Source organism: Leopardus geoffroyi, chromosome A3, assembly GCF_018350155.1.
Source record: "Leopardus geoffroyi isolate Oge1 chromosome A3, O.geoffroyi_Oge1_pat1.0, whole genome shotgun sequence".
Classification (NCBI taxonomy): Eukaryota; Metazoa; Chordata; class Mammalia; order Carnivora; family Felidae; genus Leopardus; species Leopardus geoffroyi.
The window spans coordinates 119792235-119863370 of record NC_059336.1 but is presented as its reverse complement, the minus strand read 5'-3'; the positions used below and the strand labels follow the sequence as shown (position 1 = coordinate 119863370).

General features: G+C 47.6%; 1 protein-coding gene and 1 non-coding gene across 3 annotated transcripts; one reads left to right on the top strand and one right to left on the bottom strand.

Annotated features, from left to right (window-relative positions):
* Nucleotides 1-26770: 26770 nt before the first annotated feature.
* Nucleotides 26771-64785, bottom strand: KIF3C (kinesin family member 3C). 2 transcript variants are annotated; one of them, XR_006703729.1, is made up of 9 exons: nt 62392-64724; nt 42685-42786; nt 41912-42034; nt 40656-40774; nt 40048-40164; nt 29862-29970; nt 29512-29684; nt 28217-29256; nt 26771-27372 (listed from the first exon to the last, which is right to left on the bottom strand). XR_006703729.1 is itself a non-coding variant. In XM_045447491.1 (8 exons), the coding sequence occupies exons 1-8, from the start codon at nt 63943-63945 to the stop codon at nt 29163-29165; spliced, it is 2391 nt and encodes a 796-aa protein (XP_045303447.1). In that variant the 5' UTR covers nt 63946-64785; the 3' UTR covers nt 26771-29162. The 2 variants fall into 2 exon arrangements, 1 of the variants encoding a protein (XP_045303447.1); XM_045447491.1 differs by having other exon boundaries at nt 26771-29256; nt 62392-64785.
* On the top strand, nt 47980-48053 carry TRNAR-CCU. Its single transcript has one exon. It is a non-coding gene; the product is annotated as a tRNA-Arg (tRNA).
* Nucleotides 64786-71136: the final 6351 nt, after the last annotated feature.

Here is a 71136-nt window from a genome sequence, read left to right as displayed (position 1 = left end):
ACATTTGATGCCTGGGAATAACTCTGTAGTGTAGCATGCCACATCTATTGCAACTTTAAATATAATCTCCTCTGCAATGGCAGAAATGGAGAACATCACACCTGAGATTTTCTATAATTTCATCTCACCAATGAGATCTTTTCTGACAAATCCCTTTAAAAAAAACAGAGGCTCCAAGCCCAACGTGGGGCTTGAACTCATATCCCCAAGACAGAGAGTCGTATGCTCTACCAATGGAGTCAGCCAGGCACCCCTGAATGAACTTGATTTGAACAGGACAGGACATGGAATTGGTGGGGACTTCAAGGACAGGCTGGGAGACTGGGGGGTGGCTGAGAGGTGAGAATGACCACAGGTTGGTAGGAGGCTAGTGATGAGTCCAGCCAGGGATAGAAAGTGGGCTTCCCAATAGGAGGAAGAATGCGATGGAGAGGAATCTGAGAGCTAGCAAAATCTGGGATTCGAGGCATTCAGTCTAAGAGCGGACTGTGAGAACTCTGGCTCTTAGAGAAGTTGAAAAGAACAAGTCAGGTCCTCGATCTTAGTTTTTCACAGCCCCTACCTCTGTGTTTTGGAAACTTTTCCCCTAGGGGGCATCATCCACTCCAATGTCCAAGGTTCCTCGAAGAAACCTCCTCCCCTCCACCTCCCACCCCTACTCCACATAATATTTACAAGTTGGAGACAAAAAGGTTCTGATGTCATAGCAAATGCACTGGTCTCTGTCATAACCGCCCAACAGTCAGTTCCTGTGTATGCTGACAGATCCTTCCGGCAAACATCTAGGACTTCCTGCCTGAGAGTTTTCCCTAATCACTGGAGCATGCTTGACCAGAAAAGCCAGGGTTTTAATGTCCCCAGAGCAACCATCAAACAATGATTGACGGAGCTGATATAGAAATACATATTTCAGGGGCACCTGGATGGCTCAGTCAGCTAAGTGTCCGACTCCGGCTCAGTCAGCTAAGTGTCCGACTCCGGCTCAGGTCATGATCTCACAGTTCGTGGGTTCCAGCCCCACGTCGTGCTCTGTGCTGACAGCTCGGAGCCTGGAGGCTGCTTTGGATTCTGTGTCTCCTTCTTTCTCTGCCCCTCCCCTGCTCACGCTCTGTCTCTGTCTCCAAAATAAGTGAACATTAAAAAAAATTTTTTTTAAAGAAATACATATTTCACTTACCTATTGCTGTTTAACAAAGCACTCCAAAACCAATGGCTTGACACAACAATTTGTTATTTCTCATGATTCTGTGGGTGGGCCAAGTGATTCCTCTTCTGCTTCTGCCTGGGCTCACTCACATAGCTGTGTTCAACTGTAATTGAAAGATCCAAGCTGGCATCAGGTACATGTCTCACAATTGGCATTGGCCATTTGCTTGGAACACTTTGGTATTCCTCCACATGGCCCTTCTTCTTTACTGGCCCAGCTTCCTTACATGGAGGTCTCAGCATTCGAGAGGGCAGAGGCAAAAGCTGCCAGGCACCTCAAGGTCTAGGCTCTGTCACGGGTACTCTATCACTTTTGCCATTTTTATTGGTCAAAGCAAGTCACAAATCATCCTGGATTTAAGGGACAATGGCTAATAGACTATGGTGCACCTAGAAATAAGAAAGATGGGCAGACAGTAAGGGTATTGCTTAACTTGTATAACAGAAAAAAGATCATGCACGAATGTGAAAGAGACACATTTTGCCTAGGGTGAGTCCCTTGTCCCCCTTAGTCACATTCTTATATAATTCCTTCTTCTCAAGAACCTATACCTCACTTCTAGCCAAGAGAGTATGGTAAAGGTGATTGGGATAGTCACTTCCTTAATTAGGTTATGTTATGAAAGGCACCATCTTGGCCAACTGCACTGAGAAATCTTCCTGCTGGCCTTGAAGAAGGAAGTTGTAAAAGGTGAACTTGCCTGGAAGAGAGAGGGCCATGTATTAAGAGTACCCCCTTGATGTTACAATTGCAAAAACCTGAATTCCAACGACGATTTCATCTTGGAAGAATGCTAGAAACTCCAGAAGGGAGCTCTGTCCAGAAAGGAATGTAGTCCATCTGACATTTTGATTACAGCCTTGTGAGACCTCAGGTGGTGGACCTAGCTAAACCACGCCTAGATTGCAGACCCATGGAAACTGCGAATAAAATAGAGTGTGGTCTAAGCTTCTAAGTTTGTGGTAATTTGTTATGCAACAATATAAAACTAATACAAGTGGGTAGAAAGTTGAGGTCAGCCACTATGGTGGAAAAGCATAATCCCTCACCCAGTTTCTCGATCTAGAGCCCGTGAACTGAAGGGGATGCCAAGTCCCCTTGAAGAAGGACCCTACAATGCTGCAACAAGTATAGAGGGTAGTGATGCCATTAATCCTTCCACAAGGGGATTTATGGCCACTTACTAGAATAACTGAACAATGGAGAAAGAGAATGTCCAGATGATTCAAGAGCTCTGAGTTGACACTGACACCAGGTAACTCAAAACATCAGTGTGGTTCCCAATTGGGGAAAGTACTGGATTAGAGCACTTGGTTCTCAAGCAAGAGCTCCATAACCAAAGATTCAGATTCCTCAAGAATGGAGACCAAGGATGATTGGTAGGGGAGGAAGATAATAAATATCAGGACAGCTGCAGGATCAGTGCAATAACATGAACTGAGGTTATTCTATTAACTCATCTCAATTAATTTTTATTTTATATATTGTTGGCTACCACCTTGAAGAGTCAGTGACAGAATGAACTTAATGTGGGATATGAGCAGATCAGAGTAGAAGAAGGTGTCTTGGCGCCCTATGTATATTCCCTTGGCATACACCTCTCCTCACTCTGATGGCTTTTTCCTGCCAGTATTTGCAACCCTCTGCTTGGCAGTTTTCTCTGGCTATGGGTGCATATTTGGCCTAGACTTGGAACAGACTGCAGTGGCCAGAGTGTTAATGTACTCAGAGGCAGCTCTCAACTGATAACTGAAAGGTGCTGGTGTGTAAATACCCCAGCTTCTTTGCTTTTCTGGGGGACAGCTCTGAGACACATTCTGCACAGTCGCCTGGATCTCCCTCAAGACTGAGCTCTGATTTCTCATTAACTCCTCTGCCTGGCTTCCTCTCTTCTGTTTCCTTCCTCACTCCCTTACCGGTGCTTCCTGAGATCAACTCCCAGTAGACGACTTGCACTATGTTCTTGTCTCAGAGTCTGTTTTTGAGGACCCCAACCTAAGATGGCAGGCAATCAAATAAATTTGAGAAACATGGCACATTTCAGAACCTTGGGGTGAGGAAGCCAAGGTGGGCAATTTACATAGCGAGAATGCATCATCTACAACAAAGCATAACACAAACATAACGTTTAGTGAAAGAAGCCAGACACAGAAGAGTACATGCTGTATTATTCCATTTATATAAAGTGCGACAACAGGCAGGATGAACATATGCTATTGGAAGTCAAGATAGCAGTTACTTTTGGAGGGTAATACTAGAAGGCTGGATGAGGGGGTTTGGGGGCAGCTAGAATCATTTGTTTCTTTATTTAGATGCTGATTACATGGGTGTCTCTGAAAATTCATTAGGCAGTAGGCTTAAGGTTGTACAATTTCGTTTATATATTAAATATATGTATATATATTTTTTAATTTTTAATGTTTACTTTTTGAGAGAGTGTAAGTGGGGAGGGCTGGCGGGTTGGATGGAGGATCCAAAGCAGGCTCCGGGCTAACAGCAGCAGGCCCAATGTGGGGCTCGAACTCATAAACCATGAAATCATGACCTGAGCCGAAGTTGGACGCTCAACTGACTGAGCCACCCCAGGTGCCCCTTAAATATATACTTTAAAATTTTTTTTTCTAACGTTTATTTAGTTTTGAGAGAGACAGAGAGACCGAGCGCCAACAGGGGAGGGGGCGGAGAGAGAGGGAGACACAGAATCCGAAGCAGACTCCAGGCTCCAATCTGTCAGCACAGAGTCTAATACAGGGCTCGGACTCACAGACCACGAGATCATGACCTGAGTCAAAGTCAGTAGCTTAACCTACGGAGCCACCCAGGTGCCCCAAATATATATTTTTTTAAGTTTAAAAAAATCCTGCAACCCTCTGCTTGGCAGCTTCAGTGTAATGACAGATGATTAAAAATGGCTTCCCATAATTTGAGCAATAAATAACCCAAAGTACAAAATAAATTTCATGAGTCCAAAGTGATATAAATAAATGGTTGAAAAATAAACAAATAGGGGAGGAGACAAATTTCCCATGCAGAATTCCAGGTGCATCTGGCTGGCTCAGTTGGTAGAGAATATGACTCTTGACCTTGGAGTTGTTTTAAATTCCAGCCCCATGTTGGAGGTAGAGATTACTTAATAAATAAAAGTTTGGTTTTTTTAATTTAAAAAATAGAAAAATTGGGGGGTACCTGGGTGGCTCAGTCGGTTGAGCATCCGACTTCAACTCAGGTCATGATCTCATGGCTCATAAATTTGAGCCCCACGTTGAGCTCTGAGCTGACAACTCAGAGCCTGGAGCCTGCCTCGGATTCTGTGTCTCCCTCTCTCTCTTCCCCTCCCCCACTCACACTCTGTCTCTCTTTCTCTCTCTCTCAAAAGTAAATAAACATTAAAAATGTAGGGGCGCCTGGGTGGCTCAGTCGCTTAAGCGGCCGACTTCGGCTCAGGTCACGATCTCGCGGTCCGTGAGTTCGAGCCCCGCGTCGGGCTCTGTGCTGACAGCTTAGACCCTGGAGCCTGTTTCAGATTCTGTGTCTCCCTCTCTCTGACCCTCCCCTGTTCATGCTCTGTCTCTCCCTGTCTCAAAAATAAATAAAAACGTTAAAAAAAATTTTTTTAACATTAAAAATGTAAAAAAAAATAAAAGAAAAATTAAAAAAAGAATTCCAAATAATTTCCAAAGATGATACTCCATCCTCAGGGAAGGGATAGCATAACCCTCAACCAGCACAGTATGGAAAGAGGGTAAAAAAGAATGATTTTACATGGAGAAACCTGACAAACACTACATCAGCCAAGTAATCAAGGTCAGGTCAACAGTGGTAAGTCATGTTAATGGAATGTACCCTTGATAATGATGTAATGATAAGGATACCTTACCTCTGTGGTTTTCTTCCCCAAAACCTGTCACCCCAGCCTCCCAAACCCATAATCTAATCATGAGGGAAACATCAGAAAAGCCCAGCAGAAGAACCATTCTAAGAAATACCTGTCCAGTACTCCTCACAACTGTCAAGTTCATCAAAAACAAAGAAAGTTGGGGTGTCTGGCTGGCGCAGTTGGTGGAGTGTGCAACTCTTGATCTCGGAGCCATGAGTTCAAGCCCCACAGTGGAAGCAGAGATTACTTAAATAAATAGATAAATCTAAAAAAAAAGTCTCTAAGGTATCTGTTTGGCTCAGTTGGTAGAGCATATGACTCTTGATCTTGTGGTCATGAGTTCAAGCTCCTTGATACACATAGAACTTACTTAAAAACAAAAACAAACAAACAAAAAAACAAAACAAAAAAGCATAAGGAAAGTCAGAGAAACTGTCACAGCCTAAAGGAGCCTAGGAAGATATGCCAACTAAATGTGATGTGGTATTCTGGATGGGATCCTGAAAGAGAAGGACATTAGGTAAACTCTAAGGAAATTTGAATAAAATATGGACTTTAGCCAATAATAATGTAACAATATTCATTCATTAATTACAACAAATGTATCATACTAATGTAAGGTGCCAATAGTAAGGTAACTGAGTATAGACTATACGGGAACTCTGAGCTGTCATCACGATTGTTTTACAAATCTAAAACTGTTCTAAAACTAAAGGTTATTCTAAACAAGAAAGAAAAATGCTTCCTAAGGAACCATGCTTCCCCCATCAATACCCCTCTATAATATGCCTTCCTCTCCTCCCATCAAAAGAGAGTTTATTTTTTTGGAACAACGTGGATGGATCTAAATAAGTCAGTCAGAGAAAGACAAATTCATATGCCTTCACTCATATGAGGAATGTAAGATACAAAACAGATGAGCATAAGGGAAAGGAAGCAAAAAGAATATAAAAACAGGGTTGGGGGACAAAACATAAGAGACTCTTAAACACAGAGAACAAACTGGGGGTTGCTGGAGGGGTTGGGGGGGGTGGACTAAATGGGTAAGGAGCTTTAAGGAAGACACTTGTTGGGATGAGCACTGGGTGTTATACATAGGGGATGAGTCACTGGAATCTACTCCTGAAAACATTATTGCACTGTATGCTAACTTGGGTATAAATTAAAAATAAATTAAATAAATAAATACGTAAATAAATAAATAATTTTTTTAAAGAGTGTTTATTTTATTATGTGTCCACTATACTTCAATAAAATAAATAAACATGAATAAAATTAAATGTAAAGAAAGATTCTTTAAATCTGGTCTTCGAATCTGGTCTTAAGAGACCTTATTGCTTCTGCTTTCATTGTTGGCATCTTGCTGCTATGTAAGAAGTCCAGCTAACCCTAAAGCAACTGTGAGGAAGTCTGCACTGGCCACAGGGAGAGGCCAGGGGGAAGCAAGGTACCCCAGCAGGCAACCCCAGCCTAGCCACTGGCTGGGTGCTGTCGTGAGTGACCCCACGCAAGACTAGATGTCCTCCGGGAACCCACAGAAGTAGGAGAATTGATCAAGTGTTGGGGCGGTTTGTTACGCAGGGAGAGTTAACTGAAACATGTAGGGAGGAGCTTTATTCTGGGAGTTAAAAAGTTTGAATTCAAGCCCCAGTAGTTACGAGATCTGGAGGAAAGTGAAAAGAATACTACCTGTTAATGTAGAGGCCCCTTGTGAAGACTGGATGAGATAAAGTAAATCAAAATATCTTGTGGTACTTGGCTGGATCGGTTGGAAGACCATTTGACTCTTGATACTGGAGTTATAAATTCTAGCCCCATGTTGGGTATAGCGATTACTAAAAAAAAAAAAAAAAAACTATAAAAATGTCTTGTAAACTTCACAATACTATGTGAATTTAAGACACTTCTAGCATAAAATAAATGTTTATTATTATTTATTTAAGTAATCTCTGCACCCAGTGTGGGGCTCGAACTCATGATCCCAAGATCAAGAGTTGCACGCTCTACTGACGGAGGCTGCCAAGTGTCCCTACAATAAAATTATTAATAATAATATTCTGAGGGGTGTCTGGGTGGCTCAGTCGGTTAAGCGTCTGATTTCAGCTCAAGTCATGATCTCGTGGTTCATGAGTTTGAGCCCCGCATCTGGGCTCTCTGATGTCAGCACACAGCCTGCTTCAGATCCTCTGTCCCCTTCTCTCTCTGCCCCTCCCCCCTCTCAAAAATAAATAAACATTAAAAAAAAATAAGAGTCTGAGAAGTGCACCGTGTATGTCCTCTCCTGTGAATTTTAGTATCAAAGAAATACTTTCCAATAGTGATATTTCTCATCTCTGTGGTGTTTTAAGGAAGTTGTTTTTGGACAACTGGCTGATTGGAGAGACAGAGCACATGAGCAGGGGAGAGGTGGAGAGAGGCAGAGAGAGAGAACCCAAGCAAGCTCTGCCACTACCAGCACAGAGCCTGAGAAGGGGCCCAGACCCATGAACAGTGAGGCCATGACCTGAGCTGAAATCAAGAGCTGGATGCCTAACCAACTGAGCCACCCAGTCGTCCCTATTTTATTATTTTGTAAAGTAAGCTCTGTGCCCAACGTGGGGCTTGAACTCTTGGGCTTGACCCTGAGATTCAAGAGCAACCTTATTTCATCTTTATTCCTACCTTCTCCCACCCTTTCCAATATTATTTTGAAGCAAATTCCAGATATCACATTTCAGCCAGAGATAAGGTGTTTTGTTTTGTTTTTTTAATTTTTTTTTTCAACGTTTTTATTTATTTTTTTGGGACAGAGAGAGACAGAGCATGAATGGGGGAGGGGCAGAGAGAGAGGGAGACACAGAATCGGAAACAGGCTCCAGGCTCTGAGCCATCAGCCCAGAGCCTGATGCGGGGCTCGAACTCACGGACCACGAGATCGTGACCTGGCCGAAGTCGGACGCTTAACCGACTGCGCCACCCAGGCGCCCCAGAGATAAGGTTTTGACACAGCATTTACATACCCTAAAAATTAATGATAATGCCATAATCTCATTAACTGACCAATCACTATTCAAATTTCCGCAAACGTGTGGATATATATTTTAACCAAGTCAGTCATTTCTGTTAACCGTGTTTGGACCCTGCCTGCTCCTTCTCATCTCTGCTTTTACATTTGTTGTCTCCTCTGCTTAGACGGCACTTCTTTCGCACCTCCAGAGTGAGACCCAGCCTTCCAAATCTGTTCAAATATCATCTCCTCTAGCAATCTTTCCCTGGCCAAACTAGGCAGTTGGTCACTCCTAAAATGACGCTCTGCTCCGTCTGGTTACATGCCTGTCTCTCTTCCAGACTATGAGCTCCTTGAAGGCATGAACTTTATTCTCTGGGTCTTTGTAACCCCGGTATCTAGCATGGTGCCTGGCCCAAAGTATTTGCTTCAAGCCAGTGTATTATTTCTAAGGAGAGGCTCCCAAGGCCTTTCCATTGTTCTTGGTGTTGATCCAACCTTTTCTAAAGTTCAATGTCTTTTGCAAAGATAGTGTTTTTCCTCCATGATCTGGACTGGAGGATTGACCTGGTGTTTTCAGTCTGAAAGCTTTTAGAAAGCACTGGAGACAGGATTAATTGGTTTAGAGCTCCCCTCTCCCTCTTTTTTTTTTTTTTTTTTTTTTTTTTTTTAAGATTTCAAGATTGATATAAAGCAGAAAGACCGAGCGAAGAGAAAGCCACTTTGTCAATCAGCAGCCTGCTCTGGGAATAATGCACTAAGAGCTCTACGGAATTGAAAAGAAAAAAGATATTATCCTTGCCCTCTAATTGAATACCATCTACAAATCTACAGACCTTCTGATTCTCTGAGAAGGACCTTGGCACACACTTGGAGTTTCCAAACTGTAATTCATAACATTTTGAATCATAGTTTTCAAGTGTTTCTTTAATCTCAGAACTGCTTCTTCAGGTTTTTCTAGCCTGTGAGATCAATATGCCATTCAGTTAAAAGCTCTCGTGGAAAGGTGGCCAGCAGATCCCCGAGCGAGGCTCGGTTCTATTGGACTTTCTGCTAAGCCTCTCCCACAGGGCCCCTGAGACAGAACTCGAGGCACCAGATCAATCATTCATCCAGTCTCTCACCATTCAACAATTTATTTTAATTGAGTGCCTGCTACGTGTTTGGTGCTGGACACCCCTTTTCTCGGAGTCTACATTCTGTGGGGGGATGAGGGAGAGCAACAATAATCACTGTAAGCTAGTGGTTCTCAAACTTTGTTTTTCATCAGAGTCCCCTGGAGGGTTGTTTTTTTTTTTTTTTTTTTTTTTTGAGGGTTTGTTAAAATACAGATCTCTGGGCCCGACCCCCAGAAGGTCTGATGCCATAGGTCCAGAGTAGGGCCTAAGAATATGCAGTTCTGACAAGTTTCCAGCTGATGCTAAAACTGCTGGTTGGGGGCGGGGCACACTTTGAGAACCGATGTCAATAATCAGATGCTAAAATATCTTCAGCTTTTAGAAAATAAAGGCTGGGGCGCCTGGGTGGCTCAGTCGGTTAAGTGTCCGACTTCAGCTCAGGTCAGGATCTCAGGGTCAGTGAGTTCGAGCCCCCCTCGGGCTCTGGGCTGACAGCTCAGCTCGGAGCCTGGAAGCTGCTTCCGATTCTGTGTCTCCCTCTCTCTCTGCCCCTCCCTCATTCATGCTTTGTCTCTCTCTGTCTCGAAAATAAATAAACGTTTAAAAAAAAAAAAAAAAAAAAAGAAAATAACAAAGGAGAGGGGCCCCTGGGCGGCTTAGTCGGTTAAGCGTCCCACCTCAGCTCAGGTCATGATCTCATCACGGTCTGTAGGTTTGAGCCCCGCGACGGGCTCTGTGCTGACAGCTCGGATTTATTTAATCCTCAAAAATAAAACATAACCAAAAAAAAAGAAAGAAAGAAAAAAGAAAGTAGCAAAGGAGAGTGGAGTAGAACATGATCTGGATGGGTGGTCACTTTAGATGGGGTGGCCAGGGAACGCCTCTCTGAGGGGATACTTGATTGAGACCTGGATGATGAAAAGGAGCTAGCCACCTAAAAATCTGGAGGGAGGGCAATTCTAAGAAAAAGACAAAGCAAGCGCAAAGGCCCTGAGCCGGGAACAAACAGAGCATATTTAAAGTACAAAATAGGACCTTGAAAATGCCAATGTAGTTGCAGAGTACTTTCAAGGAGGTAGAGGGAAACAAGATTGTCATAAAAGCAGACAGGAATTGGATCAGGTAGGACTTTGTAGGCCATTGAAAATAGTCCAGTTTTTGAAGTGCGACATAAAGCCATCGGAGACTTTTAAGCAGAGGACTAGTATGACCTCATTTTGCATTTCAATTTTTTTTTTTTTTAATGTTTACCCATTTTTGAGAGCGAGAGGACAGAGCATGAGCAGGGGAGGGGCAGAGAGAGAGGGAGACACAGAATCGGAAGCAGGCTCCGGGCTCTGAGCGGTCAGCACAGAGCCCGACGCGGGCCTCAGCCCGACGCGGGGCTCGACCCTACGAACCGTGCGACCATCACTCGAGCACAAGTCAGACCCTTAACCGACCGAGCCACCGAGGCGCCCCCTCACTTTGCATTTTAAATAGAACTCGTTTGCTATGAAATGCCTCTTTAGCTTTTGTGTGGAGCAGGCACCGTGGGGAGGGGCGGGAGGGAAGGTCAAAGCAATGGTAGAGCGGACGGACCGCGGAGGAGGCTCTTGCTGGGTGGGGTGGGGGTAGCAGGGGAAATGGTGAGCTACAGAGTGGTGAGGAGGAACACCTCATAGTGCTCTGTTCCTGGTAGGCATCGGCCGGTAGTCGTTGAAGGAACGGGTGAAGGAAGGAAGCTCCCTTCCCTTCTGAAATGACACGGCTATAATCCTTTACTGATGAAAGGAAGACTTCTGTAAATCATCAGTCCCCAAACCAGATTCCATTTCCTAGTTGGTAACAGCGGTTTTGTAGAGGTGCATGCGGGTGTGGGTGTGAGTGCTAGTTGAATCTTTTTGGTTATCATATGCCCCTTCGCTCTCTAGCTCTCTTTTCAAATATGTCACTGTTACCCTCCCCCCACCCCCCTTCTTCCCGGTAGGAGGCAATCCAACAGCTCGCTAGGAATCATTTTCCTTTTGTAAAGCAAATTGAGTGGGGGCGGCCTGGGAGCTCTGCAATTCCCCTGGGAGGTGTGAGGCATTGCTCGGTCTCCAGGGACTCCCGTTGCTGGGAGAGGCTGGGAGTGACGAACGACTCTTCCCTGCTGTACCCAGGGCAAAATCAATTTACTCCTCTAAGTCACTTTCACTCGGCTGTTTTTATTACCGTTTCCACGGCATCTCATCCTGCTAGAACAAAATGCAATCAAAATATGGATTTAATTTGACAAGGGGAAAGGGCCACGAACAACTGTAAATTGTCAGTACTGTGGCATACGACAGCCCTGATCTCTGCAAGAACAAAGATGAGTCAAGCGGCTTTTGCAGATTGAAGCGAGCTGTCATAGGGCTCCAAAGAGGAAGCTTAGGTATGGGGGGGGGGGGGTGTATCTGAAACACAAGTCACTCCTTCAAATGCTGGCCCAACTTTTAGAATTCCCTGCTTAAACGATTCCATTGTTTTAGCATCAAACTATTGTTTTAGCGATACATTTCAAAAGTTAAATAATAACAGCAGAAAGCCTATTTTTCTTTGCAGAGGTGACATTGAAACTGTTGCACCAGTCAAAAGGATTCAAAGGTCAGCTCTAAGCTGGCAGGACGCTGGAGGGCCAGTGTGGAGCTGAGCAGAGTGCTTCCCCGTGAGCGCGCTCTCATCTCCCAGGGTGGCCTTGCTGACCGGCACGGTCCTTCCGGGATACTGGGCTTTCTAGATGGCTCTCTCACACCTTTCTTTTTCCCTTTCCTGCAAACCCATTTCTGTCTGGCTAATAATGTCTCTTAACCAGCCACATACAAAAGCAGCCAAATTGCAGAACTTTGGCTTTTTAAAAACATATTTAACTATTCGTTCTGTGTTCTTGGTTGCTCATGAAAAATGTAGATAAGTAAAATATATGAGCAGTCTTTCTCAAAGATAATTAAAAAATCTGTTTTATTTTTATTTTTAAACGTGTTTTGTTTTGGTTTTAGTTTTTTAAATTTTTTAAAAATTGTATTTGAGAGCGAGAGAGAGAATGAGCACAAATGGGGGAGAGGGGCAGAGGGAGAGAGAGAGAATCCTTGAGCAGGCTCCACACTCAGTGCTCAGCACAGAGCCCGACAAGGGCTTGATCCCATGACTCTGGGATCATGACCTGAGCTGAAACCAAGAGCTGGAAGCTCCACTGACTGAGCCACCCGGGTGCCCCACCCTGTTTTGTTTTTAAATCACGATTTTATCCCTTGGGGACCCCTAGCTCCCAAGAGAGAGAGAAGGAGAGAGACAGGTGGGGAAGAAGGGAGGAAGGAGGGAAGGAAGGAAGGGCAGGAGGCCGGAAGGAAAGGAGGGAGGGAGGAAGCTCTATACATTTAGATTCCTTCTGTGGGAGCCGTTTAATTGTGTCATCAGACTTTATGCCTATTTTTAAACAAAGATGTTCTTTAATCAGCTACATTCCAGGGTTGGCGCTAGTTGAGGAAAGGGAGGTCACCCAGACTGGGCATCAAAAGTGAACGTGTGTGTGAATATGTGGCTCTGGAAATTGTTCCTCCTCTCCTTTGGAGAGAGAGAGACCAAACACACGGCTGTGTGCCTGTACCTGTGTGTGTGCACACGAGTGTGTGTACACATGAGTGCAGGTGCACGCTCACCCTCCCACCCCGGCCACATGCTCAGGGGCAATGCTCTGGAGCTTAGCCTTTGGTGAAAGCTGCCTATGAACTGGACACAGTCCCAAAGTGGGAGAGGAAGCTCTTAGCACCCATCCTCAACAGTCCTTCCAATACAGGAGCGAATGGGTGGTTCAGTCAGTTAAGCTTCGGGGTCTTGATTTCAGCTCAGGTCATGATCTCACAGTTTGTGAGTTCCTGTCTCACATAGAGCTCTGTACTGACAGCGCAGAGACGGCTTGGGTTTCTCTCTCCCTCTCTCTCTGTCCCTCCTCTTCTCTCTCTCTCTCTCTCTCTCTCTCTCTCTCTCAATAAATAAAACTTTAAAAAAAGTCCCCCAAATACATAGATTAAAATGTTAAAATTATTTATCTAGGTATTGTTTAATTTCCTGTGTGCATGTGTATGTGTATGTTTATTTATTTCAAATTTTCTGACTTGGCGTGTATTGATCTTATAATTAAAAAAAAAAATAGTTTCTGGGGCACTTGGTTGGCTCAATTGGAAGTTCACATGACTCTTGTCCTTGGGGTGGTGAGTTCGAGCCCCACAATGCATAGAACTCAAAAAAAAACTTAAAAAAAATAGTTCACATTAAGAAAAAATTCCATGGTGATACTTACTTGCCTATTTACATTTTCTTTATCAGGAAGAGAGCAGTCTTTGGGATGGAGGTTGGGGAGTGAAGTGCTACGGAGGCAGAAACACCAGGGCTAAGGTACCAAAGGGGAATGCAAGGTTGCTTCCTAACGTGAATCACTTTGCCATTAAAGCTCTGTGCTATGGCTGCAGGGACTGATGTAAATTTACTCTGGGGCTACTGAAGCTTAAACCCTAGGACCCTCCTGCTTGCACGGCCCAGTGAGGAGCCCTAACAATGTGAATTCTAAAAGATATTTTAACTGCAGTCACTTAAGACCACTGTCTCTTCTCTCTCTCTCTTTTTTTAAGTCTATTTATTTTTGAGAGAGAGCGATGGGGGAGCAGAGAGTGAGGGAGAGAGAGAATCCGAAGCAGGCTCTGAGCTGTCAGCGTGGAGTCCCATCTCAAGAATCATGAGAGCATGACCTGAGCCCAAATCAAGAGTCAGACGCTTAACTTACGGAGCCACCTCCAAGGCACCCTGTCTCTTTTAAAGATAGAGAACAAACTAAGGACTGATGGGGGGGTGGGGCTAGATGTGTGATGGGCATTAAGGAGGGCACTTGATGATGAGCCCTGGGTGGTATATGTTAAGGGATGAATCACTGAATTCTACTCCTGAAACCAATATTGCACTCTACGTTCACTAACCGCAATGTAAATACAAATTTGAAAAGGAAAAAGAAAATGAAGAAAATTTTGACACATTTAAAAAAAAACAAACACAACACCGTGTCTCTTGGCATGGCTACAGGCATTGAGATCCAACTAAGGAGACACTGAGTTGGAGACCTTGAGTTTGCTTTAGTAGGATATAGTTACGTGGTTCACAGTCACTTGCGTGCATGGATAAATCGTTGCTAGCTCACCGAGTGCAAGAATGGCTGCCAGGAACATGCCTATCATCCACTCTCCCAATACGCCTGGTAGCAAAATGTGAGGGTGCCAGGCCAGACATTACAAGTTGGTAATGAAGAGTTCTGCAGTGCCTGGCACCAGATGTGGGTGGGAATGAAGGAGAGACAAGGTCTGAAATTTACAGAACCCAAAGCTAGTCGGCCAAAACTTCTTCTATCAGATGTGTAAAACAGTGTAAGTGGACTATTGGGTTCTCATCAGTGCCTGGTCAAATTGGAATTTCCCCCCTGTCAGGAATGTACATGATACAGCCTATAGAATCAGGTGCATAAAATTCATTAATTCCCCCATGTTTGTTTAGAGAGAAACAGTGCGCGAGCGGGTTGGGGCTGCAGGGGCAGAGAATGAGAGAGTGGGAGAGAGAGAGAGAGAGAGAGAGAGAGAGAATCTTAAGGAGGCTCCATGCTCAGCACGGAACCCAGCAGGGGGCTGGATCCCAAGACCTGAGCCAAATTCAAGAGAGACGCTTAAGGAACCAAGCTGTCCAGGCACTCCTCTTATCTTTTCCCTTTTTGGTTTTTTTTTTTTTTTTTAATTTTTTTTTAGTGTTTATTTATTTTTGAGACAGAGAGAGACAGAGCATGAAGTGGGGAGGGGCAGAGAGAGAAGGAGACACAGAATCGGAAGCAGGCTCCAGGCCCTGAGCCATCAGCCCAGAGCCTGACGCAGGGCTCGAACTCACGGACCGCAAGATCATGACCTGAGCTGAAGTCGGACGCTTAACCGACTGCGCCACCCAGGCGCCCCTCTTTTCCCTTTTTGATGGAAATTGCACACAAGAGAATTATCAGGATTCTTGTGTTTACAATCTTGTAGCCACAAGAAAAGAGCTAGTACATCTGTGTATACTTTGCACGTGTTCTTTTTTTTTTTTTTAATTTTTTTTCAACGTTTATTTATTTTTGAGACAGAGAGAGACAGAGCATGAACAGGGGAGGGGCAGAGACAGAGGGAGACACAGAATCTGAAACAGGCTGCAGGCTCTGAGCGGTCAGCACAGAGCCCGACGCAGGGCTCGAACTCACGGACCGTGAGATCATGACCTGAGCCGAAGTCCCGAAGTCGGATGCTTAACCGACCAAGCCACCCAGGCGCCCCACTTTGCACGTGTTCTACATCTCTACAGATACTGACATATAAAGGTATACAAAAAATTCATACTCAGCCATCACAATTAGAACACTGTCAACAAACTGGTTAATAAGCATTATTATTTCAAACCATATTTGAGGTTAGTTACTGTGCACACACATACAACTTGGAATGCCCTGAAATCTTATAGCTCTCGTATGAAAAAACTTGATAGAGGTTTTCCCAAATTTAACCATAATTCTAAGAATTCAGATGACATTACCGATAATGAGTTCAAGCAGAAAGAAACGGTTCTAAACTCTGAATAAGAGAAAGGCAGAATTATTTTTGTGTTTTTTTGGCTAGAAAACAATTACAAAATTGCTGTCAAAGGCAGAGGCATTCAAAAAATGCACAGCAGAGAAAAAAATACAGGGTAAAAAGTTTTAGAGAGGTCTGCCAGGTGTTTAAATAATAAAAATATTGTATAATTTTTCTGAATTTTACGATATGGTATTTGTCAGCTTTTAAATTGTGTCCTATGTTGTGATTTATTTTCTCATTCCAAACAAATATTAACTTTTTTTTTTTTTTAGGAGAGACAGAGCGCAAGCCAGGGGAGAGGGACAGAGGGAGAGAGAGAGAGAGCTCTGAGCTCAGCATGAACCTGATCCCATGACCCTGGGATCATGACTTGAGCTGAAATCAAGAGTCTGAAGCTCAACCAAGTGAGCCACCAGGTGCCCTTCAAATATTGACTTGGGGGGCGCCTGGGTGGCGCAGTCGGTTAAGCGTCCGACTTCAGCCAGGTCACGATCTCGCGGTCCGTGAGTTCGAGCCCCGCGTCGGGCTCTGGGCTGATGGCTCAGAGCCTGGAGCCTGTTTCTGATTCTGTGTCTCCCTCTCTCTCTGCCCCTCCCCCGTTCATGCTCTGTCTCTCTCTGTCCCAAAAATAAATAAACGTTGAAAAAAAAAAATTAAAAAAAAAAATATTGACTTGGATATCTAATTTTGTTTCATAATATTCATTCTTTTTCTTAATAAGGACTCTTCTCCCCCTCCCCCAGATTGTATAAGGTCTAACACCTGCAGACCTTGACTCTGCTGTTCCCAGCAAGGACCCACCTAGACTTTGCAGAGGCCATCATGAAAAGCCCAAAGAATATAGGGCAGGAATGCCTGGCTGGCTCAGTTGGTGGAACGTGCGACCCATGATCTTGGGATTGAGTACAAGTTCCGCGTTGGGTGTAGAGATTTCTTAAAAATAAAATCTTAAAAAAAAAAAAAAAAAAGAATCCTGACATATCCTGTGAACAGGAACAGGACCAATACATAAAATAGTACCATAATAAAATCCCTGATAATTACCCACTCAGAATAAAGACACGGATTTCCACCTTGAAGGGAGGTGTGATAAAGTTCTGGCCAACAGGGATATGCAACTTCCAGGTTCCCATAAAGGAACAGGAAGTGTCCTCTACTTCTTTTCTCCCTTTCCGATGACTGGAATACAGAGGTGGTCGTGAGTGTCTTGGTTGAAACAACAATGTGCAAGGACATAGGTCTCTAATCCCACGGAACAGTCCCGAGCCAGCACTGGTCCATTCATACCCATATTACTACGTGCGAGAGTTTCTATTTGTTTAAGCCCCAATTATTTTGGATTGCCATTAGGCAGCTGATCTTATATTGTAACTAATACAACCATAATAACACTTTACATTTATAGGGTTCTCTATTCTTCATAAACTTCTCTAGTGTCTCTTATGATCAGTAGCTGCTGGTGAGAGAGGAAAGGTCATCACTTTGACCTTTTCTACGAGGAGCCTGAGACCCAGGATGTGGACTGACTTGCCTGGGAGCACACAGGGAAGGGTCCCTGATATAGCTACCTCACCAACAGGGACAGATAGCAGCTGGAAGCCAGATGCGTGAGTAGCACGGGTGATGAGCACGCTGGCTTGTTGCTCTTAACATTCACAAAGAATTTCTTCTGGACTATTCTATCTATAAACCCCTGGAGTAGGGACAGTTCACATCCCTTCTCTTCTCGTCTCCTACTTTTCTAAATTTGCTGTAGCACATGGAAAGCGATGTGAGATAGAGGATTCCTGCTTCAAATACAATGTGTCTCTGCCCTCTTCAATCTTTTCCCCCTCCCTTCCTTTAGAAATTCAGTCAAAAAGCTGCGGCCCCTGGGGGGCTCACTCAGTTAAGAGTCTGACTGCAGCTCAGGTCATGATCTTTCAGTTCGAGAGTTTGAGCCCCGCGTAGGGCTCTGTGCTGACAGCTCAGAGGCTGGAGTCGGCCTCAGTCTCCCTCTCTCTCTGTCCCTCCCCTGCTTGTGCTCTCTCTCTTTCAAAAAATAAAATAAACATTAAAGAAAGTTTTTAAAAAGAAATTCAGTCAAAAAGCCTTCAGGCATGGCTGTGCAGAGCAGGGACTGGCAAAGGCTGGCACCCACATGAGGAGGGGAACTGACAACTAACAAATGGTGGCAGTCCTGTGGGGGGTCAAGAAATTGGGCAACAAATAAATACATTGAGTTTAATGGGAGCCAGGGGTCTCAACTGTCAGGGAAAGGAGTTATAAATATGAAAAATGGGAACCCCAAAACAAACCCTGAGATGTTGGGTCAAAATTGGAAGAATCAGTAGAGCACTCGTGGTTAGATAGGTAGATGTAAATACAGTTGTAAAACATATGTGAATGAACGAGTGTGTGAATACAACATGTATATTTCCAAGCTCTGTCCACTGAGAGAGCCTGGGAATATAGACTACCATTAGCACTGAGGGCACTATTTGTCACTAAAATGAACTGGGCCTTCTTGGATGAGTCTGGAACATTTTTTTTGTGCCGTAAAGTAAGGAAGTGCTTATAGAAGAAAGGAAAGATTTCAAAAGAACACAGAAGCCAGCTTGAAGGCACTACCACTGACCAAATCTGGGATAATTTGAGCATCAAAACAAATAATGACAGGGGCGCCCGACTGGCTCAGTTGGTAGAGCATGCAACTCTTGATCCTGGGGGTGTGAGTTCGAGTCCCATGGGGGGCATAGAGCTTGCTATAAAACAACAACAACAACAACAACAAAGGAAACCATCAAAATCCTAGAGAACACAGGCAGCAACCTCTTTGACTTCGACTGCAGCAACTTCCTTTTCTTTTTTTAAGTTTATTTCTTTTTGAGGAAGAGAGAAAGTGCAAGTGAGGGAGGGGCATAGATAGGGAAAGAGAGAGAATCCTAAGCAGGCTCCACACTGTCAGTGTGGAGCCTGATGCAGGCCTTGAACCCATGAACCTGTGAGATTCAGAGGATCCGAAGGGGGTTCTGCAATGAGAGCCCCAAGCCCAAAGTGTGGCCTCAACCATGAACCACCAATGCCCAAAGTTGGGCATTTAACCAACGGAACCACTCAGGTGCCCCTGCCTGCAGCAACTTCTTACTAGACATGTCTCCAGAGGCAAGGGAAACAAAAGCAAAAATGAACTATTGGGACCTCATCAAGATAAAAACTTCTACATCAGTGAGGGAAACAATCAGCAAAACTAAAAGGCAACCGATGGAATGGGAGAAGATATTTGCAAATGACGTATCCAAAGGGTTAGTATCCAAAATCTATAAAGAATTTATCAAACTCAACACCCAAAAGCCAAATAATGCAGCGAAGAAATGGGCAGAAGACATGAATAGACACTTCTCCAAAGAAGACATCCACATGGCCAACCGACACATGAAAAGATGTTCAACATCAGTCATCATCAGGGAAATACAAATCAGAACCACAATGAGATATCACCTCACACCTGTCAGAATGGCTAACACTAACAACTCTGGAAACAACAGATGTTGGCAAGAATTCGAGAAAGGGGAATATTTGAACTATGGTGACAACGCAAACTGGTGCAGCCACTCTGGAAAACAGTATTCAGTTCCTCAAAAAATTAAAAGTAGAACTACACTAAGACCCAGCAACTGCACCACTGGGTATTTATCAGAAGGATACAAAAATGCTGATCCGAAAGGGCGCATGCACCCCAATGTTGATAGCAGCGCTATCGACAAGAGCCAAATTATGGAAAGAGCCCAAATGTCCATCGACTGATGAATGTATAAAGAAGATGCAGAGGGTGCCTGCGTGGCTCAGTCGGTTGAGCGACCAACTTTGGCTCAGGTCATGATCTCATGGTTCATGAGTTCGGGCCCCACGTCGGGCTTGCTGCTTTCATTGCAGAGCCCCGCTTTGGATCCTCTGTCTCTGTCTCTCTCTCTCTCTCTCCATGCCACCCCTGCTTGCGCGCTCTCTCTCTCTCTCTCAAAACTAAATAAACATTAAAAAAAAGATGTAGTATAAATATACAGTGGAATGTTACCCTGTGATCAAAAAGAACGATATCTTGCCATTTGCAACAACATGGATGGAACTAGAACTTATGCTAAGCCAAATAAGTCAGAGAAAGACAAATATCACGATTTCACTCATGTGCAATTTAAGAAACAAAATGGATGAACATAGGGGAAGGGAAGGAAAAATAAAATAAGATAAAAACAGAGGGAGGCAAATCATAAGAGACTCTTAAATGCAGAGAGCAAACTGAGGGTTGCAGGAGGGGAGGTGGGTGGGGGGGGTGGGCTAAATGGGTGAAGGACCCTTGTTGGGATGAGCACTGGGTGTTACACGTAAGGGATGAGTCACTGAATTCTCCTGAAACCTATACTACACTATATGTTAACTAACTTGAATTTAAATTAAAAATAAAAAAATGACAATAATGGATTATACAACCCATTAAATAAAACAGGAATCCAAGAGTCCACATTGATATAAACAAGCAAACAAATAAGAAGAGAAAATGGTTTCTCACGTTAATGTCGACTAACAACTGCAGAACAAATAATGCCACCATTTGGCAACCAGATAGCAGTAATTAATTCAAGCAGGAAACATCAACGGACGTTAAACCTGCGGGGAAACGTAGAAAAGTGGGATATTTACATAGTTCACAGTATCTCCTCCCCAAATGCTTATTAATTACAAAGGGATAAGGAGAAGCTACAAGCCCGACAGACACTGCCTTAATGAATGATCAAAGTTAACGTCACCAGTAGTGGAACCAAACACTGTCATCAAGTGCCACCTGATGGGATACGGTAAGAAGGCCACCGCCTCACTTCTGTGCATCACCTGAATCTAATCATGATGAAACTAAACCTTAATAGAGGGACAGTCCACAAATTAACGGGCCTGTAATACCGAAGAATGTGAAAGGTGCAAAGGTCAAGAATAGGCAAAGGGTGGCACCGAGCTGGTTCATTCAGTGGGGCATGCACCCCTTGATCTCGGGGTCGTGAGTTCAAGCCCCATGTTAGGTGTAGAGTTACTTAAAAGAAAAAGAAAAAGAAAAAGAAAAAGAAAAAGAAAAAAAGAAAAGCTTAATTAAAAAACCGGACTAAGAAATTCTTCTAGAGAGTAGACCAAAGAGACATGATAACTAAGTGAAACACGTGGTCCTGGGTTAGAATCCTGTTACTATAAAAGTAATTCTTGGGACAGTTGGCAAAACTTGAACACAGTGTCTAGATGAGGAGTATATGGGTGTTCTTGGGGCATCCGGCTGGCTCAGTCAGTGAGACTCATGATCTCAGAGTTGCGAGTTCAAGTCCCACATTGGGTATAGAGATTACTTAAAAATAAAATCTTAAAAAGAAAAAAAAAGAGTAGATGGGTTTCTTGGTACAATTCTTACAACGGTTCTGTGGGTATAAAATAATTTAAAAAATAAAAATAAAATCGTGCCTGGGTGTCTGGATGGCTCAGTCAGTTAAGCGTCTGGGTCATGTTCTCGAGGTCTGTGAGTTCGAGCCCCATGACGGGCTCTGTGCTGACAACTTGGAGCCTGGAGCCTGCTTCGGATCCTGTGTTTCCCTCTCTCTGCCCCTGTCCTGCTTGCACTCTGTCTCTGTCTCTCTCTCAAAAATAAATAAATATTTAAAAATAAATAAACATAAAAAAACAAAATCAACACACAACAGAAACAGAAACAGTGTGTCAGACTACGAAATCCTTATGCCTTTTAGGCCCATGTCACCTGCTAACCATTTGTGTGACTTTGGGAAATCACTCTCCTTTTCTGGGTCTACTTTTCCTTATTGTCAAGTGGGAGCTTTGAAGGTGAACAAATAATCACTTTGGTTTTCTAGTCCAAAGAATGTAGCACTTGTGACTGAGTACAGGGTCTCCAGGGGCTCCAAGGGGCCCTGGAGTGGCTTAGTGGCTTTGTGCCCTCCCTCTGCCTCTATCATCCTTGAGGGTGGTCCTGGCGTCTACACAGGCGATGGCCCCAGTGCTGGTACATGTTGAAGGGCAGGCCCCATGGTGACCAGGACTTGGAATTGCAAATAGCTGAAATGGAGATTTTCACACTTTAGTAAGTGTTCCCTGTAACCACCTGGAGGTGCTCATTTCAAATGGAGATTTCTGGCAAATCCCCCTAATACTGGTTTAAACCTGTAGGGATTTGTCTGCCACCATTATTATTCTTTTTTTTTTAAGATTTTATTTTTAGGGGTGCCTAGGTGGCTCAGTCAGGCCTTGGACTTCAGCTCAGGTCACGATCTCAGTTTGTGAGTTCAAACTCCATGTCAGGCTCTGTGCTGACAGCTCGGAGCCTGGAGCCTGCTTCAGATTCTGTGTCTCCCTCTCTCTCTGTCCCTCCCCCGCTCGTGCTCTGTCTCTTTCTCTTTCTCAAAAATAAATAAACAATAAAAAAATTATGAAGATTTTATTTTTAAGTAATCTCTACATTCAACATGGGGCTCAAACTTACAACCCCAGGATCAAGAATCACATGTTCCACCGACTAAGCCAGCCAGACGCCCCTGTCTCCTACCATTATAAGTCCAGAAGTGGACAGATCCAGGCTGGTGCAGCAGCCCAAACTCCATTAGGACCTTGGTTCTCCATGTCTCCCCACTCCATTGGCCTTTACATGCTGTGGCTGTTGCCTCAGGGTTACAATATGGCCCCTGCTCCTTGAACAAGCCTGACACATTCTCACCTAGGAAGTCTGCATTTGCTTTTCCTCTCCTGGAGTCCACTTCCTTACCACCAGGAATTTGCTCAGAATTAGTAAAGGCTTTACAACTGCAACTCCTCCTACCCCACCCCAACCAGTACCTGGAACGCCCCATCTCCCTTCTCTGCTTTATTTTTCTCAACCCCACTTATCACTACATGACATGCAACGTATTTTTCTTTTTTTATATAATTAAAAAAATGTTTATTTATTTTTGAGAGAGAGAGAGAGAGAGAGAGCATGAGCAGGGGAGGGCAGAGAGAGAGAGAGAGAGAGAGAGGGAAACGCAGAATCCAAAGCAGGCTCCAGGCTCTGAGCAGTCGGCACAGAGCCCAACACGGGGCTTGAATCCATAAACCATGAGATCACGACCTGAGCTGAAGTCAGAGGCTTAACCGAACGTAAGCACCACTTCTGTTTATTCTATTCACTGTTGTATTCCCAACACTTAGAACCATGCCTGGAATGAATATATGGGCAACAGGTGCTCAATAAAGAGTTGTTCAATGAAGGAATGCACTTCCAGGAGGTACACCTGAGTTCTTGGAAGGAAGAAGAAAGGGGAAGAGGTAAAACAGGTGATTTCTATAACCGGAAAGCAAAAAACATTTCCAGAAATTCCTAAGCCACTTCAATTTACATCTCCTTAGCCAAAACCATGGCTACCTGTTGCCGCAAGAGAGTCTGGGAATATGAGTATTTTTAGTTGGGCACACTGCCCTCCTTGAACAAATTTATTTTGTAAGTAAAATAGAAGGGAAGAGGGGCACCTGGGTGGCTCAGTCTGTTGAGCGTCTCACTTAGGCTCCGGTCATGATCTCATGGACTGTGAGTTCGAGCCCAGCATTGGGCTCTGTGCTGACAGCTAGGAGCCTAGAGCCTGCTTCAGATTCTGTGGCTTCCTCTCTCTCTCTCTCTCTCTCTCTCTCTCTCTCTCTGCCCCTTTCCCACTCACATTCTCTCTCTATCAAAAATAAATATTTTTATTTTAAAGTAGAAGAGTGGAGGGGCGCCTGGGTGGCGCAGTCGGTTAAGCGTCTGACTTCAGCCAGGTCACGATCTCGCGGTCCGTGAGTTCGAGCCCCGCGTCGGGCTCTGGGCTGATGGCTCAGAGCCTGGAGCCTGTTTCCGATTCTGTGTCTCCCACTCTCTCTCTGTCCCTCCCCCGTTCATGCTCTGTCTCTCTCTGTCCCAAAGATAAATAAACGTTAAAAAAAAAAAAAAAAAAAAATTAAAGTAGAAGAGTGGATATTGGAAAGGCAACCTATAGTGTCTACCACATTGATGTGTCCTTGACCTAATAGAATCTCTATCTAGGGTGTTGATTTCGATGCAGGTAAGCCTTGGACCATGTTGTAAGAAAAATAAAGAGAATAATAGGATGAACCCAAAACAATTTTTTTTTTTTTTTTGAGACCGAGCAAGCATGAATTGCGGAGAAGGGCAGAAGAAGGAAGAGAATCCCAAGCAGGCTCCACACTCAGCGTGGAGCCTGACTTGGGGCTTGATCCTACAACCCTGGGATCATGACCTAAGCTGAAATTAAGAGTTGGGATACCAGAGCAAAGTTGTTTTTTTTCTTAATGTTTATTTATTTATTTTTGAGAGAGAGAGAGAGCACGAGCTCTAGCGGGTGCAGAGAGAGGGGGACAGAGGAAATGGAGCAGGCTCTGTGCTGACAGCAGAGTCTGGTGCGGGGCTCGAACTCACCAACCGAGACTTCAATCAACTGAGCCACCCAGGCACCCCCAGAGCAAAGTTTAAAAAAAATTTTTTAAATGTTTATTCATTTTTGAGAGCGCAAGCAGGGGAGGGGCAGAGAGGGGGAGGTGGGGGACACAGAATCCGCAGCGGGCTCCAGGTTCCGAGCTGTCAGCCCAGAGCCCAACGTGGGGCTCGAACCCACTAACTGTGAGATGTGACCTGAGCTGAAGTCGGACATTTAACTGACTGAGCCACCCAGATGCCCCCAGAGCAAACTTTCTTAAGGCCTCATGGGTGATGGATGCACTGGTCATGGACCTCTGTTATGTTGGCTGTACAGAGCACACTCCACCCCCCCCCCCTTTCTTGAGAAAATCTTTACTTCCACCCCTCCCCCATACACATGGTTACAGTAGCAGAAATCATGGAGGCCTTGTCCATCTACCACGTTTCCACCCACGTGACCCAAACCACTGAGTTGGCATCACATTCCCACGAATTTGGCACCAGGACTGAGATTCTGAGTCTCTCCGGATGACTGGATTGTGTAACTAGAGAGCGGCTGGCAGACGTATTTTCTACATCACAAACTGGACCAGCTGAGGAAAGAGCATGAACCCCACACAGAAAGAAGTTTGGTGAAATGGAGAGGGTCTTTGTGGTGTTTTGAGCCTCCAGTCCTAAGCTGTACCTGAGGACTCGTTCTGTCCTTGCCCTTGGGGTCTTTATTTCCATGTCTGTGGAAATCAGCACGCTTCTCTGTGTCCTTATTTCACTCAGACCAGCTTAAATGAATCTTTAGTAGCAGCCAAGAGTTCTAACACACACCCCACCCTCTGGAGATCAGGTGCCCAGCTTTGGAGGAGGAAGTGAAACACAGCAGCCTCTTTATCAACAAACGGTTGACAGAAGACCCGGGTCAGGGTCAAGGGAGAATTCCTACCCTCGGCTGTTTTGTAAAGCACTTGAAAACCACTTACATCAACCACACAAGTGACCCCACTACTAACAGGAGAAATGAGTGATTTAAAAATTTTTGTTTAATCTTTATTTATTTTTGAGAGAGAGCGTGCGAGCAGGGAAGGAGCAGAGAGAGAGGGAGACAGAATCGGAAGCAGGCTCCAGGCTCCGAGCTGTCAGCACAGAGCCCGACATAGGGCTCGAACTCACCAACTGTGAGATCATGACCTGAGCCGAAGTCGGACGCTCAACCGACTGAGCCACCCAGGTGCCCCAGAAACGAGTGATTTTAAAATAGGACCTCTAAGTTCAGGGTCTGAAGGGTCTGCCCTTCTGTCCCTGGCTTGCACTACTTGTAAAACATACAGGGTGCCTATCAGTTTTTCTGAGGTGTGGATGGGCTAGAGAGGAGGCAGAGAAAGGAAAAAAAACAGGGGCTTTAGAGTCTGGCAATCCAGCTTCATCACTGACCACATGTCTTTGGCTAAGTTAATTTTTTCTTTTTCTTTTTTAATATTTATTTATTTTGGGGAGGGGCAGAGAGAGGGGGACAGAGGATTTGAAGCGAAGCAGGCTCTGTGCTGACAGGCTGACAGCAGGGAGCCCGATGCGGGGCTCAAACTCACGAACCCCAAGATCATGACCCGAGCCCAAGCCAGACGCTCAACCAACTGAGCCACCCAGGTGCCCCAAGTCAGTTAATTTTCTTCAATCTCGTCTGTAACCCAGTAACAATAACTCCCACGTGGGAGGACTAAATGAGTGTGCACGTGTAAAGTACCCAACCCAACACCCGGCAAGTCCCAAAGAGCAGAGCCACTCCAGCCCCGGCGCTCAGGGCTGGAGCACGGTGCACAGGCAGGGAGCCCCTCCGGGAGAAGCACCTGTGCCAAACCAGCTGGCTCACTGCTGCGTTTCGTGCACCAGGCCAACCACGGCGCTCCCCTGGGAGTCAGGGGCCTTGTGTTTGTTAGAGGTAACTACTTTTCCTTTCCCGTAAGACCCCCATGCTACGGGGAAGCAATAGTCCGATCTCAGAGGGAGGGAAAGAAGCCCTGAGAAGAGAGCCTATCGGGATGTTCTTCTTTGAAACTCTTTTAATTCAGCGCCTGCCGCCGGCCAGGCATCTCTGTGCGCTTTACACACGTTACTGCCCACTTTCATTTCTCCTGGCTGATCAATGGAGGAGCAGAGCTGTCAAATGATATTGACAGCTAATCTGGAATCTAGGCCTCGCTGACATCTGCTAATAGCTCAGAATTAACTGGGTGGGGACCGTTCGCCTAGGACACAAACAGTTGCTGCCATGGTTCTGGCACGGACTTCAGACTAGAGCCTGGGACCTGCCCCTCAGCCCCACTGGGCAGACAAGTCCCTTCTAAGCAGCTGGTTCTTCCCCAAGGTGCTGGGAACTGCAGCTGGGCTCCAAATACCCTTGAACCGCTCTTGGAAAAACAAGGAAGAGAGAGAAGGCAGAAAACGAGAGTAAAAGTAGGAACAAAGAAAAGAGAAGGCAGGCAACCAGCTCGGTGACGATACTCATTCCTTTATTATCGACTGTGTTAATTTGAACAGGGCTGGGCTGCAGGTGCATTTCAGCTCAATAGAGAGGCCTCATCTGAAGCCAAGGAGACAGACGGTAATGTTTTTTATATATATTTATATATTACATATGTCCTGTATAGCCATATGTATAGTGACAAGAATGAGCCACTGCGTTAACTGTTGTCCTAAATAAAGACCATAGCAACAGACATGGAAATTTGGTCCCAGTCAAGGCCCTTACTTTGTCAATCAAATGTCTGATACATCAAAAGGGAAGGAGAGAGACAGAGAGACTGAGATCCAACCACCCCGGTGGCCCTGTTCCCAGCATGTCTTACACTGAGTGTCGAGTGTCCCCTGTGGAGGTAAACACACACACACACACACACACACACACACAAACACACACATGTACACAAAACTGCGGGCAGGAGCTCCTCGTCCGACACATCTAGGGCCCAGCCCTCAGACTGGGGTTGGTGAGACTGGGTATTTTGTGCTATAAGACTGTGAGGGTCAAGTGACCAGACAATGCGAAGTCGATGTGTCCAAGTGATGAATGGGGTGACATGTGCTGTTTCATCTACAAACAAGAAAGAGGTCAGTGGGAGAGGCTACTCAATGTAGGCATGGAGGTCCCCCTGTGCCCAGGCCACCTGGGGCATTTCTACACACAATTCCCATCCCAGACACAGCCAAACCTCTGATCTGAATCCTGAGTCTCAAATAATCTCTTGGGCTCTGATGAAAAATGGCATTTCCTTGAAGGACAGGAGCAAACGGCAATTGAGTTGCCAAACCAGCTAGTCCGGTAATTACAGCAGAAATGACAGCATCATTGAATTAAACCAAACCATAGCTTGGTCCTTACAGCAGAACTTGAACTGTATAAGAAGGGTTCACTTCCTGATGGAAAGAGAAGAACCAGGTAATCAGCCCCCACCCCCCGCCACCTTCCCCTCACCCAATTTCAAGCAGCTCGGTCGGTTTCATGCTGTTCTCCCGATGACTAAAATCCTCAAATTCTGGGAACTAGAGACTCCCCCTATTAGGGCATTTTGAAATCTTAAACCACTTGTTTCTTTCATGATTGCCTCTTCACTCCTCCACCAAAATACACACTTAAAAAGTAAATCAATGAAAATTAATCTCTCTCTCTCTCTCGCTTTTTTTTTTTTTTTTTTTTTGGTAGAAATTTACTTATTATTTGAGATAACCTGGAGACATCTTGGTATGTCACAAAGGGAGGCGAGGAGTACTTCCCCAGGGACCAATTTATACAATGCCAAAGAAAAAGGATCAGTTTTCAACAAAATAGTGCTCAACAAATGTGATGCAGAAACAGGAGTAATAGGCAAGGTTGATAAATTGTGCCTGGGTCCCTGTCTCCTGTGATAAATGAAGGGGGAAGCAACAGATTCCAATACCTTTGTTTAGCCAGGGGGAGAATGACATTGATCGCTCCCACTATGAACTGGGATCCAGGCAGCTGCGGAGGAAAGTGACCAAAGCAGGAAGGAGCAGCGTCTCAAAAACGGGGTGTTGGCTTGATCACTCGTTGACCCCAGTTACTTCTCAGAGGGAACAGAAACAAAGGGACTCAGAGAAGGGACTTCCTTTGATGACTGTCCATGTTGTCCCATTACTGTTTCATTTCCTGCAGGTCCTGAGCAGGCAGCAACTGGTTGGTTCACAATTCCCATCCAAGGGTTGGGAAGGTGGCCAGGAAGCAGAGTTTGGTAAGCCATGAGTTCTTGCCAAAGCCAAAGAGCATGGCTGTGTCGGTGAGGTCACATAAGTCCTTGAAAAGGAGCCCAAGAGGCCAACAGAGGTTGTCTGAGGTCCAGACGCTTGAGTGCAGGGCTCTTTTCCCTGGGAGCATCGGCCCGACACTGTCAGGACATGTCTTGTCCTTTGTGGACATCTAGCATTTTTCTAGTCCCAGAAAGTGCTTAAGAACTGCTCACCGTCGGCATAGGAGGAGATGGAGATTATGGAGAGAGACAGGTAGAAAAAGTACTCTCTTCTCAGGCACTGGCTACCTTCCCTTCTGGGAGCAGCTGACAGGGAGGAGCTTGAGGTCTGACATGGCGGGGGTCTAAAGTCAGAAGGAAAGGAGGCTATGCAGTGGCCACGGCAGGCTCAGGTGAAGGCATCTCCCCCCACAGCTGAGCTCCACAAATAAATAACATTAATTAAATAAAGGAGGCTAAGATGAGCAGGCAGAGACGCGGTCTGCCCGATGCTCACCCCCTCACACACACGCACACGCACATGCACACACACGCACGCACACTGAGCGTCAGGTGAGATGATCCAGGCTTGGCTCCCCAGCCCAGGAGGCTCTTGGATGGGCAGCCTGACTGAAGGTTGTCACTCATGGTCTAGCACTGTTGTGGGGTGCGGAGCAGCGGAGGCCAGGGAGGCGTGTGTGGTAGAGGGTGGAGGCCGCTGAGGACTCTGGCACCTGCAGAAGGTAGGGTTGAGGTAGGTGAATGGGGAGGTTGGGGAAGGGCAGGAAACAGAAAAGTGAGGACTTGCCTTTTCCTCATCCTGTTGCTGTAGGAACTCCCCCCCCCCACCCCCCACCCCCCATGGCTCCAGTTATCACCCTCCCTTAATGCCCTTCAGGTACAACCCAAACCCTCTTCAGCCTCAACCAGCCCACGTGGTTTCCATGCCTCCTACGTCCACTGCCCACTCTGACCATAGCGGTACTGACCAGGACCTGGACTTCCGAACTTTAGATGTGGAAGGTCTTTCCAGAAAGCTGTCCAACCGCATAAGCCTCTCCATGTGTAGTGCACGGGGGTCTTGTTCTTGGTCATGAGAGAAGTCCATCTCAAAGACAGCTGGAGGGGACACATCCAGCTCCAGAAACATTATGTTTTCAGCCTGTGGTGGGAACATCAGACCAGACGTGAGCAGCGGCCCTGATGATCGGATCCCTCAGGCACTCAGTAAATCCTGGGTGTAGCGAAGGTGATGAGGTAGGTAGAGCACGCCAAGGTTATGAGCATCCCTCCCTTGGACCCTCTCTCCTCCCGCCCCTTCTATTTCCCAGCTTCTTACCCTGTACCTGGGGTGGGACCCCATTGCCATAGCAACCCGAGCATACTGGCTGATAGGCCTCTTGTAGCCCACGGCTGACGTTGGCCGTTTCTTCATTTGGCTGTTATTGCTGTGGGGAAGAGGCTATATTAGAATGGATTTCTTTTGAACAGGGGGAAAATGACATCATGAAGAATTAAGTATCATTCAAGCAGGCAGGAAACTCCGCAGACCGTGGTTCACAGGAATTTTCTTCTCATTGTTCTAATACAGCTGGACAACTAAACACTATCAAAACACAGGAAAGCATAGATTTCTTTACTCTTGCGTTTTTCAGTTCTTTTTTCCCCCCACAGTAAAGAAGGTTTGATTAAGGGCTAGAATGAAGAAAGGAAATCCAGTCTTCTTTCAGCTCTCAGCTTCATATGCTGATTTCACACATTATGCAAAACCGTTGACGATTAGTGGTTCTGGTTTTCATTTTTCTTCTCAGGAGTTTGTACAAAAAAATGATTAAAAAAAATCAGGCTTGAAATGCAAGGGTCCCAAAATAGCCTAAACAATCCTGGAAAAGAACAAAGTTGGAAGACTTACACGTCCCAGTTTTAGAACTTATTACAGGGTGCCTATTACAGGATGGCTCTGTTAAGCATCTGACTTCGGCTCAGGGCATGATCTCCCAGTTCATGAGTGCAAGTCCCACTTTGGATGAGTTCGAGCCCTGCTTCGGGTAAAACATGAACCCCGCTTTGGGTGAGTCTCACTTCACTCTGTCTCCCTCCTTCCCTCTGCCCCTCCTGGGATTCTCTCTCTTTCTCTGTCCCTTGCTCATTTGCACCTTCTCTCTCTCTCTCTCTCTGTCAAAAAAAAAAAAAAACTTATTACAATGCTACAGTAATCAAGGCTGTGTGGTACTAGCATAAGGACAGACATATAGACCAATGGAAAAGAACTGAGAATCTAGAGACAAATCCTTATATTTGCAATCAATTGATTTTCTATAAGGGTACCAACTGAACCACCCACGCACCCCCAAGTTTTTGTTTTTTAATGTTTACTTATCTTTGAGAGAGCGAGAGGGAAAGAGCTAGAGCTCAAGGGGGGGTGGGGCAGAGAGAGAGGGAGACACAGAATCCGAAGCAGGTTCCAGGCTCTGAGCTGTCAGCACTGAGCCGCAAGATCATGACCTGAGCTGAAGTCTGATGCTTAACCGACTGATGCTTAACCACCCAGGCGCCCCTGTTTTGTTTTTAAAGAAACGTGTTTGCATGCTTAGAAAAAAGTCTGGGTATTCAACAAAATGCGACTAGTTACTATCTTGGGATGGTGTCATCATAGATGACTTTTATTATCTTTATGCCTTTCTGAAAAATCTGAACTTTACAATGAAGATGTATAACTTTATATCTAAATATCTCAGACATTCAGAAAAGTGTAGAAAATAATATATATGTATGCTTACCATCCAGCTTTGTCAAATCATTTAACATTTTGTTATACTTAAACTAAATCTTTTTTTTAAAGAAATAAAATGTAGGGGCACCCGGGTGGTTCAGTCAGTTAAGCATCCAACTCTTGATTTCAGCTCAGGTCATGATCTCCAGATTTGTGAGATCAAACCCCATGTCAGTGCAGAGTCTGCTTGGGATTCTCTCTCTCTCAAAATAAATAAATAAATAAGCTTAAAAAAGGCAAGAAAATGTAGACAGTTTTTAAGACTCCTATTTCTCTCTCCCTTGAGTTAGTTACTCTCTTGAATTTGGTGCTCACCAATGCCATTCCTGTTTTTATTGTTATTTTTATATGTGGCTATTCGTAAACAATTAAATGAGTATTTGTATGCCTATTTCTAAAATTTGAACTGTGTGGTGAACATACCACATTTTTGTGTGCTCAACTTTTTAAGATTTATCCATGCACCTCTAGATTAGATTATTAAAGTTTACTTATTCGACTATTTTAAGGTTGCAATATGTCAGCGTGTGTGTGTGTGTGTGTGTGTGTGCGTGTGTGTGTGTGTGTATAAAATATATATTCTTTTGATGGACATCTAGGTTGATTTTTTTTTTTTTTTAATCTACTATACACAGTGCTGTTGTGAACATTTCTGTACAGGTATCTTCGAATACATATTCAGAAACTTCCCTGGGGTGTACCAAGGAATGGAATGGTTCCGTTGTAGGGTATGTGCATTTTCAACTTTACTAGATATTGCCGTATTGCTTTCCAAAGTGGTTATACATGAAAGCTTCCATTGCTCTATATCCTAGCCAAATCACAGCATGTCAGGCTTCTTACTTTCAGCAGTTTGATGAGTGTGGTGTATTACTTTTATTATTCAAAACAAAGAAACGAAGATAGGAGAGAAATCAAGAAAAGTATTTCCATTAAAATAAAATAACACAGATTTTGGAGTAAGACATATCTGAGTTTGAATGTTGGCTCTGCCCCTTAAAGCTGCGTTACCTTGGGAAGTAGCTTAATACCTCTGAGGCTCAGCTATCTCGTTTTTTCTTTAAAATTTTTTAATGTTTATTTATTTTTGAGAGAAAGAGAGAGAGAAAGAGAGAGAGAGAGGGAGTGGGGGAGGGGCAGAGAGAGAGGGAGACACAGAGTCTGAAGCAGGCTCCAGGCTCTGAGCTGGTAGCACAGAGCCCGATGTGGGGCTCAAACTCGCGAACTGTGATATCGGACCTGAGCCAAAGTCGGACGCTTAACCGACTGAGCCACCAGGCTCCCCGGCTCAGCTAGCTCTTGCCTGTCCCCCAGAACTGCTGAGATTAAGCGCGATAAGGATTTAGCATAGCTCACAGCAAGGGCTGAACTCATGGCAGCTGTGATGATGATTTATTCTCAATTCTACTTGCTAATTTCAAGCAGGGATACAAACGAGCCATGAAAAAAAAGCCAAAAGGCAGACAGAAGACAGAGGAGGAGAAGAAACAGGCCGAGTAATTCACAGATAGGACATCCTGTCCTTGGAGCTGACAGCACCAGGCCCGCCCTTCTGCGGCAGAGGGTGAGGGGATATGGCATTCCTGTGGTTCATTTTAGCAAGCCTATGAGGGAGTGCGGGACCCCACTTTAAGGAGGAAAACAGGGAAGGATGAAACCACAGAAGCCCCAGCTCGCTCAGCTGCTGCATAACCCCCGGGAGCAGGGAGGCTGTGCCCGTGCGCGTGGGCAGCCGCGCCCACAACTCAAGGGGAGGGGGGGAAATTAGTAACATAACCACTTAGCATTTATAAGGTGCATCTGCACATCCCATTTGAACTCTGCAGTCATCTCCCGAGGTGTAGACAGGGCAGACAAGGAGCCTGAGGCTCAGACAAGCAAAATGCCTTTTGTGCCTAAGGTCAAACAATTAGGAAGAGACTCCGAACTGGACCTTGCCAAATTCTCTTTTTAGGATGCTGTACTGTTTCTAGGAGAACACCCGGAGCAGGCTGGGGCGGAGTGCGCCCTGAAGGCTGCAGGCTCTGGGAATGGGACAGGGGGACAGGGCTGGGCAAGCGGAGCAGTGCATCGTGTGAGCTGGCAGCCTGACCCAATAAAGATGCCAGCGCTATTCTGGGTGACATGCGGGAAGAGGGGGCTGGGGGAGGGGAGTCTGTAATTGGGACACCAAACTTCCCATCTACGCCCTCTTCTGCCCCAGGCCTACTTTCCATGATTGATCCCTCTCTAGTAAGCAGGTTGTGGCTGACAGCCCAGAGCGGGAGGCCTGGCTCTGTATGTATCCGCCCCTCCTGACAGAGACCCACAATCACTCTATGCCGGACAGATCCTAAGAGTTCTCATATGACCCTCCCTCTCAATGGCTGCCATCACAGTATTTTCCCCTTAATATTAAAATCTCATCGCTCAGCTCTGTCTTAGGGACTGACCCCAATCTCCCTATCAGCTGTCTCAGCACACACACACACACACACACACACACACACCTTTTCCTGTTCTGTTCTGAAAACTGGCATCCAACACCATAGGGTGAGTTTTCCTTCTGGGTCTTTCCCAATCACCTGCCACAGCAAACCCGACTTGTCTCCGCAATCTGGTCCCTCTGTCCCCACAGGCCAGCTCTCCACTCTGCCTAGCCTGCCTGGGGAGGCCGGAACTTCTCCCTGTTTCAGATTCAACTCCGATGTCACAGACCTGTGAATAAATCTAGGGACTCAACCCAGAGCCGAGAATGTTCTTACTGAGGTAAACTTTGCCTCTGTAATGAAACCTGTTTAACTATCCGGATTCTATTTAGAGCAAGGAATGCTCTCTCTCTAAACTTGGAGAGCGCCCGAATAGAAAATCAAATTCTAAAACAAAAACAGCAAGGGGCACGTGGGTAGCTCAGTCAGTTGGGTGTCTGACTTTGGCTCAGGTCATGATCTCGCTGTCCGTGAGTTCAAGCCCTGAGTCCGGCTCTGTGCTGACAGCTCCCAGCCCGGAGCCTGCTTCAGATTCTGTATCTCCCTCGCTCTCTGCCCCTCCCCCACTCACGTTCTGTCTCTCAAAAATAAATAAAGATTAAAAAAAAAAATTTAAAACAATAACAGCAAACCAAACTGCCCTCCTGCGGCCCTTCTAAGGGATGAAGGCAAACTGGCTTTTCTGGAGTCCCTGTAATTATAATATTGGCTTACTGATATATGATTATTGATTACATATTTATTGATCATCTCCTCTGGGGCTTGGAGCCCCTCCCCCCATATTACCTCATTTCAACCTCAATAATCCTGCAGGGCGATTTACTATCTTGACTTTACAGGTGAAGAAATTTGAGTTCAGAGAGGTTAAAAAAACCTTTTCCAGGCCACAAGTGGCAGAGCAGGGACTAGAATTCAGTATGTTCTAAACCCAAAATCTAGTCTCTTTCTGCTGCACCATGGCGCCTTTGAAAAGACTCTCTGGTGGGGCGCCTGGGTGGCTCAGTCGGTTGACTGTCCGACTTCAGCTCAGGTCATGATCTCACAGTTTGTGGGTTCGAGCCCTGCATCAGGCTCTGTGCTGACCACTTGCCCAGAGCCTAGAGCCTGCTTCAGATTCTGTGTCTCCTTCTCTCCCTGCCCCTCCCTGGCTCACACTTTGTCTCACTCTGTTTCTCAAAAATGAATAAATGCTAAAAAAAAAGAAATGAAAAGACTCTCTGGTGGCTGGGGTCGCAAAGGCCCAAGAACTAAAGTTACAAACAGAATTGTGTGACTATAAACCAATGGTTCTAGACATTGTCAAATACAGACCCTTAGAGGACAATTTTGTATCCATACAATTAAAAATAAAGTCCATTATGAGAAACTAAAAATAAAAGGTCACACATGTAGAACAGTTCCTGCTGGAGCTGGTTGCAAAAATGGGTTTTCAAAGTAACTTTCATAAACATTGTGATAGTGGAAGGCACCTCACCTGTGTAGCAACCAGTGGTGGCACAGAGAGAGTGAAGAAAAAAGAAAAAGGGGGAGTTTTCCCAAAAGAATTTGATATGGGCGCGTTTCAAGAGTTGCCTGGAGTAACACCTTTTAAATTTTTTTTTTTTTTTCAACGTTTATTTTTGGGACAGAGAGAGACAGAGCATGAACGGGGGAGGGGCAGAGAGAGAGGGAGACACAGAATTGGAAACAGGCTCCAGGCTCTGAGCCATCAGCCCAGAGCCCGACGCGGGGCTTGAACTCACGGACAGCGAGATCGTGACCTGGCTGAAGTCGGACGCCTAACCGACTGCGCCACCCAGGCGCCCCAGTAACACCTTTTAAAGGCACTGGGAAGGGCATGTAGGGGCAAATGCTTGTAGCTGGAGGAGGAGGAGGAGGAAAACCATTTTTCCAACCAAAGCCTTCTTTTCTCTTTAAATAAAATTTTTTTTAAGTGTTTATTTATTTTTGAGAGAGAGAGAAACACACACACAGCACGAGCAGGGGAGGAGCAGAGAGAGAGAGGGAGACCAAGAATCCGAAACAGGCTCCAGGCTCTGAGCTGTCAGCACAGAGTCTGACTCGGGGCTCGAACTCAACAAACCGTGAGATCATGACCTGAGCCGAAGCCAGACGCTTGACGCTCAACCGACTGAGCCACCCAGGCACCCCTTTTTTTTTCTTTTTTTTTTTTAAAGTTTTATTTAAGTAATCTCTATACTCAACGTGGGGCTAGAACTCAAGAGTCGCATGCTCCTCTGACTGAGCCAACCAGGCACCCCTCCCCAACAAAAGTTTTCTAAAGGGACAACATGACTTCAGGTAATTTCTTTCCAACAACGCTTTTTTTTTTTTTTTGCTCTTCCTGTGAGTGGCCTTCAGTGTTTTTCATCCCTAGAGTACCAAAATAAAGCAAAATATTCCACATGTGAATTGAGCAAAAGGAACAATGCCCTGATTAAATAGGCTTTGGGAAAAGAGTTTTTCAGCCCTGCTGAAATGACGCTGCAAATAGTGAGACCCGGTGCCCCCCTTCCTCCCAGGGAGGCAGCTTCTTCCGCCCCCCACCCTCAGTTTTGCACTGCGAAATGAGGGGTTTGGGGCAGACAGTGTGAGGTCCCGATGAGCAACGCTTGCACCATGATGCTACCCTGTGGCTCTCTGTGCTGAGTCAGAATCGCAACTAGGATTCCAGTTATGAGGGAATTATTTTTGCTTTATTTTAAAGCACCAACTGCTAAAAAAAAAAAAAAAAAAAAAAAAAAAAGTAACTAAAAAAATTGTTTCATATAAACACATCCTTGATCTATTTTTTACTTTTGTAATTTCTGTGATTTTTAAAAAAGTTTTGAGGTAAACGCACAGCAAAATGGTTAGCAAATAACATTTTAAAAAGGAAAAAATTTTTTAGTAATTCAGAATTGCATATAGTTGATCACTTGGCATTTACTTATTTACTTTTAATTTTTATTGATTTTGAGAGAGAGAGAGAGAGAGCTGTCAGCACAGAGCCTGATACAGGGTTCTAACTCATGAAACACGAACTCATGAAATGCAAGATCACGACCTGAGCCCAAGTCAGACACTTAACTGACTGAGCCACCCAGGCTCCCCCCTGGTATTTATTAACTTTTTTTTTTTTTTTTGAAGTAGGCTCAATGCCCAGCATGGAACTCAATGCAGGGCTTGAACTCAGGACCCTAAGATCAGGAGCCGGATGCTTAACTGACTGAACCACCCCAGTTCCCCTAATAAAATTTTTTGAAGTAATTTATTTATTGGAGTTTTTTCTTAGAGAAATCTATAATTGTTTATTTTTTTAAGTTTATTTATTTTGCAAGAGAGAGAGAACAAGCAGGGGGAGGGGCAGAGAGAGTGGGAGAGAGAGAGAGACAGAATCCTAAGCAGACTGCACTGACAGTATGGAGCCTGATGCCGGGCTTGAATTCACAAACCATGAGATCATGACCTGAACCAAAATCAAGAGTCAGATGCTTAACCAACTGAGCCACCCAGGTGCCAAATCTATAATTGTTTATATCCTTTGTATTTTAAGTACAGTAGAGATTATCAAGATGTCATTATTGCCTTAATACCTTTTATCCTTACCCAGATATATTTTAGTATTTTTATATAAAATACATACTTTGTATGTATTCTGAGCAGGTTATACACATTCTGTATAAAATAACATGGTTAAGGTGTGAACATACTTAACCATTATTTTGAAAAAGCTTGTGAATGTATTTCTTTTTTTTTAATGTTTATTTATTTTTGAGACAGATAAATCTGGGAGGGGCAGAGAGAGAGGGAGACAGAATCCGAAGCAGGTTCCAGGCTATGAGCTGTCAGCACAAAGCCCCTACATGGGGCTCGAACCCACAAACTGTGAGATCATGACCTGAGTTGAAGTCAGATGCTTACCGACCGAGCCACCTTTCTTTTTAATAGTTATTACTAGCATCTATTTTTAAAAAGTATTTAAAGAAAAAAAAAGTATTTAAAGCACTTAAAAAAAATTTTTTTTTAATTTATTTTGAGAGAGAGAGAGAGAGAGAGAGAGAGAGAGTGCAAGTGGGGAGGAGCAGAGAGAGAGGGAGAGAGAGAATCCCAAGCAGGCTCTATGCTCTCAGTGCAGAACCCAGTGTGGGGCTTGAACTCGTGAACTGTGAGATCATGACCTGAGCTGAAGTCAAGAGCTGAAGGCTTAACCAACTAAGCCACCCAGGTGCCCCTTAAGATAGCTTTTTTAATTAAAAAAAAAAAAAAAAATCTATGAACGATTTTTCAGTGTATACAAACTATTCTGAGAAATGAATAAACTCCTCTGAAGCATGAAACTACAAAACTCCAATCAAGATCCTTTCTCAGGTCGAGATTAAAGGAGACCAATGAGGCACTGCCTTTAAATGCCATGTCCCAGCTCAGGTAGGGAGGCAGAAAATTGCCCTCAAGGACACTATTGGGATAAGTGGCTAAGACTGAATATTGCCTACATAATAGTATTGTGCCAGTATAAGATTTCCTGGATTTGATCACTGTATTGTGGTTATGTAAGAATGTGCTCATTCTTAGAGAATACAGCTAAGGGGTCAAGATGTCTGCAACTTAATCTCAAATGGTTCGGGGATGGGGAATAAAGCAAGAGGTGGCAAAATATTAACATTTGGTAATTTTGATGAAAGGTATTAAGGGAATCCTTTGCACCGTTCTTGCAATGCTTATTTTTCAAAATAAAAAGGTAATAAACACATGACTTCTCAGAGCCTCTCATCCCATCTCTATTTAACGTAAAGAAATTCCCCCACCTGCAAACTTTCAATTCAGGAACCTGTCCAAGCACAAAATCAGTCACCCTACAGACCAGAAGCCTCACCAGCATCTGCCTCCAGCAGAGGGCACTGGAGTCGTGGCTTTCAAGTGGGGCTTCCTTGCAGAATCACCTGGAAGCTTCGAAAAAAATTTTAAGTCCTTGGGATCCACCCAAGACAGACTGACTATCTATCTATCTATCTATCACCCAAGACCTTTTAAATCAGACTCTCTGGAACCCAAATCACAGGTGAGAACCTCTGTGCTAGATCATGTACTACTATGGATCCCTACCTAGAGTGGAAAGGTGCATTTTAAGTCCAAAGTGACACCACTGAAAAGTCCTCTACCCATAAGGGGCGCCTGGGTGGCTCAGTCAGTTAAGCAACAGCTTCGGCTTAGGTCACGATCTCATGGTTCAAGAGTTCAGGCTCCGTGTCAGGCTCTAAGCTGACAGTGTGGGGCCTTCTGGGGATTCTCTCTCTCCCTCTCTCTCTGCTCCTCCTCCTTCTCTCTCTCTCTCTCAAAATAAGTACATAAACCTTAAAAAAAAAAAAGTAGTAAAAGAAAAAAAAAAAAGAGACCTCTACTCATGAACTTGCCTCTTACAAAGTTGCACAGTGTCAGCCTGGGTAGGATCGGCCTTTTAGAAAGTAGATTAAGTGGGCATCAGATGCCCCGGTGAGAAGCCACAGACCTCTATGGCTAGCTTCCCACTGACCTTTGGGGAGAATGCTGCCCTATCTTGGCATTAATATTCCTAAGATAAAGAGAGCAAAGAACCTCCAGGGAAGTGCTTTGGTATCTAGCCTCCTAAACACCGCTGTCTACAGATTTTCAATCAAGGGACAGTGGTCCAGGTGAGTGAGGCAGTCCCTTCGCCGGGTTTGAAGATCATCTTCACGGCCACCAGCAGAGGGAGCCACACACACACACACAGCCAGGGGACACAAACTGTACCTAAGAGCTGGACTACAAGGAAACAGGTGGAAATGCTGAATCACCACGCTGAGCTGAGTGAAACTATAAAGATTGGATCACGCCTCTATCATTTCCTGATCTGATTACTTCTCTGTATTCAGAAAATACAGACTGGACTGTGAGCTCTGTGTCGGATTTACCTTCTGTCTGGAGAGTTTAAAATACAGTAAGGCAAATATTAACTATCGTCGCTGTTTTTGGCACCCGAAAAAACGAATATTCACCAAACTGACAGAATGTTATCATTCACTGGGAGTGCCAAAAGGCTGAGACGCTCTTCCTCTCCGTAGGTCCCTCATGGGGCACCCGAGGAAAACACTTTGTTTTTGGCAAAACACCCTTCCTTCGTGAAGACCTCTGTGTTAGGTCTCGAGAAATCCATACTCCATCGGAACTTTCCCCACCCTTCTCCAAACGCACAGAAGCCTCTGTCTCCCGCAGGCTCCTGGCCACCCCCAACCTGGGGTGGGCCGGCAAGTGCCTAGGCCCAGACCAGGGGGAGAGAGACTCACACTCCAGCTGGCACGAGCGGCTGGAACTTCCACTGCTCCTCCTCGCAGTCCAGGAAAAGCCGATTCATGATCTTGTTCTTCTCCTCAGGGGGGATGAAGTTCTCGATGATTAGGTACCTGGGAGCAGGAATGAGGTAGAGATGGGGAACTGGGGGGGGGTGGTAAGAGACCACACAGCGCATGTGAAGGTTGAAGGATTCGAAGCAAGAAGCAAAGAGGCAGAGGGAACAGAGGAGAAAGCAGAGAATTGGAGGAAGAGGGTCCCTACAGAAGTCACAGAGCTTGAAATCACTGCTTCCGATGCAAGGACTGTAAGCTCAGGGCCTGAGGGGTGACCCGTGGCCAGCACCCAGCATGCACTTTGGGGGACTGATCGTATACAGGCAGAGCAGAGGAAAGAGAAGGAAACAAGGAGAGGAGGTTAAGCAACTCTAGAACTTAGACCTCGTCCCCATCCCTCGACACATTCTCTTCCTAAGGGATGTGGACTCCTGGGTGAGCAGACGGCTGGAATGAGGCCTTCAGGAAGGAATTAAGCCCATCAGGGAGAGGCCAGGGAGTGAGGCACGGCCGTGAGGACCAGGACCGGGAAGGGGAGGGGGCCCTACTTGAGCTTGAGCTCCCGGGTCTGCTCATTCTGCGCCTCCTCCAGGTCCTGCCGCACGCGGATGTATTCATCATGCTGGTCCTGGATCTCTGCCTTCACCGCCTGCAGCTTGGCGTAGAGCTGCGTGGAGACAGGCGCAGCTCAGAGGCTGTGCAGTGTGGCAGCGAGGCCCCTGTGACCCAGCCTGGGCCCCACCGACGCAGGCTCAGGGTCTACCAGCTGAGTTCGGGGTGAGGTCCAAGTCTGAATCTCCCTCTTGCCCCGTCACAAATCAAGGCAAGTTATTCAAAGGGCTGTCCTGTCCCTCCCAACACTAGGGCCCGTTACCTGCTCCCTCTCAGCTGCTGGCAGCATTGTGGGATGTTCAAACTGAAAGGGACCCGCGAGACCTTTTAATCCAACACCCTCTTTTTTATAGAAGAGGTAACTCAGGCACAGAGACGCTCAAGGCGACACAACTAGTTAAGAGAAGAGTCAGAATCGGGACCCAAGTACACAACAGCTGGTGCAGGGTCCAGGGAGGGGAAGTGGGCCTAAGCCAGTTTGCAAGGTGACCCATCCCACTCCTGCCTCTCCAGGGGCTCTCACGAATGGGGGTGTGGAGGGCAGCACAGAGCCTGCTGTCCCACTCCTAACCCACCAAGAGGCAGGTATGTCCCTGGAAACTGCCACTGTGGCTGGGCAGCCTGGCCGGCACTAGGGCAGCCACGTCGACAACCCTCAGGGTTCTCCAGGCTCTTCCCAGAATGGGCCGGAGTTTGCTGTCCCTATACATGCCCTTCCCTGGCCAAGGACTTGGCAGAGTCCCGGAGAGCCGACAGTCTCAGCCCTTCCCGTGTCCACAGGCACCTCTGGCTCCCTTCCTGAGCTCCCCCAGGCTGTGTCTCCTCAGGTCTCCTCGACATTCCGGGCCCTGTCCCAGGCCTGGCTACCCAAATTGTGACTCACTGATGACACTGTACAGGGGAAAGTTACCCACCGCCGTGAGGATGGCAACTGGAGACTGGAAGCGAAGGCCTTCCGAGCCTCTCAGGCCCCGCCTGGCCCAGGAGCAAAGGCTCTGTTCCACTCCAGCCCCAGACCCCTGCCTTCCCCACCCCTCACCCCGGCAGCCCCGGCAAAGTAACTCGGGGCTTCAGCAGTCCAAGCCAAGTGGGGAAGGGGCCCTACGACACATACCCCTCGGGAGGGTGACCGTTTTGGGGAGAGGCTGCCGGGCCCTCACACACTTTGACCCCTTCGCCTGTGGCATCTCACCTTCTTGAGTTTCTTGGTTTTGACCTCCACCTCCTGCTGCAGGGACGTGTAGGTGCCCCGGAGCTCCATGGTCTCTTCATCTCGGAGCATCATTTCCTGCTGCATTTCCCGTTCACGGCGTTTCTAGGCCAAGGCAGGGTACAGGGGCTCAGTGGGGCAGCGTGTACCGGGGAGGGCCAAGGGAGTTCAGGGGACAGGTGCATCCTGCCTCGCATGGGGTCTGGCTCCATGGTGACCACAGATGCCAGGGGGGAGAAGACAGTGTCCCATGGCCATGGCCCGTGGCCCCTGCTTCTACCCCAACCTCAGTGGAGCCTCTTTGAACCTTCTTCTTGGCTCATATAGCTGGCACATTCTAGGGGTGTCCAGCAGCTATAGATTCCCATCATACTGGCTTCCCAGCTTCCTCACCCTCTCCCCTTGCGGTGTCACCGATGACTGGTAGGACCAACAAATTGTGGTTCTTGAAGACTTCAGATGTGGTCATACAGATGGAAAAGAACATTTGCCCTTGTGGCAGGAATTAACACCAGATGCCCCGTAGAGGCTGATGTCATGGAGAACTGCCACTTCCTCTCAGCCGTCGGCGGGCAGTGCCCTGGACACAGGCAGGCTCCGGGGCTGGTGGACCCATGGGATCCAGGGCATCGGGTCTCAGGTTCTTAGCACTGTATTCCAGGGATCTTGAGTCCATGATGGCTCACTGCCCCATGCCCTCCAGAGAAGACCTCAAGGCCATGCACCCCCACGAGACCTGAAGCCCCCAGCCCTACCTGCTCCGCAATCTCCTGCCTCTTCAGCTCCAACATCTTCTGCTGCTCATTGGTGTGATCCATGATGTTCCTGCCCCCGATGAGCAGCTTGCTCTCCATGGCCTGGGGACACAGAGGGATTAGGTGAGGGGCTTTTCAAATGGCCACGGCATCACCAGCTTGAGAGGTTTGGCTTCCCTGCTCCGCGGTCCTTCCGGGGGTGGACAAAAGATGTATCCCAGACAGGGCCTGTGGTCCTCACTGAGAATAAAGTTTCCCCTCCAGCCTCCTGGGCTCCAGCCCAAGGCTCCCATTGTCAAGAAGACTGTCAGGTGAGGCAAAGAGAGGGCATCCCTCGGGGAATATAGACACCTGATCTGTTTGCTTTGGATACAGATGGAAGGTTGGTTCACCATGCCTAGGAGGGGCGTGCAGAAGGCATCCTAATCCTGGCTTTCGGCTGGAGCCGGTGTTCAAGAGTGGGGAGCAGAGGCTCCAGGCAACAGGCAGCCCAGCTCTTTAGCTAACTGGCTCCTGACTCAGGAAGAGGGCTCTCAACACAGGTGTAATCTTCAGCTGACACAGAACGCAAAAGAAAAGGAAGACTCTGCAGCACTAAGGGGCAATATGAGGTTCCAGAAGCGGCATGAGCCCTGGAGAGCTCCAGAAAGACTCGGGTTCTGCCCACTAAATGCAAGGCCCTGGCCAAGTTACCCCCTTCGGCTCTCACATCCGTAACACAGGAACTGCTCTGTTCCAGGGAGGCCGACAAATATTTGCTGGGTACTATGTGCGAGGGGCTGAATTAAGCCCGTAACAAACACCATCTCTGATCTCCATCCTCACCCTAAGAGAAAGGTGCTATTGCTTTCCCCACTGAACAAATGAAGAAACGGAGAGTAACCAGCCTGAGGTCATGCAGCTAGTTAACAAAGAGGGAAGATTTGAACCCGCCACCCTCAGTCCGTGAGCCCCTGTGCTGGGTGAAAGCCCCCAGCCCGGTGCCAGGCACACGCCTGCCAGGGGTGCTGGTTGACTCTGAAGCTTAACTGGTCATGGATTTGTATAAACTGGGTAACCTGTGACTACATAAAATGCACTTCCATTCTTGCTAATCAGAGGGTGCTGCCCCAGGACACTCCAGCTGTCCTCTGATTTCATCCCAGGCTTCCCGGAAGGTTGAAATCACCTTGAGCCACCAGAAGATATTGGCTGCCTCCCCACTGGAAAATTTCCCAGTGGAACCGGCTGACCTGCTTGAGGGCTCTCAAAGCAGACGGTGCTGTCACAATGTGGGAGAAAGGAAGACCCTTTGCCACCTGTGAGAGCCCCATCACCGTGGACAAAGCGGGACAGGGGTTAAGGGTTGCTTTTGGGGGTCAGAGGTTGAGCTGTGTGAGGATGCCATTGGGCGCTGAGCAAAACCGGGCCAGTCAGAGCGGCCCCACACAGCCTCCAAAGCCAAGGGCAGGGCTGCCGCAGAGCAAGGGGCCCAGGATAGCTGCCTGTCCTCACGGCCACACCACCGCCACCTGCTGGGCTACTGCCCCTCCCCTCCAGGCCTTGCTGTGAGTTACTATCTCACCACCCAGCCCCCCCGCCCCCCACCACAGGCACAAACTCAGCCTAGATTCTTCCTTCTCACCCAAGGCGGCTATCCTTTCAGTGAGTGACTCCTTAAATCTTGTGCCCCAGGCACGTTAGCTTCCTCACCCCAGGCCCTGCCCTGCGTGCAACCCCCCACCTCCCCTACACCAGGCCAGTCATCAGACCCCTTCAAGTCTGCCTTGTTAGGGCTCGCGCCATTCCCACCTTTTCATCCTCACGACCGACACCTGCTGACACCTGCTGACTTCACTGCGGTCTCCATGACTAACCTGGGTTTTTGCCATGGACTCCCTGCTGCCTCAGTTTCCCCTTCCATCCATCTCCCGCATGACACCCAGGGGCAGTCACCAAAAACACAAGTCTGAGCATGCCCCTCCTCTGCTGCGAAGTACTTAACAGGCCTCCATTCCTCGCAGGATAAAACCCAAGGTCGGCAGCAGCTCCCTGCCCCGCGGGCTGGCCCAGCCCCCCAGCCTCCCTGGCTGCCTACTCCCCAGGTGTGCCCTGTGCTCCAGTTCCACCCAAAGAATCCCAGCTCCTGCAGGGAACTAAGTCAAAGAAAGACAAATATCATATGATTTCACTCAGATGTGGCATTGAAGATACAAAACCGATGACCATAAGGGAAGGGAAGCAAAAACGATATAAAAACAGAGAGGGAGACAAACCACAAGAGCCTCTTAAATACAGAGAACAAACTGAGGGCTGCCGGCGGCGTGTTGGGTGGGGGGGAAGGGCCAAAGGGGTGAGGGGCATCGAGGAGGACACCGGTTAGGATGAGCACTGGGTGTTATATGTAAGCGATGAATCACTAAATTTATTCCTGAAAAAAAAAAGAATAAATTTATTTTTGATTAAAAAAAAAAAAGGAAGAATCCCAGCGCCTGGAATGTGCTGTGCCTTTCCACGACACCGGGCTCCTCTTCCCACTCCACGTCCACCTGGAAAATCGCTCCTTATCCTGCAAGACCCACCTTGAGCACCTTGGGATGTTTTCTCTGATTCCCTCGAATCTGCACATTTCTTCCTTTGGGCCTAACTAGGACACGTCCCTACCATTTTCCCAGAATGGACCATTACTGCTGATATCCTGTCTCCCCTGTGAGCTCTTTCAGGGTGGGAATCGTGTCTTAGTGCTCGGCACATAGTAAGTGCTCAATAAATGTGTGCTGAACTGAAAAGAATCCCTGAGGTGGTCCCAGAGAGGGGTTCTAGGTCCTTTTCCTGGGCCCGCTCATCCAGAATAGAACCGGCCCTTTCTGGCAGCTTCTCCTCCTTCAACTGACTGGCCCCCACTCACTGGTGCAGGGTGAAAGGGCAGAGCAGTGGGGTCTGAGAATCTGGGAAGCCTGGCAGGAGGGATGGGACGGGTGTGAAGAGGCAGGAAGGAGACAAGGCAGCAGTTCTGTCATATGCGGAGGAAACCCCCTCCTGCCGGGGCCATGGATAACTGATCCCTCCAAATACTGGGTAATGAGATGTTGGGGGACTTGGTGTGTGGCCTGGCTTCCCATTCTGGAACACTCCAGCCCTGAGTCCTCGCACTTCCCGTGGTACTCTACGTGACTCTAGTGTTCTTCACTCTTTGCCACCTCATAAAGACACGACTTCTCAAACTTGGTTGCTATATTAGAGTCACTGGGGAGCCTTTCAAATTCCCACTGGGGGGCCACATCACATTATAATCTTGGGCCCTTCGGCTCACGACCGGCCGTGAGAACTCCCAAGCCAGGTGCTCCATGGAAGAGTCTGGTAAGGAAGGCGCGGGGCAACTGCTGATGCCCCGGTTTTCCTGATGGAGTTAAGGACGGGGACCCGGGTTGAGAGAGAACAGGACGGGGAACCAGGAGGAAGAAAACCATTATTTTCTTTGCTGGTCAGCTGTTCCATATTTACTTCTCCTACTAAACCTTTAAGAATTGGGTCTTAAACTTTGATGTCTATTAGAGTCACCTGGGGAGCTTTTACTAGGCCCAGGCTACACCCCACTGTCAATCAAATTGGAAAGGGGCAGGAGAGCCAGTGATGAGGTCTGGGCATTGGTGTTTTTTCAAGGTTCATATTTAAGAATCACTGCTTTTTTTTTTAATTAATTAATTATTATTTTTTTTTAATGTTTATCCTTGAGAGAAAGAGACAGAGCACAAGTCGGGGAGGGGCAGAGAGAGAGAGGGAGACACAGAATCCGAAGCAGGCTCCAGGCTCTGAGCTGTCAGCACAGAGCCCGATGCGACTAGAACCCATGAAATGCGAGATCATTACCTGAGCCGAAGTTGGATGCTTAACCGACTGAGCCACCCAGGGGCCCCTAAATTTATTTTGAGAGAGAGAGAGAGCACAAGCAGGGGAGGGACAGAGAGATGGAGAGAGAGAGAATCCCAAGTGGGCTCCACAATGTCAGTGCAGAGCCAGATGCAGGGCTTGAACTCAGGAACCGTGAAATCATGACCCGAGCCAGAATCAAGAGTCAGACACTTAGCTGACTGAGTCACCCAGGTGCCCCAGAATCACTGCTTTTTGAGATTCCCCCCAGAATCAATATTACCGGGGGACTTGTTACAAATGCAGGATCTCAGGCCCTACACAGACCTAGTGAATCAAAATCTGCTTTGTAAGGAGATCCCCAGGTGGCCCGTGTGACATGCTTTAAGGGGCATGCTGTTAGCACCATCATTTTCCTTACGAAAGCTCCGACAGGTTAAGTAATCTATCCACCGTCAGTCACATCACGGCCATTAAATTTAAATGGAAAATCCAGGCCCAGGTCGGCCTGGCTCCAAAGCCCATGCTCTTTCTACTCCAGACATTCTGTTCAATGTTTTAGGAAGCAGAACCTGCTAAGAGAAGAGCAACACGTTTCTATCAGGAGAAAATCGTGTCTGACTCATCCCCATGGTTATTTCGGTACATGCGGAAGCCAGTGGCCAGAACGTTAGAGGTTAAAATACTCCTGCCTTGGCTAAGTTAGATGGGGGGGCTGGCTGGGGTCGGTGGGGGGGGGGGGTGGGTAAGGAGACAGAGAAGGGAAGTATATTCTCGTAATAGGGGGGTGGATTAGGAAAATGAAATAAAAACAGGCATCTCCCTGGATGGAAAACTGTTCAGATGTTAAAAGACAGGACTGATCTCCACTAGAAATCACACAAGAAAGAGAGCACTGGCCAGATACCCAGCTCCACAGACGCCCCCAGAGCTTCGTAAGTGGTAACGTCCAAGAGAATTTCTAGGCCGTGTGAGCTGACAAAAAAAAAATGTCAGATGAGCTTCAATTACAGTTTTACATTCTGGGAAGAAGTAATCCTAGCTCTACTCATTAAATGATAGCTGTGAGCAATCAGTTATGAGTTAAAAAAAAAAAAAAAGTGGGGGAGGGGGGAGTAATTCTCTATTGTTCCCAGAAGACATCGGCTTAATATGCTTCCACAGCTAAAAAAGCCACTAGCATCTGGCCAGGCACCATCATGAAGGCTTTTTTGGAAACAAAACAAAAATCATTCTACCCTAATATAAAATGGTGACGCAGCTCAATCTGGAGCACTGTGTGTAGGTCCCTCACTGCGTCTCTGGGGACGCGGAGAGAGTGATCTAGAGAAGGGCGGCTAAAACCATCCAAGGGCTATTAAAAATTAGGACTCTTTAGCCTGCAAAGACAAAGAAAGGTTACGAGGATAGACCTGGAAACTATACGATCAAAATAGGTGTGGGGGTGCCTGGCTGGCTCAGTCGGTAGAGCATGCGACTCCTGATCTCAGGGTCGTGAGTTCGAGCCCCAGGCTGGGGCATAGAGCTTGCTTAATTAAAAATAAAGTAAAATAAAATAAAATATGGGGCACCTTAGTGGCTCAGTCGGTTAAGTGTCTGACTCATGATTTTGGCTCAGGTTATGATCTCTTGGTCGTGAGATCGAGCCCTGCATCAGGCTCTGTGCTACGTGCACAGCCCGCTTGGGATTCTCTATCTTTCTTTCTGCCCCTCTCCCGCTCAGGCACACGTTCTCTTAAAATGATAAACATTAAAAAAGAATAATAAAATAGGGGCACCTGGGTGGCTCAGTCAGTTAAGCATCTGACCTTGGCTCAGGTCGTGATCTCGTGGTTCATCAGGTGGAGGGAGCCCTGTGCTGACAGTGTGACAGAGACCGCTTTGGATTCTGTCTCCCTCTCTCTCTGCCCCTCCCCTGCTCATACTCTCTCACTCTCTCTCTCTCTCTCTCTCTCTCTCTCTCTCTCTCTCTCTCTCTCAAATGAATAAACATTTAAAAAAAATGTTCCCTTTAAAAGATAAAATTAAATTAAAATAGGTGTGAAAAGGAAAGATCCAGGCTTTTCCAATCAGTCCTGGTACATAGAGGAAGAGCTGATACTTTGGGTTTTTTTGACAAATAAAGGGAAGTTCTACTGTTCATAAAAGGTGGTAAATTTATGGAATTGGTTATCTCAGGAGGACTGTTTTAAATATCTGACAGTTTATTAAGGGATTCTAAAGACACATTTTTTTTAAAGTAAGCTCTATGCCCAGTGTGGGGCTTGAACGCAGGACCCCGAGATCAAGAGTTGCTCTACTCCCCCAGGTGCCCTCCTGAGCACACATATTTAACCTTTTATTCTTTCTCTCCCTTCAGGAAAAAAAAGCACTAATATCAGAATAACCACAGAAATAAAACAAAATTAGGAAAAGATATTCCTCACATACTCAGCTTCTTTTATTTTCCCTGTTTTTCCAGATTTTTCCATATGCACACATCATTTTTTCACATCAACAGGCAAGGTATAAATATACACTCATGTCCTGCTATTTCCATTTTATCAAATCTCTCCAGAATTTCCTGTTACTTCACTAAGGTTTATGACTATAAATTTGATGATTGCATAATACAGCAGCTAATTTAAATATATTTCATTAACCTGCATTAGAAGATCTTTTGGTTGTGTTGGGGCACCTGGGTGGCTCAGTCGGTTAAGCGTCCGATTTCCGCTCGGGTCATGATCTCACGGTCCGTGAGTTCGAGCCCTGCATCAGGCCCTGTGCTGACAGCTCAGAGCCTGGAGCCTGTTTCAGATTCTGTGTCTCCCTCTCTCTGACCCTCCCCCACTCATGCTCTGTCTCTCTCTGTCTCAAAAATAAAAATAAACATTTAAAAAAATTTTTTTAAAAAAGATATTTTGGTTGTGTACAATGTTTATGACAAACACCCTTGTACATATAATTTTTTGGTTTTTTTAGATGACTTTCTTAGAAGGAAATTTCAGGAGTGGACAAAGGATTATAAACATTTTGTCTATCTTAGAACATACTGCCAAGTTCTAACAAGTTTATACCACTTAAACTATTGCCAGCAATAAAAAATGGAGCTGCTTTTATTACAATGTCATAGGCACAAAGTATTATCATTAAAAATTGCTCTAGGGGCGCCTGGGTGGCTCAGTCGGTTAAGTGTCCGACTTCAGCTCAGGTCACGATCTCACGGTCCGTGAGTTCGAGCCCCGCGTTGGTCTCTGGGCTGATGGCTCAGAGCCTGGAGCCTGCTTCCGATTCTGTGTCTCCCTCTCTCTCTGCCCCTTCCCCGTTCATGCTCTGTCTCTCTCTGTCTCAAAAATAAATAAACGTTACAAAAAAAAAATTTAAAAATTGCTCTAATAGTAGATATAAAATTGAGCCTTCCCATTTATTTTATATTCTCTATACCTTTCAGGTGGACTTGTGGAGGTCTGAGCTCTCCTTTCACAACATATCCTTTTACGCTTTTTTCAAGTTATTTTTTTTTTTCTTGGTGATCTTTAAGTAAGGAGACAGACCTCTGATTCAAAACAATTCTTTGTTCAGCCTCCGCTTTCTCCAGCTACCCACACCTAGTCCTTTGCTCTCTTCATTCAAAATTCGGCCTGACAGGGGTGCCTGGGTGGCTCGGCTGGTTAAGTGTCCGACTTTGGCTCAGGTCATGATCTCGCAGTTTGTGACTTCAAGCCCCACATAGGACTCTCTGTCAGAGCAGAGCCCGCTTCAGATCCTCTGTCCCCCCCTCTCTCTGCCCCTCCCTCTCTCTCCCTCTCTCTCTCAAAAATGAATAAACATTAAAAAAAAAAATTCTGCCTGACAATGTCCAAATGGATTCAAGATACCCATTTAGACAGTCAGGCAGACTTTGAGCTGCCAATCAGGCCTAGAATCTGCTGTTCCAGCCAAGACTACCAGGGCCCCCAGGTTCTGAGCCTCCCCTACCCGTACAATAGGACTCTCAGGACTGACTTCTCTGTCAGTTCTTGCTAACTGGCCTTCATGTTAGATCTCCTCCTTGGATCTAGAACTCTGCTTCAGGATCTCTCCTTCTGGCTGGGCCCTGGGCTCTATGAAGAGAATTCTGGATGATGTCTGACTGTCTGTTATCACCCCACTCCCATTTGTCCACAGCCCCTGTGCTTCTCCGCCAGCCCCGCCGAAACCCAGCACAGACGTGGTCTGAATGACAACTGAATTTGCCTTTCTGGTGACTCACCAAGTCTTGCCCACTTGTCCAGCCCACGCTGTCAGCCAAGCCTGGCTGACAGAGCCTGTCTTATGCTAGAAGCGGGGGGGGGGCTGGTCCTGGCACAACATCTGTGGGCAGGTGCAAGGTCTCAGCCCCCACCTTCTCCCCATTCTCAACCCATGCTGTCTGCTTCGCCCCCACGCTCTGAAATATGTCATGCATGACTTCAATTCTTTGCTTGGAAACATGGGTGGGATTTTTTTGTTGCTTTTACTTTTATGTCCCCCCCCCCCATTTTTCTGAGGATACCGGTTGCCATCTCCTCCTTTTCTTCAGATCTCTGTCCTTACTATCACCTATGGAGGACAGGGAGGGACAGGGATGCCTCAAATCCGTAGGCCCACTTCAGGCTGGGATTTACTAAACAGAGGGGCTGGGAATACAGGGTTCCTAGTCCCCAGGAACAGTTCCCTGGAGCTCTTAGCTGCCCTAGTTAATGCTGCCTTTGTGATCTCTCAAGGCAAAAGACAGGTGGGTGGGGCCTGTGGACAGGACTGGGTTTGGTCCTACTGGTTCTAAATAAGTCCAGTGTAACTAAAAGGCCAGCAGAGGCTGTGGGGGTGGAAGAGGCAGGGCTGGGCGCTCCAGGGCCATGGTCTGACTCTTGAGAGACTGATACAAATCACGGCAGAAGTAAGGCAGCCTCAGCAAATCATGGACCCCACCCCCTTTGCTTTACAGATGGGACACTAAGATGTGTCAACAGAGACGGAGTAGTCTAAGCCTGGAGTCTCATAATCCAGGAAATTTTAAGTGTAATCTGGGGGTGCCTGGGTGGCTCAGTTGGTTGAGCGACCGACTTCGGCTCAGGTCATGATCTCACGGTTTGTGAGTTTAAGCCCCGTTGTCGGGCTCTGTGCTGACAGCTCAGAGCCTGGAGGCTGCTTCGGATTCTGTGTCTCCCTCTCTCTCTGCCCCTCCCCCACTCATGCTCTGTCTCTCTCTGTCTCAGAAATGAACATTAAAAAATAAATAAAATAAAGAAGTGTAATCCGCTCCTACATTGACTATGTTCTTTCCAGATAATTTCCCAATTTGACCAGGGTCTTGATTCCAGGCATTAGAGGCGGCTGCTGTGACAACTGATAGCCCATTTCATCACAGGGACCATGTCAGCCTTCAGGCCCAGCTTGGGATATTCAGAGGTTCACCCCTTCCTGTGCAGGGTCCAGGGCAAGACCAGAAGGAAGAGGAAAGAGGCCTCAGTACTCATTAAGCGCCGATCTGGAAAGACAGGAGACAGCCAGGCCCAGAGAGCCACTCTTCTGAGAAGATACTATCAGGTATGATTTCACGGAAGCCAGACAGGCTCTGCCCTGCCAGCGCCAGCTAATCTATGACATTCTGAGGGCGACAGGAATCACAGATGCAACTTGCCATGTGCCTGTGGCCAGGCTAGGTCCTTTTAAGATTAATCATCCCATTTGAGATAACAAGAATGATTGCCATTTGACATAAAAGGAAACTGAGATTCAGACTGGTAAACAGACTCGCTCAAGGTCATGGAGCCAGTAAATGGCAGAGGTGATATTTGAACAGCAGCTTCCTAACTCCACTGGCGTCCTTTTCCCCATTCCACAGCTTTCTCCTGGGTTCAGGAAGGAAGGAGCCTGGGAGAGAAGCAGCATTTGGTATTTGCACCTTTGCCAATTCGGGAACCATCAGGAAAGCTCAGGGCGCCATTTCTTTCTTTCTGAGCCGAAACAGGCAGATCTCTGCTGAAGATGCTTTTGCCTGAGGCATCTTCTGGGGGCCTCTGAGATGAGTGGGTTAGAGTCTTAACCACATGCCTGGGGGGAGGCTGTCAGTATCACTAGCATCCCGGAGAGAGGCTAACCCCTGGAATGTTCATGGGAAAGGCCACCTCCCAAGTTCCACAGAGGAATGATATAAACAGCATTGGGCATGTCAGAGAGCCTGAATGCTGGTACATTTGCTATGTAATCTATTACAATCTATTTGCTATGAAATCTAGGGCATCAGACCCTGGACTTCAGTTTCCTAATCTGTAAAACAGAAGAGAATACCACCAACCTTGCAGGCTTTGGGTAAGAATGGTGAGTTGGATAACAGACGTGAAAGTACTTGGTAAGTGATAAGGTACAATCAAATGTCAGCAGTTACTTGTCAACTTGTGTTACTCATCACAAAGAGCAACACAAAACAATCAGTGGAACAGTCCTTGCTCAAATCTCTTGTTACCACCACTCCTACTGTCACAGGCCTATTTCTCCTTCTGTGGCTCCTTCGTTACAGATCTTGAGAAGATAGCAGTAAGAGAAAAAAAAAAGAAAGAAAGAAAGAAAAAAGAAAAAGAAACCAAAGAGACAACAGTAAAGGGAAGAACCGTGCTATTTGCAGTGATTTTCTGCCCCGGGGGACAGAAATCAGGAGACTCAGTCTGTTTCCTGCCTTGAGTCTCCTTGGATGGCTCAAAACACAACAGAAAGGATTGGTCTCTCAAATGCTAGGAATTCTCCCATCAAGAAGAAAAAAATTAGCGATCAGGAAGCGTATTGGCTGGGGAGTGAACTGAGCTGGACTCCGCCCCCAGCTTTGTATTGGACAGGGGATGGATGCCCCTCGGAGAAAAGCGGGAAGAAAAAAAACCAGCCCGTTCACTTCAGTCAGAAAACCACAAACACCTCACATCTGATCCCTACCTTCCTCCTTCTCCCCTACTTCCCTTGTTTAGATGTAGTGTTCTAGAGGGTGTCTCTCCAGCACCAGGGATGCAAGTGAACAACAGAACGCTATAATGTCAGAACTGGATGAGACCTAAGGAGGCATAAAGGGCAGACTCAGCATTTGACAGCCTGGGCACAGGGCCAAGGGCTTAGGTGGGTCACTGGGGTCATACAGCCTCCAGCCCCCAGGCAATGCTTGGTCATTCCTCTCCAGTCCCCACTGCCCATCATTCAGGCTGACCTCTAACCCTGGGCTCCTGACCTGCTGCTTCTGAGGTGAATCAGCAAATAGTACAGAAAGCAAGGAATCATCTACTGATCATGTCTTACAGTCCCTGGGAGGGGAAGTGACTTGTCCACGGTCACAGGATTACCAATAACTGAATATCACTGAGAATGATTATCAACCCTGGATCTCCCTCAATTATTCATTTTTTTTTTTTAATAATTTTTTTTAACGCTTATTTATTTTTGAGACAGAGAGAGACAGAGCATGAACGGGGGAGGGCCAGAGAGAGAGAGGGAGACACAGAATCTGAAACAGGCTCCAGGCTCCGAGCTGTCAGCACAGAGCCCGACGCGGGGCTTGAACTCACGAACAGTGAGCTCATGACCTGAGCCTAAGTCGGACGCTTAACCGACTGAGCCACCCAGGCGCCCCAATTATTCATTGTTTTTAAGCCAATCTTCCAACCAGGTGTTAACACATTTCTTTTATATATTTTTCCTCCCTTAAAATTTTTAGATTAGTTTTTATTTAACAAAGTACTATATGCTTGCAGTAAAAATAAAAAGATAAAGGTAAAAAAAGTATAAATTGAAAAATGAAAGCCTCCCTCCCCATTAAAATTCTTAGAAATAACCACTATTAGTGAATTCTCATCATTCCTTCCAGAAATTTAAATAATTTAAAGACTTACTCAACTATACCTACTGACACATGCTCCTGGTCATGGGTACTCAAAAAGATTTGTTGATGATATGAATGAACGGAGCCAGGTGAGTTAGGGGCTGGGGGTTTGCATCATACGGAAGGCCAGAGATGGGTTGAGTTAAGCATCTCTCCAGATAAGAGCTCCCACTGGGGCCTATTAGCCCGGGATCTGGCATGAATCTTTCGTATCTGAGTTGGTGTTACAGTGTGGAGGTAAAGATCGTGGGCTCTGGAGACAGGCAAGACAGAGGCTCCTGTTCTGGCCCGAACGCTTCCTAGGCACGTGACCCTGGGTTGTTCCTTAAGGAGTCTCGGTAGCCTCACTGGTCACGTGGAGATTAAAATAGTACTACTTCATGGGGCTAATGTGCGGATTAAAGAAAAACAATGCACATAAAGAACACAGGCAGCGTGTTTGGCTGTATGAAACCTGCACTAAAGAAATGGTAGCTATCATCATCATTACTATTGTTGTCATTATTATTCTGCTGGCTCACCTCAAGAAAGGAGAAAGCCTACAGGTCCATCACCTAGTGCTATAGAAACAGATCAGCCCAGGACCTGGTACTCCTCTGTTAAGTACATCTGGCAGGAAAGGGAGACGACTGAGAAATAACTCTAATATGACCAGGAGTTAATGCCCAGGAATTTCTCAGCATATCACAAATTCTAGATATACCAAACCACAAGAACAGGTGCCCTCTGAACTCTGGGAACAGGGATCTGCCTTGCACAGCTGCATGGCAGAATGGCTAGCTTTGTGGGAAGAGGGACCATTTTCTTATCTCCTCGGGCGACCTGGTTCAACAGCTCTCAGGCCAAGAAGGCTCCAGAAGCACCCTAGACTGGCCAGGTGCAACAGGCTGGCAGGGCATGGCAGGAGAAGGGTGCCCTTCTCTAGCTGCGTTCCAGGCCTTGCCTCTAGTCCTCAGAGCACAATGAGAACATTATCATAGCCACTTGATCCAATCTTGTGCTATCTGGGGGCTGGAAATGACTAAGGGCAATAATACAGTCCTCCAGTCAACACACATAGGGAGAAACCCAACACTGGACCAAAAGGCCTGCTGAGCCTCGACATAACTCGAAGCCCAAAACATCTGATGGAAATGTATGAGTCTTAAATGCTTCTTGCCAGGCAAATCTTTATATTATAAAATGCCCCAGCTCATGGTAGTTCTGTTAAATGATCACACTGCTGCCAGGGATGGGAAGGAAGAGAAGACACTGATCCCACCAATGCCAAGAGGCCATGGACTCTGACCTAGATGTCAGACGCAGCTCGGGGCACCCATCACTTTTTATCAGGAGGCTTCTCTCAAGGATGGTGGAGGACTTAGCTGAGATGGGGGTGTGTTGTGTAGTTCCTGATCACCCAGCCCCGTAAATCCGAGTGTCTGGCATGGGACTGGTGTCCTGGGGGACGCGGAAGGCACCAGACCAGCTTTGGGGAAGTAGACACTTCCGAGATTACTGGGGAGTCTCTCCAGAGACTGGTAACAGCCCTATTCAGAGACCAACGTGAAGACCAGAGAGCGGAACGATACTGGGTATTTAACTCCCCCCTCCACAGCACTTTCTCTCCTCCTGGGGCTCCTTCTCCCCAGAAGTCCTGCTGTTCGCCCCTTTACCCACTTTCTCCTTCTTTCTCCCTGCCTTTATGACCCCACTTCTCTTTCCCCTCTTGACCGTCCCCTTCTATTTCTTTCCTGTCTTTCTCCCCGTTCTCTTCTCTCTTTTCTTCATTTCATTGTCTTTTTCTAACTGGCCACGATAGAGAACTGAAAATTTTTTTTTATTATTGATTGAATGCATACATTAAAACTTAAACCCTCTGGTCTTAATTTTTTCTTTTTTCTTTTTTAGGTTTTATTTATTGGGGCACCTGGATGGCTCAGTCAGTTAAGCATCTGACTCTTGATCTCAGCTCAGGTCTTGATCTCAGGGTTGTGAGTTCAAGCTCCACGTTGGGCTCCATATTGGGCTCCACGCTGGGCATGGAGCCTACTTAGAAAAAATAGTCATAATAATACAAAGTTTTATTTATTTAAGTCACCTCTACCCCCAACATGGGGTTCAAACTCATGATCAAGAATTGAATGCTCTTCTGACTGAGCCAGTCAGACACCCCTAATCTGAATTTTCAAAAAGATGAACTGAGTATTTTATATTTTGCTCTAAAAAATAGTATTTCCAACAATTAAGGACTTTTAGGAGGAGGAGGGGACTTTAAAGACCGTCGAGTATCAATGGCTTTGCTGATACATAAATCCCTTTTGAGCGTCTCTGACATTCAGTTTCTCCTTGAGTCCTCCCAGGGATTGGAGCCCACCACCTCTAGAAGCAGCCCATTTCTAAGTGTTAGGAAGTTTTTTATATTGACTTTAATCTGCTCCTGTAATTCCCATCCTCTGGCTACCAGGACAATCTAGGATATAAAAACAGGACAATCAGGGCGCCTGGTGGCTCAGTCAGTTAAGCGTCCGACTTCGGCTCAGGTCACGATCACACGGTTTCTGAGTTCGAGCCCCACATCGGGCTCTGTGCTGACAGCTCAGAGCCTGGAGCCTGCTGTGGATTCTGGGTCTCCTCTCTCTCTGCCCCTCCCCTGCGCATACTGGCTCTCTCTGACTTAAAAATAAATAAACATTAAAAAAAAAACAAAAAACGGTGCAATCATCAGAAAGTGAGGTGCCTATTAGGTTCAAAAGATGGGGGTAGGCCAGCTGGCTGTGAGGTTCTCCCACTGGAGTAGCTGGCTTGGGTGGGCAAGATTGAGGAGATATATGGCAGCCAGCCACTGGCAGGCCCTGAATGCCAGACTAAAACGTGGTGTGTCTGACTTATCAGGAAGGTGAAGCCAGGAGACACTGTCCATGAGGCAGTAATAAACAGTTGTTATTTACCGACACTTCCATGCCAGGAACTGTGCAAAGTGCTTTAACACTGATTATCTCATTTAATCCTCCCAATAGCACTGACGTAGTGGTACTGTTATTGTTTCACTTTATAGATGAGGTAACTGAGGTCTCAGAGCTAGTAAGTCACTAAACTCAGGTCTGTGTCTGATGCACCTGTTCTGAATACAGCACGCTACAGAACAAGGTCAGCAGAGAGACCAGGACAGGAGACCCCAGTCTGGGAGTCATTTACATAGAGGGAGAGAGTGTCAAGAACAGAGGGTGAGGGTCCCATTTAAGATCTCTTCTAAAGACGGGCCCCCAATGTCCATTTCTGGTCTTGTGCCTCCTCTTAAACTCCACCGATCCATCTCTAGCTGCCCATTGGATTTTGTCACCTCAAGTTCAATGCAGCCACACAACGTCCTGCCATTTTCCACCACCTTCCTAGCAACCAGGTTGCTGATCTTCCTAATTCTTTAAGCATAAAAGAGGATCAAATTTTGTGTTAAACCAACCCGGGCTCGACTGGATTTGCCACATGCAAAATATGAGGCCTTGGGCAAGTTACTTAACCTCCATGGGCCTCAGTTTAACAGCCATAAAATGGGAAGAGTGACACCACCTTTCTTGGAAGGTGCTTGTGTGGATTAAGTTGCCTAATTTATAATACAATATGTAGTATAGTGCTTGGCACATAGCAAGTGTTAAGTAAACGGCATTATTACTGTGATCACTGCTATTTCTGGAGCTTGAAACTCCCTTTTTGCATAGCTTCTCGTGGTTAATCCCAATGCTTCTGAGTGGGGGGGGGGGGGGGGAAGAAGAGGGGCCTACAAAGTGGACAATAAAAATTCAATGCAGTTTGTATTCTCTGCAATGACCTCATCCCTTTGGCTTTGGGAGCCGCTGCTGCAGGGTCTCTTTTCTACACCCACCACAGACAGAGCTGGGCTCCGGCCAAGACCTGCCTGCTCTTCTCCCTCCAGACCTAGTTACGTGGGGACCAACAGGCATGCCTCTTCCCCTCCTCTCTTTAACTGGAACCCTCATTTTGTGTCATCTGCAGCCCTGACCTCCCCGAGACACACTTCTGTTTTCTCTCTTAAGTATCCAGGATCAAAGTTTTAGAGATTACCTGGCCCAATCCCTCAAACAACTCAGTGCGAAATTAAAGTAGTCATTTAAAAAATGTCTTGCGGGGCGCGCCTGGGTGGCTCAGTTGGTTGAGTGACCAACTTTGGCGCAGGTCATGATCTCACAGTTTGTGAGTTCGAGCCCCGCGCCGGGCTCTGTGCTGACAGCTCAGAGCCTGGAGCCTGCTTCTGACCCTGTGTCTCCCTCTCTCTCTCTCCCCTCCCCCACTCATGCTCTGTCTCTCTCTGTCTCAGAAATAAACATTAAAAACAAATTAAAAAAAAAAAACAAAAACGCCTTGCACAATTAAACGTGAATAAAGTGGGCCTTCTCCCAACCAATCCATACGCTTTCACCAGTGCTCACCGCAGTCCGTGCACTGTGCCCAGACACATGTCGGCAGAGCCACAGCCTCAGTTGTGGGTCTGTGACTTGCCCTGCGCCCCCTTCCCATAGGCCCTGGAAGCCATCAAGCCCCCTGGAGGTACTACATAAGGGTTGCTAACGATTCGTGAGAAAGCAGGCGCTGGTCACAATCGCAATCACAAGCAAGCACACATTTGCACACCTAACACCCCCTGAGGCCCACGGTGAACACAGAAGGAGAGATGAAAGGAGACTCCAAGGAGACAGGCACTGTGTTTGTACACAGTGAGGACAGAACAAAGGAAGCAGGGAGCCTGGAGGTGGAAGAGAGAGCGGGCGAGACAGACTATAAGATGAGTCAGAGAGTGAACGAGGGCACTAGGTCGCATCAGCTACCGCTTAGTTGCCCCCAGAGGGTGGTGTGAGCGGGAAGAAGGGAATGGGGGGAGGCGAGAAGGGGAGTTGATGCCATAACTCAGAAGTGGGAACCAGAGGAGAGTGTGGCTGATGGGGAGCAGAAGCTCATTTAATTTCCAGGAGGGACCCGAGCTCCCAGCCTTCTGAGTTCTCCCACGTCTTTCTTGCCCGGCTCTGCTTCCGGAGCTGCAGGGTTATGGCAAGGCCGTGGGGGACGGCCCGGCAAGGAAAGAGTCAAGCTAACAACAAAGATGTCAATCCCGGAGATCACTGGACCCCTGCTTGGTAGACAGAAGCCACCCTGTGGCTGCTAATGCCCCTCCATTTATTTGGCTCTTTCAACGTATTTCAAATGCCCACCCACTAATGATCTCATTTAATCTTTGGCACAAGCCTGTGGAATAGGCAGGCCCGGGATTATCTCTACCTCGCTCCTCCCCTCTTTGCCCTGGTGATCCCTCAAGAGTCCTCAAATTGTTTCCTCCGTCCCAGAAACATCCAACATTGAACCAGCCAGCGCCTTAGAGGTACGAGGAGCTTGGGGTCCTCTGTTCAGGCTCCACTTTGAGTTGCTTGTTGCTGTTTGTCCTGGGCTGGGTGTGATAAGAAGTCACAGGACATGGACTCATTCCCCTCCTGGAATTTCCCAGCCACCCCTCCTCCTCCACTAATGTCTGAAAGCCTGGCACATAATGACCGTTTCTCCCAGTCCCCGGGGAGATGTGTCAGATATGCGGGGACTTCTCATTAGGCGAACGGAAACCTAAGGCCTAGAGAGGCGAAGGCCTTTGCCCTGAATCACACAGTGAGCAAACGTGGAGGGACCGTGAAGACTTGAGAAGAGCACAGGTCTGGGGGCATTAGGAGACCTGGGTCCCAGTCCTGGCTCCACTGTTTATCAGCTGAGGGCACAGAGAGAGTCACTCAACTTCCCCAGCCTTGGTTTTCCTAACTGTCAAATGGGAACAAGTAGGTCCCATCTCTTGGGGTGGCCTGAGGTGAAGATGTCAAAGAGTTACAGAAAAATGAATTTTTCTGATTACCAAGTAGCACAGGTAACATCAGGATGCTGCTGTCATGGAGAGGCCAGATCAAGCATAAAGAGTCTAGGATTTCCTTAACTTACCTGTGTGGCCCTGGGCAAGTCCAGGCCTCAGTTTCCCAAAGCCCCTGCCAGCATTAAGAAGGAGGGTTCTGTGGACCATGCCTTTAGAGCAAGAATTCTGGCGCTGGCTGCCCTGATCTCCTGACCATCCTATTATCTGTGCCCACACTGCCTGAGATCCAAGAATCTTACTGAGGGAGCCAGTCAGTTGCCAACAATGGGAGATCCCATTGTTCCCAGCGGGAAGAATCCACGGGATCCTTCACTCCACCCCCTCTACCCATTTCGTCAGGGCTGAAGTGTGCTTCTGCACCGTCTCAGCCTCCACGGCCTCCCAGCCTTAAGGGACATGAGGATGGAGAAGGGAAAGTAAGGGGTAAGGGGGCACTCTTGGTAATGAAACCAATGACAGACTCCTGCCCATGTAAGCTTTCCCAGTGGAAAGCACCAGACTGCCTGGATTCCCTTCCTCCTAGGGAGAGCTGAGTGTAACTATTCTGCCGTTAACATCTTGCTTCTCCCAGGATGGCCCCAAAGGTGCCGGGCCCCTGATCCGTTCTTTGAGGAAGCACCTCAGCAGAACCCTTGCTGAGCTCACGGAGGTGAATTAAATATTAAATATGCAAGGCCAGAGCCGCGGGTGCAGCAACACATTCCCATAAACACAGACAATGGCATACAGCTCATCTGCCCGTCTTGCAGCAGCTGCCGCTCTCCTTCCGCGGGCTGGGTTCCCCGATCCCCAGCCCACACTCTTGAGAGGGCATAGAAAATAGCAATGTTTTTTTCTCTCCAGCAAGTGAACCAGCAAGCGCATGGTTCCCTGTGTCCTTCCTCCAACCCCTAGTGCTGAGGAATCCAGGGACCCGGAAATACCTGGAACATTGAGTTGTGGCATCAGCAGCAGTGAAATTTAACAGGTCTGTGGCTGGCCTGGCAGGGACCTCTGTAGCTTAGCCCCACCTAGGGCCTGGAGGCCCCCATCGGGAAGGGAACGGCTCAGGAAGGCCCAGAGAGCTCTCAGGGCAATGGGGAACTAGCTCTTACTGGGACCAGGACAAGGCCTGGGTGTGGGGGCCAGTTTGCTTCTCAGGTTGGAAGAGCTTCAGAGATCGCCGAGACCACCTCGGTTTTACAAAAAGGGAAAGTGAGGTTTGAGAAAAGGAGGAAGCAACTTATACAAGGTCACTTAATGAGCTATGGAATAGCTAGGCCTAGACTCCAGGGCTCCAGGGTAGAGCCCAGTGCTCTCTCGTCCCCTCTCTGTGATCCCTGAATCTCCCTCCTGATGCTACCAAGGACCAGGCTCTGCACTGCATGGCTCCCGTGGACTGCTTTCATGGGAAGCTGGATCCATCCCTAGTCCTGCCTTGCCATCCAAGTACCGAAAGAGCCCGAGGTCCAGGCATTCCAGCTCAGCTCTGCCATTTTGTAGGATGGAACCTTGGTCATGTCACCTCTCTGAGACTTACTTAGTTCCTTGCCTGTACGGTGGGGATTTAAGAACCAGGACCCTGGATGGCTCCCGTAAGGCTCAAATGAGATCGCGTTTGTGGGGCATTTGGTCAACAGGGAAGTGCCGTCCGAACGTCAGATATGGTTAAAATGGTGTGAGGTGTGAAGGTGCTGCAGAGGGAGGAGGTCCCAGGGGAGGAGGCTGTGCAAGACAATCCACACCCAAGCGAGGCTGACCTGGTCGTCCCGTGGACCCGACTGACACAGACGGCACCAGCAGAGATGGACAGGCAGTAGGTGAGACCAGCTCAGGTTCACTGGCTTGAAAGATCACCTGCCTGCTTTGCTTCGTGTGTGTATGCGTGTGAGTCTGTCTGTCCTCCTAGGCGCTCCTGGAAGGTTCTGCCTGGCAGCCGGGAATCGCAGGAATTTGCCTGGCTGCTCCAGGGGAGCATCTGGCAAGAGGGCAGTGTGTGGCACTGAGGGAGGACACCTTGCTTCACTCAGGTCAGGGCACAGACCCTCAAAGAAAAGCCTGTCACCCAGATCCCTCTGGGGACCTCTGGAGTACCCCTGCTCTCTGGGGCCCTTACCTTGTACTTGGCCGCGAGCAGCTCTGTGGCCTGCTGCTCCCGCCTTAGGTCTTCCAGCATCTTCTCCTTTTCCTCCAGCAGCTTCTGCTTCTCCTCGCTCACGAGGCTGCGGTCATCCTGGATGGCCGCCTTCTCTTCCTCCAGACGCTCCTTCTGTTCCTGCAGGTAATTCTCCATGTTCTTATCCAAGGCTGACTCCAGGGTAGGCTGGGGCGGGCGGTGGTTGTTGTTGTTGCCATCCTCCTCTTCGGCCACCCAGGCCTCTATCACTGGCCCCTCAGGGTACCCGGCTGGGGCTGACACAGCCTTCTTCCTGCGGCTGCTCTTCCTCCGGAGCCGCTTTCCCAGCATCCCCTTCTTCTCCAGCTGGGCCTTCAGGCGGGCGATCTCCTCCTGAAATTCCCGCAGCAGAGTGTCCTTGGGGTCCTCGTTCACCCGGGGCTTGTTCTTGATGTTCTTGGCCCTGTTGGCAAAGCGCAGGGTGGAGAGGCTCTCGTCGTAGCTGTGAGAAGCTGGCCCCAGGGTGGCCACCATGATGGTCTTGGCATTCCCCCCCAGAGAGTCCTGGAGCAGCCGGGTCAGCTTGGAGTCCCGGTAAGGGATGTGAGTGCTCCTGTTCCCCGCCAGAGCAGCGATCACGTTGCCCAGGGCAGACAGTGAGAGGTTGATTTTGGAGGCTTCCTTAGGCCTCTCTCCTCCACCACCACCACCACCACCACCACCACCACCACCACCACCGCCACTCCCCGTGGACTGCGTGACCGTCCCTCCGGCTGTGTTGGGGCCTGCCTTGTTCTGCCTCTCACTGCCAGCCAGGTCCACCAGGTTGAGCTTGCCCACACGGATGTGGTCCTGACCATCTGAGCCACGCTCACTGCACTCCACCGTGATGACGAAGATGGCATGGGAGCGGGAGCTGACCTCATTCATGTGAGTGCTGCCCACTGCCCGGGTCTGGTTCCCCAGGTTCATCACGTGCTCGATCTCCTTGACATTCTTGGTGACGAAGGAGGAGAGGTCCTTGATGTAGACGCCGGTCTCCGGGTTCTCCTTCAGTTCTAGCCTCTTGCCAGGCTCCTTGGAGAGCAGGTCTCGAATCTCCTCCTGGTAGATCTCCAGGTAGGAGGCCCGGACCAGGTACTGCTGGTTCTGGGAGCGAGAGATGTGGGTGAAGATATGCTCAAAGGCATTGGGGATGACCCCGCGCAGCTCGGGCTCCACCCAGGTCCCCTGCATGGTGTAGGTCTTGCCAGTGCCCGTCTGGCCGTAGGCAAACACCGTGCCATTGAAACCCTGAAGCACCGAGTCTACCAGGGGCCTCACGGTTTCATCATACAAGTCCGCCTGCTTGGAGCTGGCATCGTACACGGCATCAAAGGTGAAGGACTTGGGCAGCTCCCCTGGGGCAGCGCGGGGGTTCCGCAGGGTCACCTGGCCCAGTTTCACGTCCATGGTCAGGATCTGCTCGTGACCAGCAGCCTCCTCCTTCCGGCTGAGGGGGCGGCACCGGGCCACCACCTTTAGGGCCTCGCTGGCCTTGGTTTTACTGGCCATCTTGCTGCTCTGTCCTTCCTGCCCCCAGGGCCCCTCCGCAGCCTGGGCGGTCCTGCTGTCCTCTCTAGGTCCGGATCAGCCGGGCCGGCCCAGCCCCCAGGCGCCGCTCTTCAATCCGCATGCAGCCTCCTAGGGTGGGGATGCTGGGAGGTGGCCCCGCCGCTGCTGCAGTCCGGGCCTCCACCGCTCTCCGGTCCTCGCTGCACCGGCCGGGCAGGGAGAATTAGGCAGAATCCCCGGGCAGCCGCGGGAGCCGCACCGGCCGAATGGCAGTGCCCGGAACCCGCCCCATGCTGGGGCAGAGGGAGCGCTGCCGTAAACAGCTACGGCAACAATGAGATAAAGGAAGAGGAAAATGGGATGGGGGTGGGCGGCGAAGCTGTCTTCTCCTCCTCCTCCTCTTCTAGGGATCCATGGCGGGGGCTGCTGGTCCTGGGCGGCCGGGGGTCCCGGCCCTCCCGAGGGCAGAGGCTCACCTGGGGTCCTCCCCCCGCGCTGGGGGATCATTCATTGCAGCCAGCGCGGCTGCCGCTGCCCCTGCCTCCACCTTCCCCGCCGCTGCCACCGGAGAATGAGAGAGAAAAACAGAAGGGGATGGGGCGGAGCAGCCGCGGCGAGAGTGATGTTGCCGCCGCGCTGCGGCCCCAGCTAAGCCGCCCGGCTGGGGTGGGGCAAGGGGCGGGGCTCGCGGGAGGCGCGAGCCCGGCGCGGCCGGAGCGCGGGGGACAGGGGTGCATCGCCCGCCCGCACCCCCGCGGACCCCTCCGGAATGACAGGCTCGGGTGCCGACCCAGGTCCCGCGCCCACCAGGCGGGTGCGGCGCCGGCACCGCCCGCCGTCACCCCACTGGGCCCGAGCATGCTGGGAATTGTAGTCCTGCCTTTGTTAACCGGGTTCTGGCAGGTTGCTGATGCCTTCTCGCGTCCGGGAGGCCCCTCCCTCTCTGGCTTGCAACCTACGGAGTGACTGCTGAGATTGCAGCCTACCTGGCGGGGACGGGGCGGGGGGTATCCACCACCCACACTTGTTCCCTCCACAGGTACCATCCTCCATCATTCCACTGCTCCTGCCTTTCTGCCTGCAGACGCGTATAGATCGCCCCTCCCCTTCAGAGTGGTGCCAGGCACCTTGACTCCTAAACGTTTCCTGACTCTGTCGTTCCTTTACCCTAGCCTGATTTACTTCTGGCCTTCCTCTTGTCTCCTGGAACCACCTTGCAGCCGATTCTCTCCTCACGTGTTCTCTGCACATGCGCCCAGGTCCCCTTCTCGCCTCTTCCACTAGCCTTCCATATTGTCTACAAGCCCCACCATCTTCTGATACAGGTCTACCTTCCAAGCCTCACCTCCAGGTACACTGTGTTCCAGACATTCATTCCTTCAAACAGTGCCTGCTGAGCCCCAGGCCCCATTCTAGGAGCTGCACCTTCTTGTCCTCAAGGAGCTCACATTCTAAGAACCATGTTTTGTGTTCTTAACTGGATGTGCTGTGTTGCATCTTTGTGCCTTTGCCCAGAGGGTGCTGTCACCCTTTCACATTTGGGACTGCCATTTGGGCAGTTCAGGCACCTCCTCCTCTGGGAAGCCTTCCTTGATCGTTTCTTTTGCGAAGCAGAGAGAGACAGAATTTGCATAAAACAAAGCTTGAACTCAAATTGCACCTTTTTTTTTTTTTAAGTTTATTTCTTTGCTTTGAAAGAGAGAGAGAGCAAGCAGGGGAGGGGCAGAGACAGAGGGAGAGAGAGAATCCCAAGCAGGCTCCATGCTGTCAGCACAGAGCCTGATGCAGGGCTCAGTCCCACAAACCAGGAGATCATGACCTGAGCCGAAATCAAGAACTAGACCTCAACTGACTGAGCCCCCCAGGAACCCCTCAACTTGCACTTCTGGTCTCCATCCAACTGCGTGACTTTGGGCAGTCACTTACCTTGCTCTAGCTTCAGCTTCCTCATCTGTTTAAACAATTGGAGTGGCGAGCCAGGGGCAGGGGTGAATAATACTCTATGGAGTAGTTGCAAGGCTCAAATGAAACAGTGAAAAACTATTGTGCCAGTGAGAAGACTTTTTTTTTTTTAAGAGTTTATTTTTAAGTAATCCCTACACCCAGCATGGGGCTTGAACTCACAATCCTGAGATCAAGAGCCCGCTGAGCCAGCCACGTGTCCCTGAGAAGACTTATTTTTAGGCAAGCCCTTAATAGATGCTTGTGGCCTAGCTTGGTTGCCCTACAGCTCTTGCTGTCTTGAGTACCCTGGATAGACTAGGTCTGTGTTTAGTGTTCCTCTTTAGGGGTCTTCGTATTTTTCCTCTAGGATACAAATCAGTATAATTTCTCAAGTCCAAGGACCAAGCTAGTGTCCTACCCGTGTTCCACTCTGCAGAGAGCAGTTGAATCTGTGGACTGAGCCCAAGTTGTCCTTTCTCTCTGAGATCCAGATTGAGGAGGTAGTGTTATCTGGACCTGCATGGCCCTTCTTCACAGAGGCACTAGCAGAATCTTTGCACAAAACATTTCCAATGATGCTCTTCTCGGGAGGACCTAATTGTTTAGTTCTTCACCTCCTCCCCATCTTCAAATCCCCGGGACCTTGATGTCAGCTCGACGGGAAGCTTGAGGCTTAGCTGTTGGCTCACCTACTTGTGAAGTCTCCTGGCTTTCCTTGGCCCTCTCTTTGATCAAGCTCTACTGCTTATGATTAACTTGGCTTTTGGACCAATTACTGGGTGGGGTTTTGGCTTTGTAGACTAACCTCTCTTGGCTCTGGCAACCTGACTTCTGGATGGAGCAACCATTTGGCTCTTGAACTATTTTCTTGTTGCGCTTGGCTTTGGCTTTTGGACTACTCTTTCTCTGCTTTGGCTAACTCACCTGACACTACATCTCTGCTGGATAAGAGGGATTCTGGCCCTGTTCTTCCCACGTGACACTGCCTCCTGGCCAGGCACTTGCTCAGATCCTCGGGTATGGGAGGGGGCCTGGAATCCCAACGCTACAAGATGTGTGATCCTGAGTAAATCATTCAGCTTCTCCGAACGGCTATTTTCCCAGCGGGAAAAGCGAAGATAAGAATGTTTCCATTACTCACAGGGTTTACATGAGTTTTGAGAGAGACGATGTGAAAACTCCCTGGATGTAGAAGACATTAAAAAAAAATAGTAGTTTTCCTTCCTTTTGTCCTTTGTAGTCAACGGTGTTCACATCCTGTGTTTCCCTTTTCATCATCTTCTCCAGCCATTCTTCCTTCCCTCTCCCTGTTCCACACTCAAGTCTCTAGTCATTTGGGTTTTCTTGAAGTTTTCCAAACACACCGTAAATTTTCAGGCCTCCATGCCTTTGCTCATGCTGCATCTCTGCCTGAAATGTTCTCCTAACTGTCCCTGTCTACACCACCTCACTTTCTATTCGTTCCGCAACTCAATATGGCTTCTACTACCACTGTTCCATAGAGATTTCTCTTACCAAGGATATCAGGAGCCCCGAGGTGCCAATTCTAGTGGACCCCTTTCAATAGGAGCATTTGGCATAACCCACCTCATCCTTCTTTAGCAAACTCTCACTCACTTCCTGTGGTTTTCATGACCCTACACTTTTCTGGTTTTCCTCCTACAGCTCTCATGAGTTTTTGGTGGCTCAGTTCGGTCTCCCTGACCGGTTGACCTCATTCAACTCCAACATTAAATGGTGTTCACTAAGGTTTGATCCTAAGCCCCCTTTTACTTTCAATGTCACCCTATAACGATCACCGTAGTTCCTTGCTTCAGTTCATGTCTAAGTGATTCCTAAATTGGTATTCCAGCTCCTTCTCTGAACTCCAAATCCATGTATCCAATTCTCTAGTGGACACAGCCACTTGGATGGCTTCCATGTGCCTGAAATTCTACTTGTCCACACTGAACTCATCATTCTTCCTTCCAAACTTTGTCCTCCAAGAATGGTCTCTAGCTCTGTAAATGGCTCCTCCCCCACCCACAATGTATCCTTCCAAACACTAAATCCTGTCAACTCAACTTCCTTAATGTTTGTCAGATCTATGGACTTCTTCTCCCCTTCCACAGTCAATCTCATGACCCAAGCCACCATCTTCTCTGGCCTGGTGCCCCACAGTAGCCTCCAGTCTGGTCTCCTTAGGTCTTCTCTTGCCTCTACCCATCCATTCTGTACAAGTAATCCTACAAGTAATTAAAAAGACATGTCCGATCATGTCTCCCCATGCTTAAAATGTTTCGATGTTCTTCATTGCTCTTGAATTGAAGTCCAAATCATGAATGTAGCCTCCAAAGACCTATGCAGTCTGCTACCTGCCATATCTCCTGTCACATCTCATGCCACTCTTCACCTTGCTTCCTGTAAAGACCACAGGGCCTTTGCATAGGGCCCGTTTCTGCAACCTAAAACATTTATCCTAATCATCTTTACCTAGATACCTGCTCTTCATTCTTCAGCTCTCAGCTTGAATGTCGATTCCAATGGGTGTATTTCTTGACTTTCCCACCTAGTTTATACCCCTTTGTAATATGTTCTCACTGTTTCCTGTATTTTTTTTTTCATAAAACTTAGCATAATTGTAATTAAATAAATACTTGCCCTCCTTTGTTGTTCTGTGAAGATATAACATCTCTGTTTGGCTCATTTTTTTTTTTTTTAATTTTTTTTTTCAACGTTTATTTATTTTTGGGACAGAGAGAGACAGAGCATGAACGGGGAAGGGGCAGAGAGAGAGGGAGACACAGAATCGAAACAGGCTCCAGGCTCTGAGCCATCAGCCCAGAGCCTGACGCGGGGCTCGAACTCACGGACCGCGAGATCGTGACCTGGCTGAAGCCGGACGCTTAACCGACTTCAACCCAGGCGCCCCTGTTTGGCTCATTTTTTAAAAAATAAACTCTACACCCAATGTGGGGTTTGAACTCGTGCCCCCAAGATTGAGAGTGGCTTGTTCTACTGACTGAGTCAGCCAGGTGCCTGTTTTGTTCACTCTTGTATCCACAATGACTAGTCCAATTCCTGGCACCTAGCATGTGCTCAATAAATACTTAAAAAAAAATGTTTAAGGTTAATTTATTAATTTTGAGATAGACAGAGAGAGAACAAGTGGGGAGGAGCAGAGAGGGAGAGAGAGAATCCCAAGCAGGCTCTGCACTGTCAGCACAGAGCCCCGTGTGCGGCTGGAACCCACGAACCATGAGATCATGACCTGAGCTGAAATCAAGAGTCGGATGCTTAACTGCCTGAGCCACCCAGGTGCCTCAATAAATATATATATTTTTTTAATTTTTTTTTCAACGTTTATTTATTTTTGGGACAGAGAGAGACAGAGCATGAACAGGGGAGGGGCAGAGAGAGAGGGAGACACAGAATCGGAAACAGGCTCCAGGCTCTGAGCCATCAGCCCAGAGCCTGACGCGGGGCTCGAACTCACGGACCGCGAGATCGTGACCTGGCCGAAGTCGGATGCTTAACCGACTGCGCCACCCAGGCGCCCCTCAATAAATATTTTTATAAATAAACAGAAAAAGTGAAAGTCCTGTATGAACATCACCTTTTCTGGGAAGACTTCTTTGACTCTCCTAATTCTATCTATTCTAATTAATCGCTCCTTTCCTCATAATTCCATAGCTCATTGTTTAATTAGCCTTAGAGAACTCATCACTGGTTCCCTTGTATGGGTTATGGTTAACGGAGTCTGTCTCCCTCCCCATAATGTGTGCCCCCTGAGGACAGGAGCTATGCTCTTTGCTTCTGTGTCTCCTTTCCCCATACCTAGCATGATACTGTATACACGTTAGGTAATCAAAGTCGGTTGTTAAGCAAATGAATGAATGAATGTTCCGAGACCTTCAGGGCAAGGAAATGGGGAGGCAAGACCAAGAAGCGGTGGTAAAAAAAAATTTTATATTTGTAGAATGATTTACGGTTAATAAGGCATTATCACATGTATTTCTCACTTAATCGTCACATCAACCCCAGAAAAGGGGCAGATAGTAATATCCCCATAAAAAGGAGGACTCCAGGGCGCCTGGTGGTTTAGTCTGCTAGGTGTCCAACTCTTGATTTCGGCTCAGGTCATGATCTCACAGTTTGTGAGATTAAGCCCTGCATCAGGCTCTGCACTGTCTCTGCCTCTCTCTCTCTCTGTGTCTCTCAAAATAAATAAATAGACTCAAAAAAAAAAAAAAAAAAAAAAAGGACTCCAAGTTTCAGGCTAATTGACCAGGGAAGGACATCCTACCATCAAGTGGCACAGTCAGTTTTCAGACTCCAAACCTTCAACTCTGGTGGTCTTTCTCCTATGTCACAAGAAGAGCTTGTTGTGGATACGGCAGAATGGTTGTTTCTCAGTCCTGGTTTGAATGACAGTTCCATAGATGTCCAGATTCATCGTTGGCTTGGCGGGAGGAAGAAATTCCCCTCACTGCATTTTCTGTGACAATGACAGTTCTTCTTTCCCAGGGGATGCCCATACAGGCATCTTCTTCTAATGTGGTCCCAGTAACAGTCAGGGTGAGGTTACATCAAGAAGATAGAGTTAGGTCTTTAGCAATCCTGAGGCCTACAAATTTTCCCTTGTTCTTCAAGACTTGGGATTACCCTGCAAAACCAAATTCTGCCAGCAGAGGGAGACATGACCATGTGACAGAATCACTGGCTGAGCTCCAAATCTCTGGGCTCTCCATCGCTGTGAGATTATCTAACTCAAGAGTCCCCCCCCCCCCCCCCCCCCCCCCCCCCCCCCCCCCCCCGCCGATGCTGTGTCCACGTCCAGCTTACTCGCAGCTCTTCTTTTCCCAATAGTTTATTTTCTCCTTTCTCTATTGTATTTTCTGGTAGATGGGAGTTGAGTCCACTCTCCACCCCTTCCCCCCAAAATACAGAAAAATCTGAAATATTAAAAATCCGAACATCGAGGGGCGCCTGGGTGGCTTAGTCGGTTAAGCGTCGGACTTTGGCTCAGGTCATGATCTCGTGGTTCCCGAGTTGCAGCCCCGCATGGGGCTCCGTGCTGACAGCTCAGAGCCTGGATCCTGTGTCAGATTCGGTGTCTCCCTCTCTCTCTGCCCCTCCCCCACTCAAACTCTGTCTCTCAAAAATAAACGAACATTAAAAAAAAATCTGAATATTGAAAGAGCACTGTCCTTAGTAGCTACTGTTTATTGAGCACCTGATAGGCGGATTACAGACGTTTTATCTAAC

Coding starts and splice junctions, on each gene's coding strand:
- KIF3C (XM_045447491.1), bottom strand. CDS start 63,945: ATGGCCAGTAAAACCAAGGCCAGCGAGGCCCTAAAGGTGGTGGCCCGG. Junction 42,035..42,684: donor GGCAGGAGATTGCGGAGCAG/GTAGGGCTGGGG, acceptor GCCTTGGCCTAG/AAACGCCGTGAACGGGAAAT. Junction 29,685..29,861: donor GGTCCCACCCCAGGTACAGG/GTAAGAAGCTGG, acceptor TTCCCACCACAG/GCTGAAAACATAATGTTTCT.